At 51.7% G+C, this 68,024-nt stretch overlaps 4 protein-coding genes and 7 non-coding genes across 19 annotated transcripts in view; 5 read left to right on the plus strand and 6 right to left on the minus strand.

The window, feature by feature from the left end:
* Positions 1–3,684: 3,684 nt before the first annotated feature.
* On the plus strand, positions 3,685–13,008 carry ALOX15B (arachidonate 15-lipoxygenase type B). 3 transcript variants are annotated; one of them, XM_036837254.1, is made up of 14 exons: positions 3,685–3,831; positions 3,921–4,143; positions 4,416–4,497; positions 7,452–7,574; positions 7,867–7,970; positions 9,266–9,438; positions 9,676–9,822; positions 9,923–10,126; positions 11,164–11,250; positions 11,402–11,571; positions 11,760–11,881; positions 11,979–12,079; positions 12,157–12,327; positions 12,740–13,008. In XM_036837254.1, the coding sequence occupies exons 1-14, from the start codon at positions 3,685–3,687 to the stop codon at positions 12,917–12,919; spliced, it is 2,034 nt and encodes a 677-aa protein (XP_036693149.1). In that variant the 3' UTR covers positions 12,920–13,008. The 3 variants fall into 3 exon arrangements, with proteins under 3 accessions (XP_036693149.1, XP_036693150.1, XP_036693151.1); XM_036837255.1 differs by lacking the exon at positions 11,164–11,250 and having other exon boundaries at positions 12,740–12,989; XM_036837256.1 differs by lacking the exons at positions 11,164–11,250; positions 11,760–11,881 and having other exon boundaries at positions 11,402–11,558; positions 12,740–12,989.
* A 9,067-nt stretch (positions 13,009–22,075) lies between these two features.
* On the minus strand, positions 22,076–42,423 carry LOC118886084 (hydroperoxide isomerase ALOXE3-like). Its single transcript, XM_036835268.1, is given in 17 exon segments — positions 22,076–22,880; positions 27,371–27,534; positions 28,135–28,214; positions 28,217–28,234; positions 32,863–32,984; positions 33,547–33,716; positions 34,262–34,348; positions 34,442–34,645; positions 34,765–34,906; positions 35,100–35,101; positions 35,658–35,830; positions 36,367–36,470; positions 39,226–39,351; positions 39,654–39,752; positions 40,287–40,368; positions 41,435–41,639; positions 42,262–42,423. Coding segments are annotated over 17 exon segments (2,115 nt in total). The 5' UTR covers positions 42,409–42,423; the 3' UTR covers positions 22,076–22,690.
* A 1,168-nt stretch (positions 42,424–43,591) lies between these two features.
* On the plus strand, positions 43,592–43,664 carry TRNAK-UUU. The gene has a single exon. It is a non-coding gene; the product is annotated as a tRNA-Lys (tRNA).
* Positions 43,665–44,272: 608 nt separating this feature from the next.
* Positions 44,273–44,344, plus strand: TRNAQ-CUG. The gene has a single exon. It is a non-coding gene; the product is annotated as a tRNA-Gln (tRNA).
* Positions 44,345–44,778: 434 nt separating this feature from the next.
* TRNAL-UAG lies at positions 44,779–44,860 on the minus strand. The gene has a single exon. It is a non-coding gene; the product is annotated as a tRNA-Leu (tRNA).
* Positions 44,861–45,374: 514 nt separating this feature from the next.
* TRNAR-UCU lies at positions 45,375–45,461 on the plus strand. The gene is given in 2 exon segments: positions 45,375–45,411; positions 45,426–45,461. It is a non-coding gene; the product is annotated as a tRNA-Arg (tRNA).
* A 556-nt stretch (positions 45,462–46,017) lies between these two features.
* On the minus strand, positions 46,018–48,548 carry HES7 (hes family bHLH transcription factor 7). Its single transcript, XM_036837697.1, has 4 exons — positions 48,507–48,548; positions 47,471–47,566; positions 46,809–46,896; positions 46,018–46,469 (listed from the first exon to the last, which is right to left on the minus strand). The coding sequence occupies exons 1-4, from the start codon at positions 48,546–48,548 to the stop codon at positions 46,018–46,020; spliced, it is 678 nt and encodes a 225-aa protein (XP_036693592.1).
* A 1,716-nt stretch (positions 48,549–50,264) lies between these two features.
* On the plus strand, positions 50,265–50,335 carry TRNAG-GCC. Its single transcript has one exon. It is a non-coding gene; the product is annotated as a tRNA-Gly (tRNA).
* A 14,248-nt stretch (positions 50,336–64,583) lies between these two features.
* On the minus strand, positions 64,584–64,665 carry TRNAS-CGA. The gene has a single exon. It is a non-coding gene; the product is annotated as a tRNA-Ser (tRNA).
* Positions 64,666–65,086: 421 nt separating this feature from the next.
* TRNAT-AGU lies at positions 65,087–65,160 on the minus strand. The gene has a single exon. It is a non-coding gene; the product is annotated as a tRNA-Thr (tRNA).
* A 417-nt stretch (positions 65,161–65,577) lies between these two features.
* PER1 (period circadian regulator 1) overlaps positions 65,578–68,024 on the minus strand; it is a 14,917-nt gene continuing 12,470 nt past the window's right edge. For all 7 annotated transcript variants that reach the window (XM_036836761.1, XM_036836760.1, XM_036836765.1 and 4 more), the window contains 4 exons: positions 67,683–67,857; positions 67,306–67,495; positions 66,816–66,966; positions 65,578–66,405 (listed from right to left, as the gene is read on the minus strand). In XM_036836761.1, coding sequence (XP_036692656.1) covers positions 66,130–66,405; positions 66,816–66,966; positions 67,306–67,495; positions 67,683–67,857 — 792 coding nt within the window. In that variant the 3' untranslated portion in view covers positions 65,578–66,129. The remainder of the gene's footprint in view (positions 66,406–66,815; positions 66,967–67,305; positions 67,496–67,682; positions 67,858–68,024) is intronic.

The raw sequence follows: 68,024 nt of genomic DNA on the forward strand, positions 1-68,024 counted from the left end.
CCATGGAAAGGAATCCTAAGGATGGTGGGGAAGCAAGAGCCCAGGATGACAGCTAAGGAGCAGGCTAGAGGGCCAACAGTGCAGACTGGAGATAACCTGGGAGTATTTGATGTGCCCCAGCATACTGAGAGGGATCTAGATGAATGGTGAAATTAATAAAGGTGTATAGAACACTAGACAAATAATAACAAAGATAGAGTTATTATCAAGAGCAGCAGCAAAAGGTTTTGTAGGAAAGGAAAACAATAATTACAGTACACTCTAAAGCTCCCCTAAGAATAGATGTACATAATCAAAATCATGTAAATACTAAGTACTGGTTTGCCTAGTCCTAGTGAAACTCTATTAGAAGGACAGGAGGGGCTTCCCTGGTGGCGCAGTGGTTGAGAATCTGCCTGCTAATGCAGGGGACACGGGTTCGAGCCCTGGTCTGGGAGGATCCCACGTGCCGCGGAGCAACTGGGCCCGTGAGCCACAACTACTGAGCCTGCGCGTCTGGAGCCTGTGCTCTGCAACAAGAGAGGCCACGATAGTTAGAGGCCCACGCACCGCGATGAAGAGTGGCCCTCGCTTGCCACAAGGCCCTTTGAGAGAAGGCCCTCACACAGAAACGAAGACCCAACACAGCCAAAAATAAATATAAAAATAAATAAATAAATAAAAGATTACTATTAAAAAAAAAAAGAAGGATAGGAGATGAGGAAAAGTTTGTGTCTTAGGAGCAAGCCTAGGAAAGAGAATGCCACCTTGTCCTCCAGAGTGGGGAGCCAATGTCTGCCTAAAACTGAAAAATCAACATAAACAATACATGCATGCTATATTGAGATATGGCAGTAAATACCAAGATTATTAACTAAAGAGATGAAAGTTTTTGTCTTTGATGAGGGGAAGATAGCAGAAGAGGTGAAGGGAACCACTATTGTTGGTGAGAAATTTATAGACCTGTCTGTCTCTCTCTTTTTTTTTTAAATTGAATCATAGTTGATTTACAATGTTGTGTTAATTTCTGCTGTACAGCAAAGAGATTCAGTTACATATATATATATATATATACACTTTTTAAATATTCTTTTCCATTATGGTTCATCATAGGGTAGTGAATACAGTTCTCTGTGCTACACAGTAGGACCTTGTTGTTTATCCATTCTATGTATAATAGCTTACATCTGCTAACCCCAACCTCCCACTCCATCCCTCTCCCAACCCCCTCCCCCTTGGCAACCACAAGTCTGTTCTCTATTAGACCTGTCTCTTTAAATCATGTGCATCTACATCTGTGACCAAAATTTTTAGAATTTGAAAGAAAGAAAAAGGACACAGGAAAGAAGGAAGAGAGGAAAGAAAAAGGGAGGGAGGGAGGAAAAAGAAAGAGAGGCAGGAGGCAAATCATTCAGGGGTTCAAAGCAGGGGAGCATGAGATCTGATTGACATTTTTAAACACTGAGTAATTTCCTTCCCCAGTCAGGGCTCTGATTTCTTCATCTATATCTTGAAGGGTTAGATGACAGCTCCCAGAAGACCCTGCCAGCTCAGATCATCTTGAGCTGTCAGCCAGAATGTAAACAAATATTTAAATGCTCAAGGGCAGCGGTTCTGAAGAAGAATCACCCTATGTGCCTATTTAAAATGTATATTTCCCAAGTTGAATCTCTGGAGATCCTGCCTCCCTGGTGCAAGGGTCTGGGGAATTGGCCTCTTTAACACGTACGTGAATGGTTAACTTGCCTCATTCTGAGCAGCCCTGCTTTAGGAAGGATCCTGGAAGGTGCAGGTTCACAGGTTTAACTAACATTCCATCACAAATCAATTCTCCTTTCAGCCCTGATTACATCAGGGAGAAAGTACCAATCTGGTGTTGATGTGGCTTTAGAACCTCTGCAATTGTGATTATTCTGCCGTTGTGGGTCACCTACCAGGGGTGTTGGTCTTGACTGTACCACATCTCCACCCTCCTTCCCATCTCATTGTGGTTCCTTCTTTATCTCTTTAGTCGTGGGAAGTCTTTTCTGCTAGTCTTCAGGTCATTCTCATGGATGGTTGCTCTGTAAATAGTTGTACTTTTGGTGTACCTGTGGAAGTGAGCTCAGCGTCTTCCTGCTCCACCATCTGTGGGTTTACTGTTTAATAGGCACAGAGTTTCAGTTTGGGATGATGAAAAAGTTCTGGAGATGAACTTTTTCTGGAGATGGTGATGGTTGCACACCGAAGTGGATGTATCAATATTTGACTGTACTGCGAATGTACCATCTGAACTCTACACTTGAAAATTCTCAAAATGGTAAATTTTATGTTATGTGTATTTTACCACAGTTTATAAAATGGATGATCTATAAAATCCAAACGTTTTACCCAGAAACAATGGGTAAAATTGGGTATATTTTTATACAAACAATGGGTGTATTTTCTATAGCCACATGATTTCCCCTCTCTGAGGATCCAAATTACGATTTCTTTGAAGTCCTCTGTTCCCTGAATTATCTGCCCCTTCAGTTTTGTTTTTGCCCTTATCTTTTAGATGGAAGCCTTCCTTGAAGATCGGGTGATCCTTGGCCATTCACTCATTTTTAAGAATGAGGCAAGAAAAACTGATTGGAAACTGTGTGAACAGGACTTATCAACTGGCGGGCTTAATTGGCAGAGCCATTTCATTGGGGAACCCCACATGACACTTGGGCTGGTCCGTTCCTCTAGAGAGACACTTTCCAGTCTTACCAGAGGGTGAGGGTCGAGGCAGGGGGCGAGGGGCGGCATACTTGACTGCCAACATACTTGGGGCCATCCAGGGAATGGGGCCAGAGCCTCCACCGTCACCTCATCCTCCAAGTTTTTTTTTAAATAAATTTATTTATTTATTTTTGGCTGCATTGGGTCTTCGTTGCTGTGCACGAGCTTTCTCTAGTTGCGGCGAGCAGCGGCTACTCTCCATTGCGGTGGCTTCTCTTGTTGCGGAGCACAGGCTCTAGGCATTCGGGCTTCAGTAGTTGTGGCTCACGGGCTCTAGGTGCGCAGGCTCAGTAGTTGTGGCGCACGGGCTTAGTTGCTCCGCGGCATGTGGGATCTTCCCGGACCAGGGCTCAAACCTGTGTCCCCTGCATTGGCAGGCAGATTCTTAACCACTGCGCCACAGGGAAGTCCCCACACTTGAGTTTTAACCTGCAAAAGGACAAAGACTGGGCCTTGCCTGGGACCATATTCACAGCATCCAACATAATACCTGGCACAGAGCAGGTTCTCAAAATTATTCATGAATCAAATAAAATAATGAAGGTAGGCCAAGAAGACTTGTAGAAAGTGGGGAGTTGGTCCTGCATAGGCTTTTAAAGGCTAAGGAGGCAAAGAAACAAAGAGGGGGACAAACGAACCCATGAACTCCAATGGATCCCAACTCCCTCCGGCCCCACCCATCACTGAAATGTTCTGTTTCCCAAACCTCAGGACGCCCAGTCCCTCACGTCCCAGAGCACCCCAACCCCCATCTGCATCCCTCCCTTCCTGCCTCTCAGCCACGCCCTCTCTGCCCCGAGCCAGCGCTTGCTTTTGGGGGTGGTGATGGGCCCCGTGGGAACTCAGAGTTGCCTCCACAAGGCCTGGTCAGGGTGGGGCGGTGCCTGTCCCTGGGGGTGAGCGTCTGGGCTGTGCAGTCGCGTCGGATGAGCAAGAGAGAGCCAGACTCCAGCTGTCACCATGGCCGAGTTCAGGGTGCGGGTATCCACTGGCGAGGCCTTCGGGGCTGGCACGTGGGACAAAATGTCTGTCATCATCGTGGGGACCGAAGGAGAGACCCTGCCACTGCCCCTGGACCATTTCGGCAAAGAGTTCACGGCGGGTGCTGTGAGTGTGGGGTGGGGGGGGGTGGGGGGGGGCGGCGGAGGAGGGAGCAGGAGAGACGGTCCTCTAGGATGCTAAACATGCCCCCCCAGGAGGAGGACTTCGAGGTGACGTGCCCCCAGGACGTGGGCCGGGTGCTGCTTCTGCGCGTGCACAAGACTCCCCCCGCGCTGCTCCGTCCCTTCTGGCCCCTGGCCTCGGACGCCTGGTTCTGCCGCTGGTTCCAGCTCACGCCGCCCCGGGGCGCCCCCCTCCGCTTCCCCTGCTACCAGTGGCTGGAGGACAAGGGGAGCCTGGTGCTGCGGGAGGGGACAGGTGAGGGGGACACAGGAGGGAGGAGGGGCTGGTGTGTTGGGGGGAAGGGCAAGGGGAGTGGAGAGGTGAGCCGGGTGTGGCCAAGGGGGAGGGACAGGGGAGGGGAGCTGGGGAGTTTGGGGGAAGGGGGGGTGGCAGTCTGGTGTGGGAGAAACTGTACTTATGGGGGCAGGGGATCTGGTAAGGGGTGGCTGGAGTGGAGGGGAGAGCGGCTGGGGCTGGAGGTCAGGGGACTTTCTCTGCCCTCCCCACCTGCTCCGCTGCTCCCACAGCGAAGATCTCCTGGGAAGACCACCACCCCACCCTCCAGCAGCAGCGCCAGGAGGAGCTGCAGGCCAGGCGGGAGACGTACAGGTGAGGAGGGGGCTCCTGGTGGGGGGGGTTGCCGAGGAGATGAGGGTCAGCCTCGTTCCACTGGTGTTGATGCAGCCTGAAGTCCCTGCCTGGTCCTCTGTCCTTTCCAATCACAGCATCTCCAGGAACTCATTAGAAATACAGTTTCTCAGACCCACCTCACAGCTACTGAATCAGATATTGAGGGTGGGGGCAGCAGTGTTGGTGTTTTTAACTGAAGTCTAGTTGATTTACAATGTTGTGTCCATTTCAGGTGTACAGCAGCGTGATTTGGGTTTTTTGTTTATTTGCAGATTATATTCCACTATACGTTATTACAGGATACTGGTGTCAGCTTAATAAAAATGCACAACATGACAGTTGTGTGTTAAGTTTTATTTGGGGCAAAATGAGGACTACAGCCCAGGAGATGGCATTTCAGAGAGCTCTGAGAAACTGCTCCACAGAGGTAGTGGGGAAAGTCAGTACATATGTGATTTTGGTGAAGGGGGAGCACATGCAATCGAGCACATATTTTTTTTTGCAGAAGGTTTCTGCTAGTCACGAAGAGCAGTCGTCACCATGAAGGATTTTAGTGCTTTTCTGGATATGAGGAGATACAAGAATTGGGCTCATAAAATCACATTTATCTGAAGACCTGTTCTGCCAGTTTTTCCCAGAGCACAGAGTGCCTCATTTCTCCTCTCCACCCTGAACTCCTTCGGGAGCTGAAAGTCAGCAGCTGCAGCAGCACATGATTTAGTCCTTGTAAAGGAGGATGGCAAGTGCCAAATTGTAGTTGACACTGGATATATAATTCCCTGTGCGATAACAGTAAATCCTTGTTGCTAGCAATATTGGGGTTTTTTTTTTTTTTGGCTGCGCCTGACCAGGGATCAAACCCAAGCCCCCTGCATTAGGAGCGCGGAGTCTTAACCACTGCGCCACCAGGGAAGTTCTGCTAGCAATATTGTTTTAACAAGCCTTCCAGATGACTCATGCCCACTAAAGTTTGAAACCCACTGCTTTTAAATGCCTGACTCTTGCTGGAGTCTTTCTGGGTCGCTGGCGAGGACTCCTAAGGCAGAGTGCCAGGGACCGCACTCAGGAGCAAATTTTCAAAAAGTCATGGTCTGGCCAACTGGGCTGCTGTCTGAAGCGCGGGCTGCAGGCTTTCGCTTTAGGTCTCTGGGGGCACAGCAGCTGCAGGCTTATTTGGCTCCTGGTGATTCCACGTGTGTTGTGAATTACATCGCGGAGAAAACCATGGCGCCTAATCGGCCAGCAACAGCCCCAGGTGAGGGAACAGATGGAGGGAGCTGTGTCTGTGGAGTGGCCTTTCTTCCTTTCTTGGCAAAACAAGGACACAGGAGTCAGGAGACGCAAGGCCAGCCTAGGCCCTGCCGAAAGGAGCTGTGAAATCTGAAGCAAATTAGTTAACCTTTTTGATCCTTATTTTCTTCTGCAAAAGGAACTAAGAATACCAGTCTGATTTGTGTTATTAGGAAGAAGAAATGAGAAGATGGTTGAGAATGCAGCTTGTCAGCCGCAAAGCCCTGCACAAGTGCGTACTGAGGTTCATAATGTCCCTCAGTTACCTCTGATCCAAGTGGCTACGCCCTCAATACTCAGAGTGAGGTCTCACATCCACAGGGTCAGCGTCACCTGGGAACTTGTTAGAAATGCAGGGTCTTGGGCCACCCACCCCAAACCTACTTGATGAGAATCTGCATTTTACCAAGATCCCTGGGGGAACTAAGTTTTTGTGCATTAAAGTTTGAGAAGCAGGGTTTGGCCACCACCTGGTGGCAGTGTACTTTAACTGCAAATTGTTCTCTGAAGTTACCTGTTCAAACCCAAAGGCAATGATGGAATGAACCAAAGAATGAATGAGTGAGGGAATGAGAGGACGACTGGCTGGGGGTCCTCAGCTTTGCAGGGACATGATTTTACCATTTAACCTAAAGGTCTTCAGGCTGTGCTGCTTGCTGGATAAAGGGATTTAGAGATGCTAAACCTCTTTAGGCCAGGCCAGAGTACATTTCTGGGCTCCCCCAAGCTTTGGAGGCTGAAGTGTCTCTCCACGGGATGCCTGCCAAAGGCAACTGCCGCCTTCCTGTGTTCCCACCTTCAGGACAGCCTCTGCTCTGTGATGCATCTGTGTTAGTCGGGAACTTTGTGGTTGCAAGAACAATAACAGACTCCAGCTAGCAGACAGAAAACACGGGAATGCGTCAACAGGTCACAGAAGTGAGGGCTGGAAGCGTAGCCAGATCGTACGGGCCAGAAGCCGGGGTGACTCTCCCCCTGTCTCTGGAGCCCCCTAGATGCTTCTCTCTCCGGCTCCACTTTCCTCTCTCCCTGTAGAACAGCTTTCTTTGGTTCCCAGTCCACACAGTGGAAAATGGCCTTTTTCTTTTTTTTAATAGCAACTCCTTTATTTTTAATTTTTTTTTAAAATTTATTTACTTATTTGGTTGTGCCCGGTCTTAGTTGCGGCAGGCAGTCTTCTTAGTTGCGGCAGGCAAACTCTTAGCTATGGCATGCACGTGGGGTCTAGTTCCCTGACCAGGGATTGAACCTGGGTCCCTTGCATTGGAAGCGTGGACTCTTAACCACTTTGCCAACAGGGAAGTCTCCCAGTCCTGGTGTTTACATGTTATAACCCAGATATCCAGAGAGAGATGACCTCTGGTCCAGCCCCAATCTCCAATTCCCTGGGTAGGATTCTGATTGGCCTCGCTCTGGCCAAGTGCCCAACCCTGGACCAACCAGGGGAGAACATGGCTGTGGGAACATGGCAGCTCTCCCTGTGGCCTTGAGGGTGGAGGGGAAGGGCAGAGCCCAGGAAGACCCCTGCTTTGTGGAAGGGGGCTGGCCCTGACCAGGGCCTCCAAGGGGTCTGCCACTCCCTCTCCCTAGTCAGTGGTTTCCCTGAGGCTTCTTGCTGACTGCCTTCCTGCTCCTCCCTCCAGCTGGAAGACTTACATCCCAGGCTGGCCTCACTGCCTCAACGAGGAGACCATAAAAAACCTGGACCTCAACATCAAATACTCTTTGGCAAAGAACATCACCTTCTACCTGCGAGGCGGCTCAATGTGAGGATGCCCACCCTCTCCTGCCCCTGGGCCTCAGATGTACTGGTACCCCTGCCTTCTGCCCTCCCCCACTCAGCTCCCCCACCATCAGGGGTGTGGGTCACACAGCCCCGCCCAGGGCACGGCCTCTGCTCACCACCTATTCCAACAAGGTGAGGATGACCTCAGGGGCAGTGACTACCTGGGCCCCGGAGGCTGGTTCAGGACCCTGGGAGGGATAAGCCTAGCCAACGCGGGCGGGTCTCCCAGGGCCTCTTGCCTCCCTCTCTCCACCCTTCACATCTTCTGGCAGGTTGGCAGATCTGAAACTCAAAGGGCTGCTGGACCGCAAGGGGCTCTGGAAGAGTCTGGAGGAGATGAGAAGTGTATTCAACTCCCGGAAGACCCCAGCCGTGGGTGAGGAGCTCCAGCCAGGGCTCCAGACCTCTTCCCTGGGGTATCAGCTCTCCTGGCTGTCAGGAATCGCAGAAAACCAAGCGCCAGTTCACTGTGTGACCCTGGGCAGGCCCCTGACTCTCACTAGACCTTACTTTCTCCTCAGACACAGAAAAGGATGTGTAGTGGGGGCATCTCTGACCTTCTAATGCCTTTCATCCATCAGATGCTTGTTGGGCTACCACACATGAGACACTTGCTTAGGGGCTGTGGACACAATCCTCGTCCCTGCAGGGCTCCCAGTTGAGCAGACAAGTGCACATTAGGCTCAAAGACAAATAATGAGTTTCACTTATGAAACCTGTGCATCAGCTCCAGTGAGAGTGTGTAAAAGGGGGATCTGGCCTAGTCCAGCTAGGGAACTCTCTACAGAGGTGACTTTTATGCTGAGACCTCAAAGTTGGGCAGGTGGCAACAACGCCAGGCATGGTGTGTGTGAGGGCAGAGGGTGCTTCAGGTTCGGGGTGGGGGGCGGTCCAGTGCATGTGAAGGCCCTGAAGATGGAAGGAGTGGAGACCTTTGAGGGGAAAAATGCTGCTGTGGCCAAAGGGTATTGAGCCAGGGAAGGAAGACAGGAGGCGAAGCAGGAGAGGTGCATGGGCCCTGGGCCGTTCAGGACCATGGAGGCCGTGGCAGGAGCTCGGGCCTTTCCTAAGCGCAGTGGGAGCTTCAAGCAGCTGCCAGCTGGGCGGTACTGTGGCCAGATGTGCCGTGGGGGGTGGGCTGTTGGGGGACAGGAGTGGAAGCAGAAGACCAGTTATGAGGCTCTGGCTGTGGTCAGCAGAGGAGGGAATCCTCAGCGAGGCAGTGACAGCAGAGATGGAGTGCACGTGTGCACCAAGAGCTACTGAGGATGGAGAATCGATGGGACTTGATGGGCAGAGGATGGGGGGGAGCTGCCGAGAGGACTCCGGGCTCTGCCACCTGCGATCCAGTGGATGAAGGTGCCATTCCTGGGATGCCAGGCAATGAGGTGGGGACTGGACTAGAGCAGGGGCCCATTTTCAGCCTCCGATATGCTGTGTTTGAGTCATGGGGTTGGAGACGGCAGGTAGATGGTGGGACTGGTGGGCTGGGGGCTAAGATTTGCTGTTTGGTGAACTGAAGCCAAGGGGTCAGAGGAGGCCACCCTGAGAAGTACTGCCTGAGAAAACAGGGGCGCACAGGACGGACGCAGGAGAAACTCCACAACGGCGCTCAGGGGGAGACCCCTGGGCGCTGGAGTGACTGGTCCCGTCTCCCCTGTCCCCCTGCAGAGTACGTGTTTGAACACTGGCAGGAGGATGCCTTCTTCGCCTACCAGTTCCTGAATGGCCTCAACCCGGTCCTGATCCGCCGCTGTCGCCACCTGCCAAAGAACTTCCCTGTCACTGATGCCATGGTGGCCCCAGCGTTGGGCCCCGGGACGAGTCTGCAGGCTGAGCTGGAGGTGAGGGGCACAGGAGTCCTGGCTCTGCGCACCCCCATCTCAGTGCTTTGGGCCCATCCCCTACTGGAGAGGAACAGCACTCACATTTGTTAAGGACCTACTGTGTGCTACGTGCCAAGAACACCCTCTCCCGTGCACAGTCTCCTGGCCCTGAATCCTCTCCCCACCCCCATACTCCCCACCTTCTGCCTTTAGAAAGCCAGATGGCAGCCCTGGCTCCCCTTCTCTCTCCCGCAGAAGGGGTCCTTGTTCCTGGTGGATCACGGCATCCTCTCTGGCATCTGCACCAATGTCATTAATGGGAGGCCTCAGTTCTCCGCGGCCCCAATGACCCTGCTATACCAGCGCCCAGGGTGTGGGCCCCTGCTGCCCCTCGCCATCCAGGTCAGCAGCCGGGCAGGCGACAGGGCAGAGGCAGGGAGAGGTCTGACTAAATGGTTGGCAGACACTCAAGGCTGCCTCTCCCCACTGGCCTCTCCTATAGCTCAGCCAGACCCCTGGGCCCGACAGCCCCATCTTTCTGCCCAGCGACGACAAGTGGGACTGGCTGCTGGCCAAGACGTGGGTGCGCAATGCCGAGTTCTCCATCCACGAGGCCCTCACGCACCTGTTACAGGTACACCTGGTGACCGAGGTCTTCACCCTGGCTACGCTGCGCCAGCTGCCTCACTGCCACCCACTCTTCAAGGTCAGTGGCCCAGCAAGATAGATGGCCCAGACTGTGCCCCAAGCCTGCAGGTCCCTGCACCTTGGCCTGCCCTTCGGGGTTCTATGCCGCCTGTCCCCACGTGGCCCTGTCCTTCCAGGCTGAGATGCTGAGCCCCCATTCTGCCTCAGCAGCATCTACCTGCACAGTTCCCCTGAGAGGCTGCTTTCCAGCAGGCCCTGAGCTGGGGTGAGGTGACGGGGACAGGCGCGAGGGAGAGGACCGCATGTGAGAGCAGGCTGTGCCCCAGAGAGATTCTCTTCTTAGGGGAGCTCAAGCCAACAGCGATCACAGAAGCCCAGCTCCTAGGAAAGGAGAGACCTGGGGCTGACAGATGCCAAAGTGTGAACATGGCTTTGACCAACAGGTTTTCTGCAGATAGCTGCAGGGTGGGGAGCCCTCGGAGGGAGACCCGTGTCTCTAAGGTGGGCTCTGCTAAGCCTTCAGATGGCCCAGATTCATTTCCTCCAGGGACCTGGAGCATCTCCTCTGTGAAGATGAGGGGTCCACAGCTGCTCACATTTTCTGATTCTTCCTTAGACAGTCTCCTGGGTCCTGGATGCAGGCCCTACTCTGTCCTCTTCAATCCAGGCTGATTCTTTCTGACAATCTACAGCTCCCAGGGCCTGGCACTCAGACGTGGTCTCTAGGGGACCATTTCACATTGCCAGGCCCGCAGGCCCTGGTTATCATGGTGCTTTGCCTGCCTGGGGTTAGGAAATCACAGGATGCCAGAGCTGGAGGGATTCATAGTGCTATCCAGATCAGCCCTCTCATTTGCCCAGTGATCTGATGCCCAGAGAGAGGAAGGCACATGCTCAAGGTCACAGAACAGGATGCTGGTGGACCTTAGCCCCTATCACTGGGCCTGGAGCCCTGATCCCTGTCCCAGGCTGCCCCCCTTGTCCCTGTCATCTCTTTCCATGAGTGATTGACAGGACTGGGTTCCTCTATGGGGGAAGGTCTGGGACCACAGAGACCCAGGCTTCGCCTAGCTCCACCTTCTCTGGCCCTTACAGCTGCTGATTCCGCACACACGGTACACCCTGCACATCAACACGCTGGCCCGTGAGCTACTCATTGCCCCCGGGAAGGTGGTGGACAGGGTAAGGACTGCTTTAGGGAGGGTGGGGATGGGATATTCCTTCAGTGTAAAGAATCTGGGGTCTTGGGGTGGGAGTGGCCCTGTCTCCCCAACCAGTATTACCTCCTGCTTCTGGGGCAAGGGCTGTGGTACCCAGGAGTTCCATTTCGCAGTCCACAGGCCTTGGCATTGAAGGTTTCTCTGAGCTGATACAGAGGTACATGGAACAGCTGAACTATTCCGTCCTGTGTCTGCCTGAGGATATCCGGGCCCGAGGAGTTGAAGACATCCCAGGCTACTACTACCGGGATGATGGGATGCAGATCTGGGGTGCAGTGGAAGGGTGAGGGTGTCAGCCCCAGAGAGCTGGGGCCTTGGGGGACAGGAAAGAAGACTGGGAAGGAGAAGGAAGGCCCAGGGAGGCGCCCACCAGGAGGAGGGCCGGACATTAACAGCACTGGGACCAGGCGGGGGCACTCCTCAGAGAGGGTCGGGGTTCACAGCTGGGATGGAACCCCGTGCACCTTGCAGCTTTGTCTCCGAAATGATCGGCATCTACTACCTGAGCGATGAGTTTGTCCGCGATGACAGTGAACTCCAGGCCTGGGTGTGGGAGATCTTCTCCGAGGGCTTCCTAGGTCGGGAGAGCTCAGGTAGGGGGACCTCGGTTCTTAGGTCCTACCCTCAGGCCTCTGCGGCATTGTCCTCAGGACCCTGGTAGCTCCGTTCCCAGCCCAGCTCTCCCTGCAGGTGTACCGTCCTCCCTGGGGACACGGGAAGCCCTGATACAGTACATCACCATGGTGATATTCACCTGCTCGGCCAAGCATTCCGCTGTCGGTACAGGACAGGTGAGAAGGGTCAATGCCAGGGTGGCGGGACGGAGGGGGCCGGGCTCCTAGCCTCACTCTGCCCTCTCGGCCTTCAGTTTGACTTCAGTGCCTGGATGCCCAACCTGCCACCTACCATGCAGCTGCCACCGCCCACCTCTAAAGGCCAGGCAAGCCCGGAGGGGTTCATAGCCACCCTCCCGCCAGTCAATGCCACGTGTGATGTCATCACTGCCCTCTGGGTGCTGAGCAAGGAGCCTGGAGACAGAGTGAGTGTGGGGCTGGGAGCCAGACCAGGCCAGCCCTGGGGTAAGGGAGGCGACGCTGTTTACCCTCCCTGACCCACACCCCACTGTGCCATCAGACCCCAGTGAGTCTTCCCAGGGGGACACAAGGGCATTGGACATCTCACAAGGAGGGTCAAATGGCCAAATGAGATGATGCAGAGTCACCCTTAGCTGCAAGGGCAACGTGTGATATGTTCCAGTGAGGCCGCCCCCTTTAAAACTCTGACCTGAGCTTTCATCCCCGAGAGCCGCCTGCAGTAATCATCACTGTTCAGGGGGAGGGGGCCCGGATGAGGCTCAGTCGTACGCTGCTTCAGGTCCCCCAGGGTGGATGGCTAAGGCGGGTCCCGGCTGCAAAGCAGCCCCTTCACCCAACCTTGTGTTTGGTTCCCAGCGGCCCCTGGGCACCTACCCGGACGAGCACTTCACGGAGGCGGCCCCGTGCTGGAGCATCGCGGCCTTCCAGAGCCGCCTGGCTCAGATCTCGCGAGACATCCAGGAGCGAAACCAGGACCTGGAGCTGCCCTACACCTACCTGGACCCTCCCATCATTGAGAACAGCGTCTCCATCTAAATCCCCTGGGGAAAAGGGCCCCACATGACATCCCTCTAGGCTACCTGCCACCCAGAGAAAAGGACTCCGCAGAAAACCAGGCCCCCATATGCCCCTGCCGGGTCTGGTGTAACTCACCCCCAACACACCGCAAAACAGAAACAAAAAACCCCCAGAGAATAAAAGCTCACTGGACGGCACCACTATGCCTTTTGAAGACTCCAAGCCTCAAAGTGCCTGCACACCTACAGCCCCCTGGAAGGGTACCATAGGGGGAACACAGTCCTGCCCCCGATCCCACCGACCACAGCTGATTGGACCTAATGGTCATGCGGCTCAAGGGCAGCCCTCTTCCAGACCGTCCAGCAGCACAAGGCGTGGCCCGCCTGAAAACTGCTTGAGAGGTTGATGGTGACCTATGGTCCCAGCTTTAAAATGAACAACCCACTGAGAAAGGGCCATGGGAAGCAGGGCAGAAGGAAGACCTACTGCCGGGGACTTGCAGGCAGTGCCCACATATGCTTTCTAAAAAAACATACCCTGGGACTTCCCCGGTGGCTCAGTGGTTAAGAAACCGCCTGCCAATGTAGGGGACACGGGTTCGAGCCCTGGTCCGGGAAGATCCCATATACGGTGGAGCAACTAAGCCCGTGTGCCACAACTACGGGAGCCCACATGCCTAGAGCCCGTGCTTCGCAACAAGAGAAGCCACCGCAATGAGAAGCCCACGCACTGCAACGAAGAGTAGCCCCCGCTCTGGCCGCAACTAGAGAAAGCCCACGCGCACAAAAACCCAAGGCAACCATAAATAAATTAACTAATTAAATAAAAAGTAAAAAACATGCCCCAAAGTTAGACAAGAGCCTTGCACATTATAAAACAGTTTCCATTTCCTGAGACTTAGGCAATATATCATTAATCATAGGTTGCCTTCTAGATTCAATTCTCAGTGGCGGAATTCCAACATTTCATACACATTCTTTAATTCTGTTTTTCTTTTTTCTTGTTCTGACTCAATGAGCATCCATTAAGGCCAAAAATGTGTCCCCTTGAATTCACCTGGTGATTTCCATTTGTCTCATATTGCAGGCAGCAGAGCTTTGGTTTTTCAGGTTCACTAATTTTTATAAAACACTGCAAACAGATGCAATATATATTTGAATAACTGCACAAACATGGCCACTGAAAGAAACAGAACAACACTTCAGAAAGGGCAACGCCGCCCAGCACGCAGCACTGGAACTGTTCATTCTTTATTGAGATTCAGTGTAACCCGAAATGATTCAGAGATATATAGCTGTCAAACTTCTTTGATTTAAAACAATTCCTGCAAATTGAAGCAAAAAAGGAGTTTATGGAAAAGAAACTGTGTGCCTTGAGGGATTAAAGAAAGGGTTAAGGGACTTCCCTGATGGTCCACCGGGTAAGACTCCACGTTCCCAATGCAGGGGGCCCGGGTTCGATTCCTGGTCAGGGAAATAGATCCTGCATGCCGCAACCGAAGATCCCGCACGCAGCAACGAAGATCCCGTGTGCCGCAACTGAGACCCAGTACAGCCAGATAAACAAATAAATTTTTTAAATTTTATTTATTTATTTTTATTTTTGGCTGCCTTGGGTCTTTGTTGCTGCGCGGGGGCTTTTCTCTAGTTGCGGCGAGCGGGGGCTACTCTTCATTGCGGTTCCCGGGCTTCTCATTGGGTGGCTTCTCTTGCTGCAGAGCACGGGCTCTAGGCGCGCGGTCTTCAGTAGTTGTGGCACACGGGCTTAGTTCCTCCGCGGCATGTGCCTGGAGGCCCAAGCCAGGCAGGGAACGTCAGACAGACAAGAGTGGAAAGGCCAGCCTCCCGAGGTGGAGAGGTGGAGCAGAGATCCAGAGCCTAGAGAAGATGCTGCCCTGGACAGGCAGGGCCAGGATGGGTGCAGGACAGGAGCCCGGACGGGGCCGTGCTCTGGGCTGGTGAGCAGGCGTCTGTGCTGCGAGCCCTCTGGGAGCTGGCAGAGAGGAACAGCAGGCAGGGCGCTGGGCCTGCCTCTGAGAGGGCGGGTAGAAGATGCCTTGGGTGAAGGAGGTTTCAGGGTGGGAGAGCCAGTCCAGCCTGAGCCAGGGCCCCAGGAAAGTGGGGGAGGGGGCCAGGCGGGGCCCCCAGATCTTTATCAGCCTAATAGCTCCTTCCTTCTGCCTGTCCCTATCGGCTGCAACGCTGGGCACCCCTGCTAAGCAGGGCCATGGGCAGCGGATTACCTGCACTGGTTCTGGGGCCCCCGGCAGGTGGGGGTTAGGGGAAGGGGCACACAGCATAAACCTACTGTCCAGCTGGCCTGCTGCCTTGCCATTCCTCTCTGGGAAATGGGGCAGGTAGCGTCTGCAGCAGGAAGGCTGGCCTATCCTTCTGGTCCAGGGCGCAGAACCCACGATAGACAGGGTGGTGGGTGTTGAAGTTAGAGCTTGGGGACCCTAGGGCACAGAGAGGCTCCAGGGAGAGATGGGCAGGGATGGGAGGGGGCTTATCTGTGGCTTCCTGTGGGACCAGGAAGAGGTGAGGAAGGGTTGGGATTGAATACAAAAGTAGAAGACATTTGGAGTGAAATTTGGGGCATAAGAATTAAGCTAAAGAATGGATATATAATTTGTGGTATAGTCATAACGCAGAATCCTGCCCAGCAATTTTAAGACACAAAAACAGAGACTACCCTGGTGGTGCATTGGTTAAGAATACTCCTGACAATGCAGGGGACACGGGTTCGAGCCCTAGTCCGGGAAGATCCCACATGCTGTGGAGCAACTAAGCCCATGCGCCACAACTACTGAGCCTGCGCTCTAAAGCCCACGAGCCACAACTGCTGAAGCCCGTGCTCCACAACAAGAGAAGCCACCGCAATAAGAAGCCTGCGCACCGCAATGAAGAATAGCCCCCGCTCGCCGCAGCTAGAGAAAGCCCTTGTGCACCAACAAAGACCCAACACAGCCAAAAATAAATAAATAAATTTATTTCAAAAAACACATACAAAAACATAAAAACAAACTGTGACATAGATGAATCTCACAAAGATTATATTGCGTGACAGAAGCCAGATATGAAAGAGAAAGCACTCTATCATTCCACAGATACAAAGTTCAAGAACAGACAAAACTTAGCAGTTCTTAAGTCAGACCAGTGAGTAGCTCTGGGATAGGGGTACAGATTGAGCATCTCCAAGCGGGCAGCCATACAGGGAGCTAGAAATGTTCCATCGCTTGACCCGGGTGGTATATAAGGCACTGTACGCATTTCACTGTATCTATGTTATCCCTCGATTTTATAAAGTACACACCCTCACCCCAAGGGGAAAAAAAAAGAAACGAAAAGAACGAAGATAGGAAGAGTCAGGGTTGAGCCCCAGTGGAATTGGGTTTGTTGGGAATCAGGTCATTCATTCCTTCATGCCTTCATTCGTTCAGGAGATGTTTTTGGAGCACACCCAGTGTTGCAGGCGCAGTTGTAGGCACTGCAGCTACAAAGAAGGAATACAATACACACAAGGACAAGAAACAGTGAATAGTCATTCATTTGCCATAGTTTTGGAGAGTAAGTGCTCTGAAGATAATAAACCTGGAATGGGAGGGGGGCTGGGATTGGGGACGAGTTTCTGATGGAATCACAGAAGCCAGAGCCATGAGGACTGGGGTGGGATCAGGCCCCAGGATAGGGTCCAGTTTAGGCAGGTGTTGGGACTAAGATGAGATCATGAGAGACGATCAGAATTCTACTCTCAGCAGATAGAGTTTAAGACCCAGGGAGAGTGAGGAGAGCGTCACATTCTCATCCCCTTTTCTGGACCTGCCCTCATTCCTTCTGTCTCCCAGGGGCAGCTCCTGCCAACAGGAAGCAACAGCCCAGGTTTCCTCCCTGATGGCACCCTTCTGTCACCATCAAGTGAAGGTCACACAGTGCTAGGGCCAAGTAACGGCCAAAGGGGGCTGGGATTCAGAGATGCAGAGAAGGTTCCAGTAGATTCGAGATCGGGGGAGGAATGGGGATGAGATTGCAGTTCAGCTTGAGCTCAGGGGTAGGGATGTGGTTGGAGTTCAGGAGCAAAATTACCTTTTTAAGACCCAAGTCTGTTCATGTCAACCCTTCACACTCCCTCCTACCCCAGATCAAGCCTGGCGGTGGCAACTTCTCACCTTTGGGACAATGACATCACCCTTTCATGTGGCCCCCATGGCCCACCTCATGGATCTCATCCCCCACCACGTTCCCCTTTGCTTTCTTCTGTCTGGGACTAGGTGCCTCTCATTCATTCATCAGCAGACACTATGGAGCCCCTCCTATGTGCCCAACACTGTGTGAAGCCCTAAAAATACAATGTAACCAAAGCAAATCCCTGCTTTTCCGCATGGAGCTTACATTCTCCTGAGGGGAACAGACAATATTACCTAATAACCCAGTACATTAAATACTACGTTAGGGTTCGAGCCCTGGTCCAGGAAGATCCCACATGCCGCGAGCAACTAAGCCCTTGCGCCACAACTACTGAGCCTGCGCTCTAGAGCCCGCGAGCCACAACTACTGAGCCCGTGTTCCACAACTAGTGAGCCCACGTGCCACAACTACTGAAGCCTGCGCGCCTAGAGCCCGTGCTCCGCAGCAAGAGAAGCCACCCAATGAGAAGCCCGGGAACCACAATGAAGAGTAGACCCTGCTCACCACAACTAGAGAAAGCCCGCGCGCAGCAACGAAGACCGAGCACAGCCAAAAATAAATAAATAAATATTTTTTTTTAATTTAAAAACGAAATAAATACTACATTAAAGAGTGATAAGTGCTGAAGAGAAGCTATAAAGCAGGGAAGGATAATACAGTAAGTCCCCTACACACGAACCTTCAAGTAGCCAACTTTTAAAGATGCGAACATGCTTTCGCATATCCAATCACCTAAGTTAGTTCCCGTGTCTGGTATATATTGTCAGTCCGTGCATCCTCTGCAAGTGGTTGTGATTTTGTGTACTTTACTGTACAGCGCTGTATAGAGTATAGTAGTACAGTATCTTTATTTCAAGCCCAGGATGTCCGGAAGCAAGAATAGAAGCAGTGGTGATGTAGCTGGTACTGCCAAGAAGTGCCAGTTGTTGTACTGTACTACTGTACTTTTCAAGGTACTGTCCTGTAAGGTTAAAAATGTTTTCTTTATTTTTTGTGTTTGTTTATGTATTATTTGTGTGAAAAATATTATAAACCTATTACAGTACAGTACTGTACAGCCAATTGTGTTAGTTGGGTACCTAGGCTAAATTTGCTGGACTTAGGAACAAATTGGACTTATGAACGTGCTCTCGGAACACAACTTGTTAGTAGGTAGGGGACTTACTGTATAAAGTATAGGGGAGCAAATTTAGATATAGAGTAGCCAGGCAAGAGCTCTTTAGAAGGGGACTTTTGAGTAAAGACATAAAGTGTGGTCGACTCCTTCCAACCACAGGGCCTTTGCACATACTGTTCCCTCTCCGCCTCTTAGACCTGGTTAATGTTTCCTCTTCCTTCAGATCTTAGCTTGATAATTGCTTCATCAAGAAAGACCAAGTTTAACTCTTAATGGCTCCCAGAGCACTGTAGTTAACATCTTTGATGGATATCTTTCTTTCCCACTAGATTAGACTGTCTGTAATTTGGTTTGGTTTTCTCCCCACCTCCAGGCACAGTACCTGGTAACTGGGAGATTCTCGAAACATGGGTTAGTGATGAGGACAAGATCAGGGTTGGGAACTGAATCAATGGTGGGATTGGAATTAGGATGAATATTTAGTAAGGATGAGGTGAGGGGTAGGAAGTGACGTGAGGGAGGGGAATGCCTTAAGGGGATGGAGGCAGGACAGAGAAGAGGCTGGGGATGAAGGTCATGCACATGCTCTGTGACTGGCAGAGCTGTCTCACTTGCCTGGTCACAGTACTCTCACGGGCTGTCAGGCTGGTCAGGCCTGACCTCCTGGGCTCTGCTCAGCCACCCTGATGACCCTTGGGTGATGCTAGGAACTTGATGATTCAAATTTGCATCTTAAGATGAAAATTTACCCAGGCTCCTGCCTTCTAGCCACTCCCCTTCTCTTGAGATTGTGCCCCCAGGGGGCTGCTAAGGCTCGGTAAGGAGCAGGGCCAGTGGAGGGGGGAATTGAGGCTCAGAGGTTTGGGAAACTGCACCTCCAGGCCCCTCTGGGATGCTGGGTCCTGGAGGAGCAGGGGTGAGAGGCCCAGCCTTAACCTTCTAATCCAGCAGCAACATCACTCTGTGGGGGTGGGAAGGAGGCAGGGGCACACAGGCAGCCTGGAGGGGATTGTGGGAGGGGATTTGGGGGAAACAGGGGAGGGAGCTGATGGTGTAGAAGAGTTTGGGCGCCATTCTCCAAATCACAATCCACTCTCAATAGTTGTCCCCCAGCCAACCCCTCTGTCCCCAGAAAAGTAGGAGTGGTGGCTCCGGGTTTGATCAGGGCTCAAGTCCAGAGTGGAAATTAGGTTCCCGAGGGAAACAGATGGAGATGGGGATGGTGGGGATGTGGACGTGGCCGGGGACATGGATGGGATTAGGCATGAGGATGTAGATGGAGCACTCCCCAGTTACAACCAAAATGTGGATGCGTGACTCTGGATAGATGCTCATTGGGCTGAAGAACTGGTTCTCCTTGACCAGGAGTGGACCCGGAGAGCAGCAGAGGCCCCAGGGAAGGATGTGAGCTCGCTGGGTTGGCTCACAATGAGCTACCCACACAGGAAGCTGAGCCCTCACTGCTGGGGCGCCCACGCCACCCCCACCTTGCCCCACCCTGAGCTCTTCAAGGCAGGGGAGCAACCCCTGGAGCCCCCCGCCCCCCCAAGACAGAGGGAAAACAATCAGATTGGGTCACTTCCCTAATGTAAGCCAGAGCTTAAAACGATGTTTCCCTTAGAATCAAATCCAAGGACTCAACTGTGGACTATAGGATCGTGCGTGCATGACCCAGCTTCCGTCCACCCCTGGGTCACCTATCGCAGCCACTCGGGCCTCGAACGCACAGCCTTCAGGGCCCTTGCACTTGCCCTGTCCTTGTTTGTAACACATTTCCCCCAAGTCTCAACTCAACTGTCACCACCTCAGAGTGACCTTCCCTGATCACCACACCTAATGCTGCCCCCCCCCAGGTCATGCTAACACACCACCTGGTTTCATCTCCTGACTGCACTTGCAACCATCTGAAAGGATTTTTTTGTTTATGTGATTGTTTATGTGTTTTTCGTCTGCCCCCATAAGCCAGTTGAAGTAGGGATCATGCCAGGGGAATTCATAGCCGCGTCCTCCACATACTGTCTAGGGAGACAGGAGCCACGAGGCAAGCAGATCCCAGAACGTCAGTGCTGGAAGGGACTTCCCTGGTCTTCACGTTCCTCCCATTTATCTGACAAATCTGGGCCACTGAGGCTGAGGGACTCGGAAAGAGGGCTGGTATCTTCTCTTTACACCATACCAGCTGCCCTCCAGACTGACGGAAAAGCACAGAGGGGTCCAGAGTGCAAGCTGGGGGACGCCCCCTGTCTGACAAGGCTGGAGCTTTACATGGGCCCCCTCCCCACATCCTGTCCCCAGAGGTGTCCAGAGCCCACATAGAATCCTACGTGTGGCCAGGTGTGTCTCGCCAGTAAATCTCCCTCCAAGCTGGCTTTCTGGGGAAACAGATTCCAATGATCCCCCCTGGTTCCACCCTCTCTGGCTCTGGGACATTTGCAGATGAGGAATGTCTTCTAATGCTAACTTTGGTTCAGGCCAAGGAGTGTCTGTCCTCTTGGAAAGACAAGCTGCCTGACTGTGCCCTGACATCCTTCCAGCGTATCCTGGTCCTGCTGTTCTAAGTCAAAGCCCAGGTTTAAGTGGATGGCACATCCAGCCTCTGCTATAGTTCTTCTAGCCACAAGGGGGCGCCGTTGGGCATGTCTTATTCCTTGATTCTGTTCAAAGGCGAACAGAAACTGGTGATTTTGGCTAAATTCTTAGGTTGGAATCTGCAGGTGAGACACCCCCAAACACGCCTCTTCATGCACAATGCCATGGGGATCCTATTCTCCCAGTATCACATGTGCAGGAAGTGAAAATCCGATCTTTGGCGGAGCCAAAGTCTGCCCCACGTCCACTCCCCAAAGACACTGTGACTCTGGCCAAAGAGAGGCCGTGACCAGGATTTGGTCGGGTACAAAATTTGACTCAGGAGGCAGAAGAGGTAAGGGGGGCTAGATCTGAAGTCTAGGGAAGCAGGAAAATGGGAAGGCTGGGTGGCTGTGGAGAAAGATGTGGATGACTGACTTGAGGGCTGCACAAATCTCAATTTTTAAGGGCTACAGGGCTGGAAGGGAGAACGTTAGACCCCCCAGATTACCATCTGTTTCAGTCAGGGTGGGTTAGATTATGCTGCAACAACAAATAATCTCAAAATCTCAATGGCTTAACCCAGCAAAAGTTTATTTCTCACTCAGCTCCATGCCCAGCTCAGGTCATCAGGGGACTCTGCTCTAGTCCCTCAGAGACAGAAGCTGATGGAAGCACCATCTCGTCACATGCTTCTAGAAAACAGAGGCAGAGAGCAGAGAACTCTGGTGGGCTCATGCCAGCAATTAAATGCTCCAGCCTGGAGATGACCACATCGCTTCTGCTCATAGCTTGTTGGCCAAAACTCATCCATGACTCCACCCATGCACAAGAGAGCCAGAGATTGAATCCTCCATGTGTCCAGAAGAGGAACCAGATCTCAGTGGCAATGCTAACAACTCCCACACCCAGAAGCTGGATTCCCAGGCTTTGCAAAATACCCACTTTTTTGTATCGGCCCCTTGAGTCTGGATATTCCTTCACCTCCTGATGGATAACACACTCTGGGAGGTGAAGGAATGTAGGGGCTGGCTAGGTGGTGGGTTGAGCTGGGAGGCTTCCTGTCTCCAGAGCAGGTGATCCAGGGACTCATTGCTGCTCCTTCTTTCTCTAATCCCCTGGTTCCCCACCCACCTACATACACACAGGAACAAAAACAAAAATGAAATGGGAGCCAAGTATATTGATTTTTATTGAACTTACTGGGCTCAAGGACAAAAAAGGTGGGGGATGATAGTGGGGATAGGAAAGAGCTGGTAAGAGACTCCACACACACACACACACGCACACACACACACACGCACACACAAGCCAGGGAGCCTGGCCCTGAAAACTACAGCTAGAGGTACAGGTAAGCTGGGCTCTAATTCTAACCCTCTCCCTAAAGATGCTGGGGTCAAAGTGGACCACATGACAGATCCAGGGCACACATCCTTCCTCGTCCAGTTTCCAGGCTCTTCTGAAGAAGGAAGTTGGATTGGGTTGGTCCTAGGATGGGAGGAAAGTGGAAACAAAGAGGCAAAGTAGGAGAAGGAGTTTTGGAATGGGGAGGACTGGTAAGGCGCCCTCAGAGTCCCAACCTGGGCCCAATGGGAGGAGGAAGAGTTTTCACAGAAGGTGGGAGTAGGCTAGGCTTTCACAGGAGCCTGCCCAAAGTAGGGCAAGGGGTGTTGGGGTTCCTTCCTTTTGAAGGGCCTGTTGTGCGTTTGACTTTAGCCAGCGACTTCTCACCCTGGACACCGCTGTACTGGCAGCTCAGGGCCCAGTTCATGTGATGCTAGAGCCACCGTGGGTGGAAAAGGTCCCCACGTGCAGAGAAAGTTCAGGCTGACCGAGAACAGGGAAGACGGAAGGGCCTTGAGGACCCTGGGAAGCTGGGCCTCCTCACGCTTGGGCTTTCCGGGTGGTAGGAGGAAGGGGTTAAATGGAGACGCTGTTCTCTATGAGGGGAGGGTCCAGGTAGATATAGGGCAGCTCCAGGCCCCGGTTCTGCTCCCGCTCCCGGATGTCTCGCGAGATCTGAGCCAGGCGGCTCTGGAAGATGGCGATGCTTCGGAGCGGCCTTTCTTCGGTGAAGTGCTCGTCCGGGTAGGTGCCCAGGGGCCGTTGGGAGAAAAATCAGGTGCAGGGTCAGGATGATGTTCAGGACAGGATGCAGAATAATGAAGGGCCACATTTGCCAGCAAATACAGTCAAAGTGGCTTCTAAAGGCGGGCGTGACCCAGCCACGGCTACTGTAAACGCAAACCCTTCAAACCTCCAAACCACCACTCCAGCGACCTGCGCAGAGCAGCCTGGACACCCGCAGACCACGGGTCCCTAAAAAGGTCCCTTCCTGTGCCTGGGCCACTGCTCTATGAACTAAATGCAACCACATTCAGAACACACCTGAAATCAACGTAAACACGCCCGAGCAAGTATGCCCAAGGCTACACCTGTTACCTCACAGTTTCACAGATGTAAACCCCTGAAGACAACCAGGTCTGAGGCATCTCCCAGTCAACCAGTATTGCCAGCATAATCAGCATCACCATACACTCGTGCTTTACAGTGTAGCCAATCACAGTCAAGAAACAGCGCAGTGAACTTCAGTCAGTGCCATCCTGTGGCAGAACAGAACTGGCCCTCTGGGCTTGACCACAGTGCACAAGCAGTTCACCGTCACGGTTCATGGGGCCAGTCTCCGAAGCAGCACACACTGCTCATACAATACAACTGTTGCCAACAATCCTGATGTTTAAAAAATTCTTTGTCTTGTTTTATTGCGCCAGTAAAGCCTCCCAAAACACTGTTAAATCACAGCCTTGTTTTCTTGTCCCTGACTTTAACGACCTCTATTGTTTCACCATAAGGACAATGTTTTCTGAAATATACTTTATCAAAACTCCATAAGGGAGTTTCATCTTTTTTAAGATTTTTTTTTTTTTTTTTGATGTGGACCATTTTCAAAGTCTCCATTGAATTTGGTACAATATTGCTTCTGCTTTATGCTTTTGGGGTTTGTTGGCGGCGAGGCATCCCCTACCAGGGATCGAACCCTCACCCCCTGCAGTGGAAGGCAAAGTCCTAACCACTGGACCACCAGGGAAGTCCTGGGAGTTTCATCTTATACTGAGTTTTTATTAGTAATGGCTGTTCTCATTTATCAAACGCTTTTTCAGCATATATTGAGATGATTATATGGTGTGTTTCTTTATTGATGTAAGGAAGTGTATTGTTAGGTTGCATAAGGTTGAACCAACCTTTCATTCCTAAATTAAACGAGATTTCATCATGATGTATTATTGTTTTACTATTTACTGTTGGCCACGGACTACTGATATATTTTTAAGATTGTTGTAGCTAAGTGGAATGAATTTGTAATTTTATTTTCTTAATTACAGCTGATGTTGCAGGGGCTTTACATGGACCATCACAACGGCACAACAATTCTATAAGACAGGTACTCTCATCATTCCCACTTTACAGATAAAGAAACTGAGGCTTAGAGAGCCCAATTACGTATCCAAGGTCACATAGGTGGGAAATGTGGATCTGGGACTAGAACCCTCTACCTGAGACTCACTTCTCTTCTTAAGAGCACTGCCTTTGCCAGGTGCTGGTATCAGGGTTCCCAGTAAAATGATTTGGGAAGCTTCTACTTTTTTCTACACTTTCAAGCAGTTTGAACGATTTAGGAATTATTTGTTCTTTGAAGGTTTAATAGAATGTCCCTTTACAAAGAGAGGGATCAGATCTTTTACAACCTTTTTCATTTATGTGTGGTTTTCACCTCTTCTGGTTTTTTTGTTTTGTTTTCTTAGGTTTTCTTTAAAAAATCACTTATTTCATCTAGGTTTCCAAATTTATTTGCATAAAACTAAGTATTTTCTTCTCCTTTTTAATTTTTTAAAAATTTTTTCAATCTTCTTGAATATGTGGCTATATGCCTTTTACATTCCTGATGTTGTACATTTATGGGTTTTTTTTTCTTGATTTGCATTGTCTCTGGTTTCTTTATTTTATCAGTCTTTTCAAAGAATCAGCTTTATGTCTTACTTACCAGATTGACATCTAATTTCCAAAACCATAGTGTCACTATTGATAAAGCAGAACACAGAAATATGATAGACTGGGTTCAAAGCCTACTTACTAGCTGTGACCTTGGGCAAACTGCTTGGTGCCTTTGAATCTCAGTTTTCTCCCCTGTAAAATGGAGCTGCCATTTATGGAACGCTATATGCCAGTCACTGTCTTAAGCATTTTAAATATAGATACTTATTTTGTATTTTAAAATAGTGTACACAAGATACCTGATTTAATGACTGAGGCATGATAGATCCTCAGAAAGTGATAGGTGCTATTATTATTGTTGTTGTTGTTGGAACTTTCTGGGTTGAACTTCCCACTGGCTTATGAGAAAGGGAACTCTCCACTCTCGTCGTCTTGTGTACTCTTCCCTCTGTACTGCGACATTGTGATTCATAATAAGAAATATATATTTGGTCTTCTTCCCGTTCCTAGCACAGAGCTCTTAAAACCCTTATAATTTCGTTAAGTGATAGAGTGTTAAAGGTGTCTTTTGTTATTCATAATAAGCCCTTTTCAACCCCACCGGAGCTTATGTTAATGAGGTGACTTCTGGAAAGCCCCTGGGGTGGCTGGTTGCCCGGAGAATCAACCCTGTGATTAGATGGTGAGAACTTTGTTTCACCCCTGCAACCTCAGGGGAGAGGAGAGGGACTGAAGGTTGAATTAATCCCCAATGGCCAATAATTTAATCAATCATGCCGAGGTAAGGCAGCCTCCCTAAAGATCCCTCACCGCACAAGTTTGGAGAGCTTCCAGGTTGCTGCACATGTGGAGGTGCTGGGAGGGTGGTGGACCCAGAGAGGGCAGGGGAGGTCCGCGCCCCTTCCCCAACACCTCACTCTATGGAGCTCCTCCATCGGGCTGTTCCTGAGTTGTATCCTTTTAGCATAAGCCAGTCATCTAGTAAGTAAACTGTTTGCCTGAGTTCTGTGAGCTGCTCTGGCAAATGATCAAAACTGAGGGGGTCATAGAAACCTCTTATAGCTGGTTGGTCAGAAGCTCAGGTGACAAGCTGGGCTTGCGATTGGCACCTGAAGGGGGGGAGGGGGGTGGAGCGGAGGAGCAGTCTTGTGGGACTGAGCCCTTGACCTGTGGGATCTGACGCTATCTCCAGGTGGACAGGGTCAGAACTGGGTTAAGTCACGGGACACCCAGCTGGTTTCGGAGAATTGCTTGGGGTGGGAACCACCCACACACGTTTTCTGGCTGGAAGAATCGAGTTGAGAGTATCGAGAGTACCCACAGAGTGTTCCGTGAGTAGACAAAAAAGCAGAGAGAGCTTTTCCTTTCTAACGACAGAAATGGGCGTCTTCAGATCCTTGGGACGTGGGACCACAGGGAAGCAGCCTCCAGGGACTCCCAGGCGATGGGATGATAAGTTAAAATTTGTTAGAGAGGTAAACTCTCTGTGCCAAATGGAGTCCAGCGGGAGAAATGAGGATATCACATAATGTCAGGAAGCTTGGGGACACGACCTGGAGGGCAGAGACGTGACCGATAACCCGGTGTGTAAACGGAGGTGATAGTAATTGGTGATTAAAGGGCTGCTCCCCTGGCCCAGCCTAACTCAGAGCCTCCTTGCCATCGTTCCTGCCTCCAGAATTGCCGCTGCCATCCATCCGCACAGCCACAGAAGCACCCTCGCTGAAACACAAATTTAGCCACGTCACCCCAGGCTTAAACGCTTCAATGGTTCCCCTCTGTCCTGTGAACAAATACTGCACCCACACTGAGCCGTTTATTCTCCTGCAAACCCACCGACAGACTCTCACCTTCACTTCGCTTCACTTGGTAGAGTCCTTCCCTCTGCCTAGAAACTAATCCTGCCCCTCTTTTGTCTGCCAAACCCCTCCCTGTCCCAGAGGTTTCATCTGAGATGTCACTTCCTCCAAGAAGCTGTCCCAGGTTCGCCCAGACTTGGTCAGGTTCCATGGGGCCCCATTCTCACCTCTGTCACTAGACTGTAAGCTTAGGACATCAAGGTTCATAACTGCCCACCAGTGTCTGGCACATTGCAGGTTCTCAGGAAGTCCGGATTGAATGGAGGAATTCATGAATAATTCCTACAAGATGGTGGTGCCCTTTTCCATTTTCCAGTGTGTCTCCTCAACTTGGCCACAGGATTCTTGAAGGCAGGACGTTCTCACCCAGCTTTATGAGCCTGGCGCCCAGCACTGTGTTGACACATGGGAGGGATCCAGCAAATGTGCGCTGGATATCTGGGTGAATGGATGAGTGGTTGATGGACGAGTAAGTGGTCGGATAGACAGACGGACGGATAGGTGGATAGATTAGTAAACTGGTGAATTAGATGGAAGTTGTGCCCCAGCCACTAAACTGGTATTTGCTTCAGTGTATGTCTTTGGGGACCAGCTGTCATTTCCTGAAGAAACTGAAGAACCCAAGGCAGCTCAGCAGTGGGCATAAATGCCAGCTGTCGGCTCCCAAACTCCCTGGGAGAGCTGCCACCACCTCCACTGCCCAGGCCCTGCAAACTCCCCCCACCCCCAGACACCCCCCCACACCTGGTCCTTGGGCTCTTGGCTGACCAACCAGAAGAGGAGAAGGTTGCTACAGGTGGTGTTCACTTCCGGGAGGGTGTCTAGGTGGCTCTTCAGGGTGGTCCCCTTGGTCTGCGGTGGGGGCTGCCTCATGGATGACGGGGCATTGGGCATCCAGGCCCCAAAGTCATGCTGTGGAGACCCCACCCCAGTGGAGTCGGTTGGCCAGAGAAAGAGGACCCTCTCCCTCCTCAACATCCCTGTTCCTGCACCTGCCACCCCAGATTTTGCAGTTGGGAAATAAGGGGGTCGGGGAGAGGGAGGAGAGGGAGGGGTATAAGGTTGAAAGTTCCAGAAGGGTGGCAGGAGCCTGGGTCACCCCTTGTCACTCCCCGCCCAATGTTCCAGGACTGGGTGGAGTGAGTCACCTAGGAGGGAGGAGGACCCAGAGTAGAGGTCGCCCGAGAAGTGGGTCTCGCGTTGGCCTCCCACACAGAGCAGGCTTCTACTCCACTTGGCCGTGGCCCATCCGAGACAGGAGCCCCTAAGTTCCACTCCCTCCACATCCCAACTCGAGCCACCGTTACAAGCTTGCACCCAGCTCCACTCCAGTCATCATCCAGCCCCAGCACTTCACTCCACCCAGCTGCCACTCCAACCCCGGCCCTATTCATAAACCCATCACAGCTCCGACCCTCCCACGCTCTCAACCCGAACTCTGGCCTCACGTCCATTGCTGGGCCTAACCTCGCGTGACCCAGTGCCCCCCAGGCCCGCCCTCCGCGGCCTCACCTGCCCACGGTTGACAGCGGCGTGCTGGGCGGAGCAGTTGAAGATGACTGCAGTGAGGAGCTTCACCAGCTCTCCCGGGTGCACAGCCTGCATGGGAAGCCTGCGTGTGGGAGGAAGGGAAGAGGGTGCAGGTGGAGGGGACCAGATTCCCCAGGGCTGGGGCTCACCGCAGGCAGAGAGTGAGCAGTGCGGACTCAACATGTGGCCACCACTGTCTTTAGACAAGGATTAGGGTTGGGCTGAGGTTAGGGATGGTCATCACCAAGGTGTGGTCTCTGAAGGGGGTACTCGGATGGGACCAGAAAACGCCCAGCCGGCAGAGCTCACAACCGAAGAGCCAGGTAGGTTCAACGTGACAGCCAAGCTGCCCCTCCCTGAACACCAAGGCACTTCTTTCTGCAGCCCATATTAGTACTTAATGACTTAATTCTCCCCGGTTCACCAAGATTTGTCTGAGCACTCAGGAGCAGATCCTCCACCGCTGGGTTTAGTGGCAGAGACAGATGGCCAGAGAGGGTGCTACTTATAAGCTCGCAGTGATAGAAGCAGAGGGAAGCTTTAAGGCCAGGGCTTGGCTCTTTGAGGAGAGGGCAGGCAGGGCAGGCTCGGCACTGGGGCTGGCGTGGTTAGGGGAGACTTTCCTGGAGGAAGAGAAGGGGCCTCCCTGGGTAGAAGAATGGGTGAGCTTTGAATGGAAAGAAGAAGACAGAGGAAGGCATTTTCAAGCTCAGCCCTTGGTCCTCTTTTCTCTGTACCTCAGTGGTCTCATTCAAGGCTGTGGCTTTAACCACCTCCCACTGGCTGAGGATTCCCAAGTTCACATCTCTACTCCTCCTGGCCCCTGAACTCTGGACTCAGCAGTGGGTGTCAGCTACTACCTGACACCTCTGCCTGAGTGTCTGTGAGGCATCTCAGACTTGACACCTGCCAAGCCTAATGCTTGACTCCCTATCCCGCACGCTCCCCAAACCCATCTCCCCCTCCCCCACCAGTGGTCCCACTTCGGTGCTCTCTGTCCAGTTGCTCCCGCCAAAATCCGTGCACTGGCTCCTCTCTTTATCTCATACCACACATGTCAGCAAATTCTTGCAGAAGCCAATCTCATCCCATCACCTCCAGTCTCCATACCACCCTGTCTCCATCATTTCGCTCCTGGATGAATCTTAACTGCTTCCGCCTTTGCCCCTGACAGCCTGTTCTTCACATGACAGCTGGAGTGAGTGATCCTTTAGAATCATAAATCCAATTATGTCACCCCTAGCTAAAACCCACTAAGGGCTTCCCACCTCACTTGCCTCGCCATGGCCCTACTTGATCTGGCTCTCATTCCTTCTCCAACTTTATTTCCTTCCCTACTTTTCTCCCTCTGACTCTACTCAGCCACACGGGTCTTCTGGTTCCTCAAACCCGCCAGCACACTCCCACCCCAGGGCCTTTGCACTGACTCCACCTCTGCCTGTACACTCTTGCCCCGGTTATCCACAGAACTAGCTCTCTCCCTTCCTTCACATCTCTGTCAAACATCACCTCCTCAGAGACTTCCCTGGTGGCGCAGTGGTTAAGAATCCGTCTGCCAATGCAGGGGACATGGGTTCTAGCCCTGGTTTGGGAAGATCCCACATGCCGCAGAACATCTAAGCCCATGCGCCACAACTACTGAGCCTGTGCTCTAGAGCCTGCGAGCCACAACTACTGAGCCCATGCCCCACAACTACTGAAGCCCGCACACCTAGAGCCCGTGCTCTCTGTAACTAGAGAAAGCCTGCGAGCAACAACAAAGAACCAACACAGCCAAAAATAAATAAATAAATTTATTTTTTAAAAAAATCACCTCCTCAGAGAGGCCTTACCTGACCACCTACCTGAAATAATCCCCCTACCTCGACCCACTATATCCCCTGATGCTCTTTTGTTCTTCCTAGTATTCATAACCACCTGACATACTTGCTAGTTTATTATCTGTATCTCCCCACGAGAATGTTAAGTTTCATGAAGGCCAGGATTTTTGTCTGTCATGTTCACTGCTGAACCCCAGCACCTGGAACAATACTTAATGTTAACAGTACTTAATAAATCTTACTGGTTGAATGAAGTGAAAGGGTGAGAGGACAGGAAGCCAGAGTGGGAAGGCACGGAGGCATAAACAATGTGAGGGAAAAGGAGGAGACTTAATTGGAGGTGAGGCTGCAGCAGTGTGCCAGGCGGGGTGGTTTCTGGGCACTGTTCCAGAGGATTACTGGGGTGGTGGCCCCAGTAATTGAATTGGCAGGCGAGCAGCGAGAGGCTGGGAGGGGTGGGACGGGTTGAGCGGCGGCAGCCACAACGCACGAGTAGTGAGAGGACTGGGACTAGGATGGTGACAGTAGAAGATGATGGGGACAGTAGGATTAGCCACCTGCTGGATTTAGGGACAGAGGAAGACATAGGGGAACATGAGTCAAGATGGCGCCAGGGTTTGGAGTCAGGATGACAGGAAAGAGGCTGATGCAACAGAGCGGACGGAGAGGCTTGGAGGAAGGACCAGGTGTCTGTCTGCCTCGGAGTGTGTGGGAATTTTCTGAATGTTCTGTTCATGGTGGATAGAATAAAAAAGCAAAGAAGCTAGACCGTCTACGGGAATTTTTCTGTAGCACATATCGTTTGTTTTTTCCCTTTGAAATATGGAAGCAAAAGGCATGCTGACTGAGGTTAATGAATGAATGTGTTTTACCTTAAAACATGAGTCTAGAATTAGTTTGTGCTAGTTGGAAGAGATGTTTGTCTATCTGAAGGATGTCCTGATGTATTAAATCAGAGACAAGTTGAATAAAGAAAGATCAGAGAACTGATCCCGCTCTGGGTCTTGAATAGGAAACAGATAACCCCAAAGAGAAAAATAGCTGTCCCTGGAGGAGAAGCAGTCAGGATCAGGACGCCCCTGATTAATAGCAGGTGTGCAAAGCACAGGGAGGGGCTGCCCTTTAAAAGATCCACAAGAGACCTGGCTGTCACCACCTTAACCCAGAAATCACACTTGGCATCGCTAATAGTGAGACAGCCTGACGTCACATGCCTCCCAATATGATGCAATGCGGAGAACACAGCATCACTGGAGAAATACTCTTGCCCAAAACATTTAACCTGTAGGTATTGCTTCCGATTGACAAAAAACACAGGGGGTAGAGGAATGACATCATGAGGAAGCAATTAGATAAATTTGGAAGGTGAGACATTCGGCAGAACAGCAAGTCCTAGCTTTTCAGTAGCCCTTGTGAGATGTCATGTGATTTCAAAAAGGGTGGAGGGGCCTGTCCTAAAGTGAGAGAGGCTTTAGAGTCAAAACAAATAAAGGTGTCATGTGGTCCTTGACTGGCTCCAGAATCAACAGGATCAGCTGAGGGAGAATGGGACAAGTGAGGAAATTTGAATATGGACGAGTAAGAGGGTGATGTTGGAGATTATTGTCAATTTTGTTAAACATGATGACAGCATTGTGGTTGTGTAGAAAAGCAGCGTCGTGTCATGGGTTTGTTTGGGTTTTTTTTTGAGATGCATATCAATTGGGTAAAATATGAAATGTGTGTAATTTACCTTAAAAGACTTCAGCAATAAGCAAAAGCAACAGCTTAATCAAATATGGCAAAATGTTAGGAACTGTGTCTAGGTGGTGGGTAAATGGGTGTTCATTACGTCATATCCTATACTTTTCTATATGTTCGAAATTTTGTTTAAAAAAAAAAAAAGCTGGGACTTCCCTGATGGTCCAGTGGTTAAGACTCCGTTCTTCCAATGCAGGGGGTGCAGGTTTAATCCCTGGTTGGGGAGCTAAGATCCCCGCAGGCTGCACAGAGTGGCCAAAAAAAACAAAAAACAAAAAAAAACTTTGGAGCCCATTACAGGTAGGGCTACACCAGCTGTTCATTCTATTTCCTGGTGACCTGAGACCACGCCTCCTTCCCGGGTCTCCCCCGATGGGAATTCCTCTGGGAGGCCACCAAAAGTGCTAAGTCAGCTAAAAGTCACATCCCTGCGGAGAGAAGACATCCCAGGCAGTGAGAGTCTTCCACCCTCCGGCCAGGGCTGGGATGGGGAGGCGGCAGAAGCCCTGAAAGAAGTGGGAGGTTCCGAAGGACACGTCCTCCCTGGAGCAAAGGGAAGACTTTAAGAAAGGGAGGACTAAGCAAAGGAGGCCTGAGAGGGGGCCACTGGTGTTGGTGGGTCTCAGAGGCCACTCTGGCAGTGTCAGAAGAGAGGGGAGAGTTAGGGGCCAGTGACAGGAGTAAATAAGGGGAATCAGGCAGCAGCGGCACCAAGCTACGCCATGAAGCCAAAAGTGAGAGAGGTTGGTGGCTGGAGGGGCCACCCGGCAGGACGGGCATAAGAGGGTATGAGAGAGGATTCCAGAGTCCTTAGTGCTTGCAGCTGGAGATGGCTCCTACCACGTGATGTGACTCAACCACAGACCTCAGCAAGTGGAGGTGAATGGGTGGTAAAGGTCAAGCAGGGAGCAGACACGCACCATGTAGTGGCTGAAAGCAAGGGCTTTGGAGATGTTGGGCGCTGGCTCTGGATCCCGCCTCTGCCACTTACTACCTGTGCAGCCTTCTGTGCCTGTTCCTTATCGTTTGATGGGGCTAACAACAGCATGTTCTTCCAAGGCTGGTCAATGAATAAGAACTGGGTCATGGTAGGGCCAAGGGGGACAGTGGGTTACTGGGAGTCTGTGGTTGGAGGATGGGGAGGGGATACCTGAGCTTTCCCGGCCCAGGAACGCCTGAGCAAAGATCTCTCCTACCCAGGCCTGCAGCTCCAAATCCTGCTGCACGGACGCATCACTGGGGTAATAGTAGCCCAGGATTTCTGAGACAAAACTGTAGGAAAGAGATGTCCCTGCTACGGCAGTGACCTTGGGCTCAGGCCTTGCCCGAAAACCAAGGCCCAGTGCTGCTCAGGCCAGGGAGAGCCAGCCGCCCAGAGTCCACTGAGAGTCCATGGGGGTTCAGTGGGGACCCCCAGATTCAGTTGGAACCCCAGTGCCCAGGCTTCCCTCAAGTCTCACCCCCACTCCAGAGAGGCCACCGAGGAGAGCCTGACATGCTGCGTCCCCTCGCCACTCAGCACCCAGGAGAAGGGAAGACCTGCCCACCTAAAGGCCCCAGCCCACACCTAGCTGTTGCTGCTGCCCTGACTCCTCTGGACGCCCCGTCCTTCCCCTTCCCCGTCCTCTGCTCATTCACACACAGCCCAGCCCCTCGTCAGCCCACGGCTACCTGCCATTTCATAAGGAACCCCAACCGCAACTCTCACCCTTGAGGTGCCCCACGCTGGGCCTGAGGACACCTGTAGCCCCCAGCATCAAGCGCCCCAGCCTGCATGAGCACACGGGTCCACCCCGCCCCTGGGCCAGATTGGCTGCAGGTCCCGGGCCCACACCTTTCAATGGCCACCCAGGTCTTCAGGCCGTCGTCTCGGTAATGGTAGTTGGGGATATCCAGGACGCCGCGGGCCCGCAGGCTGTCCGGAAGGCAGAAATTGGTGTAGGTAAAGTGGGCCAGACAGGTGCTCATGAGGTAGAGGAGGTCTTGCCTCCCGATGGACGGGACCTGAGGACAGAACACAGCTGGGCTCCCGGAGCGGCCCATCCCCCACCCCAGTGCCTGGGGATGAGATTGGTCTAGTGACTCAGCAGAGCGCATTTTTCAGTCAATCGAGCAGTCCAAGACTAAGGATCAAACACCCATGAGAGCACGACATGGGCTGCGCAGGCTGCGGCCTTACTACGCGCGTAGGCGGTAATCCTTAGGCACGTGGGAACTGGAAGAATAAACTGAAGGCCGGGCAGGCCGGGAGGGGAGCGCCGACGCAGGGTCAGCGGGCGGCTGTGCTCAGGCCAGGGTGCCTTGCCCAACTCTAGGAGCCTTTGGAACCCGAGCCCGAGGAGGTGGGCCCGGTGGGTGGGATCGAAGGGAGGGAGACAGGGTTTGTGGGCGGGGCAAGTAGGAGACTGGAGGAGAGGGGCGGGGCTCGTGGGGAGGCTGGCAGGCACTGGGGAATGGGATTGGAGGTACAACAGGGTTTGTAGGCGGGGCAAGGTGCCCTCGGGAAGGAGCCCCCTGGAAGGGGCGGGCGGGGAGCCGGGAGGCCGCACCTTGTCCACAAGGCCCTCTGGGTTGAGCAGCGTGGCCCGTGCGATGGTGTTCACCTGCAGCGTGTAGCGAGTGTGCAGAAGCAGGAGCTGCGAGCGGGTTGAGATCACAGGAGCCGAAGGTCAGGGGAGAAGGCCGCCCCGGCCCCGCTCCCTCTGGCCCCGCCCGGGGGTCACCCAGACCTTGTAGATGGGGTGGCAGAGCGGCAGCTGACGCAGAGTGGCCACGGTGAAGGCCTCGCACAGCAAATGCGTGCACAAAAAGTGCGTGTTGTTCTCGTGCACCAGGAACTCAGAGTTGCACACCCACGTCTTGGCCAGCAGCCAGTCCCAGTCGGAGTCAGTGGGCAGAAAAATGGGGCTGTCTGGCCCGGGGGTCTGGCTGAGCTGCGTCCAGGAGTAATAAGGGGGTAAGGCTCTAGACTGCTAGTGTGCCCCTTGAGGCCCCGCCCCCGAAGCCTCGCCGCCCCCCCCCACAACCCCCCAAAGCCCGGCCCCAGGTTCACCTGGATGGCCAAGGGCCCCAGCGCCCCCTGGGGGTTGAGCCACAACAGGCAGAGCGGGGAGGCCGCGTGCTGCGGATGGCTGTTTATGCAGCGGACGGGGACCTCTGCCAGGATCCAGTAGTCCGCTAGGAAGATGCGCCCCCTCAGGGGAAGTGGCACGGAGCCTTAGAGTGCCCTCCCCACCCGCGCTCTGCTTCCCTCTCCCTTCTCTGGCCACTCCCACTCCAGCCTGGGTCTCAGTAATTATTGGTGCCTGCACTATAGGCTAGTGTTGGGTACCCCACCCTTCCCAACATGTCCGGAATGAGGTCCAGCTGAGTCCTTCGTTGTGCAACCTCTCACCTGGCTTCCCAGCAGCTTGGACAAGCCAGCATCCTCTCCCCCTTTCCCCATTCCCCATTCCTGGTCCTTCCTATTCTCTCAAGTCAGATGACTTCAGTGTATCCAGTATCAGCAAAATCAACACACGAGGGGAACTCACCAGCCCCATCTCCAGCCTTCTGGAGGATGCCTGAGGGCTTGACTGCCCCCAGAGAGACTGGGCTGTCATCTTCTCCCACACCCTCGGAGCTTCTAGTTCTCAAGGATCATTCTTGCTCTGTCTAGTGGTGCTGCCTTTGGCCTGTCCTAAAACAGCCTTCTTTGGGCCTCAGCACCTGGGATCTTGGAGGCCCCAGAACAGGGACAGGGCCTCCTCCTCCAAGCTGTCATGCTCATTCATACCACTTCACCAGGCCCCATCTCATGCCTCAGGCCTGAGCCCCATCTGGCTCTCATCCATAGCTGCTCTATTTAAAGGTGCAGGGCTGGGGGATGAGGCCTGCAGGCTGGATGCAGTCATCCTACCCTTACCCTCCGTACCCGTCCCTTCTCCCTAATGACGACTCACCCACCTCCAGCTCTGTCTGCAGGCAGGTGCCTGGTCCCAGCGAGGGGGCCGCCATGTCATTGGTGACAGGCAGCTTGCTGGGCAAGCTGGAGAGGCAGTGGAGCATGACAGGATTGACACCGTTCAGGTACTGATATCCGAAGAAGTGGTCTTCACACCAGTGCTCAGTGACGTACTCTAGGGGACAAGAGAGGGGGGCCAGTTGGGCTGGAAACCACTTCACTAGATCATGCTCAACCCAGCCCTTTGCTCGTCACCATGGTTTAGCCTTTCCTTCCAGCAATCCTATGAGAGTAGGTATAATTATATCTTCAGTTTAACACTGGACACCGAAATTCGAAGAGGTAGAGTGACTTGCTCAGTTGGGTGGCAGAGCAGGGATTTGAACCAAAGTCTGGCCCCAAAGCCCAGAACTCTTTGTGGCAGGGGTAGGGGAAGAGAGGCAAGTGCATCTGATCAGGGTCAGGACTCCCTAAGTGACCCTTGACCCTCTCTATCCCCACTCACCTATTCTTGTCCCCTCCCAGAGGGAGGAGAGATTGGTTCCGGAGGGGAATCCGGGAGATTGCCACCAGTGAAACCAGGAGCCCCTCCCTCTGGGATCCAGCAGTCCCCCTGAGAGGGCTAGAAGAGGGCCTTTTCCCAGGATGGGGCGGAGGGGTCTGAGTATGGGGTGGGGTGGAGGACGGACATCTCTGCCTGGCTCTGCACACCTGAGGTGAAGGTCTTGTGGCAACACATGATATTCCGGATGTCATCCAGCTTCTTCCAGGAGCCCTTGCGGTCCAGCAGCCCTCGAAGCTTCATGCCCAAGGACCTGTGGGAGGGGAAGTGGGGGTGGGCAGGGGGCTAGGGGCTGCCAACGGCACTGTGCCCCCAGCCTAGAGGCCTGGAGGGATCTGACGAGGCCAGTGCCCAGAGAAGAGGTACCTAACAGTCCACATGGGATAAAAGTCTAGAGGCTACTTGAGGCTTTGTAGGGGTGACTCCACATGTGTGTGCAAAGGTGGCGCGCAGGGTGCAGACAAGTCTCCTCGTTGGTGTTTCGTCCTGCTTTCTCCAAGCTCTCAGCTTGTCACAGACCTTCCCTGGCTCCCCTCCGCCCACACGACAAAGCCCCAACCGCTAAGGCTGCCTAGGAAGCTCCCCACCAGCTGATTTCTACAACCTTGCTAGCTTTTTCTCCCACCCTGTGCACTAACCAAGCCAGTCACAGCTCTCTTGCTAAACATAGCCAGAGATGTACTTTGTACGCTGAACCGGTAAAAGTGGGCTTGCTAACCTGCGGGCCGTGCACTTTTCACTTTGTGGATGTCGGTACTGTTTGAATTTTTTTACAATGAGCATGTATTATTATTATTATTATTTTTTTTTTGGACCCTCCCCTTGGTCGTAGGCCTTGCCCCACTCCCTCCCTGGGAGGTAGGATGCTGGTGGAGAAAGAATGTAACAAACTTCCGCCCTTTCCTGAGGCATTTAAACGAGCATGTATTATTTTATAATCAGAAAAAAATGCTTGAAATGAAGTCAGCTTTCTCCCCTGTGCAGGGCTTTGCTCAAGCTGTGCCTCTCCTAGAAAACCTCCTACATCTCCACCTAGTATCAAACCTATCTGTTCTTCTGTGTGCATCTTAGATGCGAAGTCCTTCATGAAGCATGGCCTGGTGGCCCCCCAAACACACGCCTGTGTGTATCTTTCACAAAATACCCATGACTTCCTTCGTTACATCGTAAACCCTTAAGTACATCACTCCCTTTATTATCCTACAGTGTACTCAAATCAACTCCTAGTATACTATGGGCTCCTTAGGGCCAGGACTGGGCTGTGTATGCCTGACATACCCAGTTCGTAATAATCGCTCACTAGCTAGGCCAAGTCAAATGGAAGGGACTGGAACATAGGACAGGAGGGTTATGGCAGTTGGTCAGTAAGGTAGGCTGTGGAAGGATGCTGGTGTGCCATGAAGAGTGTGGGCACCTGGAGAGGGCGCGGGGGCCTTAGTACCTGACAAGCCCAGGGACAGCTTCCTACGTGGTGCCCACTAAGCCGCTCACTCCTCCTTCCATGGGTTTTTGCTGAGCGTCTGCCCACTCAGGACCCAGGGGATGGGAAAAACTGGATGGGAGCTTGGTCATTAAAGCAGAGGCTGAGGAGGCAAGAGAGAAGAAAGAACAGGCCTTCCTTTTCCCAGGCCTGCCACACATGTCCTTCAGGACACCCTGCAGTCACCTCGCACTAAAGCCCAGTGACTCCCTCCCCTCTGTAAATGACCAGATGGCTGCCAAATGCCAGCTCCTCTTCCCATTGGCCCTTCTCTGAGCCTCACACAGGCTGTCCACGTGGTCTCCTGGGCCCTCCCTTGCCTAGACCCGCATATCCATCCGGGGACCAACTCAGGTGACTCTACCTTCCAGGATGCTCCCCTGGTCCCTTAGCCCTGCCAGGGCCTCTCAGCGGGTCCTTGTCCTGAAGCCTGAGCCCCCTGTGTCTGCCTGTGCACCCCAATCCACTGTGGACACACTCAAGCTCCGTACTCCGCCTCACCTCTGCATCCCCTCCCCCTAGTGCTTCTCCAGAAGAACCGTTCTGGCACCAAAGCCCAGAACACGAGGATCCGGCTCCTTGCCCTGGCCTCCTCTGGGCCTCCTAATGCAGCCCCTGCGCAGATGGCCGAGCCCTGCACTCCTCCTGCCATACTGACCTGGGTCTGCCCAGGACCCACCCACTCTCCCCTCACTGATCCTCTCCCCCACCCGCCCAAAGCTTCAGTCCCACCTGTCTCCCCAGCAGCCACCTCCTGAGCCCCGCTGACCTGCCTCCTCTAGACACTAGATGTCAACTGTACCCCCTCCAGCCACATCACACTCACAACCTCAGACTTGAGCTGCTTGTGACCCCTCCGATTGCTGATTAACTGTGCTGCACGTCTCCCGAGGGAGACTGTGAGTTCCTCCTGGCCAAAACTATATCCTAATACTACTCAGTAACCTCTATTGAGAGATTATTTTGTGCTGGATGTTAGCTCATTAAAGTCTCCCCCACACCTATGAGGTAGATAGGAATATTATTTTCATTTTACAAATGAGAAAACGGTTTAGAGGCTAAGTGAAAATCAAGGTCATAAAGCTAGAAAGTTTTGGTCTGGAAATTGAACCTGAGGTGGCCTGACCACCTCCTTAAATCTTAAGAGCTGGGCCTCTCTGGTCCTACTCAACGTGGTCCCACCAACAGTGCCTGGGACCGTGCTCTGCTCTGAGTAGGTGCTCAATTAATTCTATTGATTTGAGGAATGGAAAGAAAAGGGATAATTAAGAGCAAAGAGGTGGTGATGGGGAGCTAGAGAATGGAGTTGCTTAAAGAGAGAGCAGAGACGGGGTGGTGGGACAGGGAGAGGGGAGACTGGGGACGGGGAGAGGGGAGACTGGGGACGGGGAGAGGGGAGACTGGGGACGGGGAGAGGGGAGACTGGGGACGGGGAGAGGGGAGACTGGGGCAGAGACATGGATGTGCATCAAAGGGACAGAGGCTGAAGGGAGAGCGAGCAGGAGTGCAGAGAGGGCAGTGGCCTCACGCAGGGATGGCATTGAAGAGCAGCGAGGTCGTCTTGGTGGCCGAGTAGCGAATATTGGGTTCCGTGGGCAGCAAGGACGGGATGTCAGTTTTCATGGGAAAGCCGGGCAAGTACCTGTTTCCCCTGCTGGGGAGTGGAGGGAGCAGAAGGGCAGAAACCAGTCGGAGGGGCCTGCAGCCCACTCCTCTGAATCCCTCTCCTCCTCCCCCAGAATCCCCAGGCCTCCCCTCACTCCAGGCTCCTCCCCTGCCCTCTCCCCTCCTCTCTGCCAGACCCCAGGGGCCATCCCCACCCAGTCTGCTCCAGACACTTGAATTAAACTGCATTTGTCACAGATCCTGCTTTCCAGGCTGCCCACCCAGTCCTCACAACAGACCCTTCACTTCACGCCCCTCCAGCTTCTTCCCCAAATCTCAGTTCACCCTCACCTGTCGCCCTGGTCTGCACCAGGCACCGTCTTGATCAAAGCAAATTTCTTATCTGACTCCACCTCCTCAAAGCTGCTGACGGGGGCGTAGACTTTCCAGCTTCCAGGGGAAAGAGGTCAGAGGTGGCAAGTGAAGCTTAGGGTAAACAGGAACCTTAGCTTTCAAAGACATGACTTTAAAACTCCCAGAAACCACCCATTTTCTGGGTAGGTGACAAAGTTTTTTTTTTTTCCTGAAGGCACTAAGCTTCAGATCAGGGTAGCATTTGAGGATGACATGAACGTCCACACTGGTTTAGAGTTGGGTTTGTGTTGAGATCAAGATCATGGCTGGTTTGGGGGTGAGGCTGAGGATGGGCTGAAGTTGGTCAATCCTAGGGTCATGTCTGGTATCTGGGTCACATCAAGGACAGCTGGGGTTGAGTGCGGGTTCATTGATGTTGTCGGGACAATTGTCGGTACTGGCATTTTGGGTCTGGACTCAGAGTCAATATTAGATTAAGATTAGGTTTAAATGAGGGTCGTGATCAGAGCTGGGCCCCCAAAGTTGGAATTGAGTTTAGAGTTAGTACCAGTCTGATTAAGGATGAGGTCGGATTAAGAGAGCAAAGAAGTCAAATTAGGCCACCCTCACCGGTAGCATTCCTGTCGGGCCTGGAGTTCCCATTTCCTGTGATCCAAAAGGAGGGGAAGGGAGTCCTGACAAATAGTTCTTGCTGTGAGGAATGAAAATTACTCATTGGTAAGTCTCTTGTCAAATAACACCTCCTCCAGCATGCCTTTCCTGAACCCCCCAACCCTTGAACCCGATCCCTCAGTGACACAGATGTCCCACATTCTTTGTGCATTCATCAGTAGAAGGGATTCAGGACAACCTCACCCCCAAATTATAACAATCTTCCTAATTGTTTGCATGTTTGACTCCTTGGGGGCAGAAGTCACGTCGTATTCATTTTTTGTATTCCCAGCATCCAGCATGGTGCCTGGCACCGTGCATATAATATGCACTTGACAAAGGACTGATGAACGAACATATTTTGTGAAGTGATGGGTGGATGTGCTGTGATGACAGATGGGGGTTCGGAGTGAAGTCTGTGAGTAACTCACAGTATTAGCAAGGGTGATGTTCACTCGCTTCACCTTGACCTAGAACATCATCTCTCATGCCCAAGACTCATCTCCACGCTCGGACTCGCCTTAGTCTTGCCTCTGCAGATGAGAGAGCTGCTCAGGAGATATGGGGGTCCAGGGGCTGAAGGAGCTTCAGCCCAGCAACCTTGAAACGTCCCACAAATTCAAGAAAGAATCTGAACAGCCCCTCACAGGGACTTCATCCATACCAGAAAAGCCAGTGGTAGTGGCCAGGGCCTCTCCAGCTAAATTCTCTAAACGTTCAGGGCTTCTTCCCCTGTTGAAATTCAGTAACTCAGCTTGCAGGTTAATTCCTCTCAGAGGAATTGGCTCTGGGGAAGGGCAGAGGGTGTCAGTGGTGAGCACACATATCTGTGTGTTTGTGTGTGTGTCTCTGAGTGGTGTGAGTGTATGTAAGTGTGTGTGCCTAGTCTCTGTGTGTCTGGGGGGGGTGGTAAATACTGCCCAGAAAGCCCCTGCATTTCAGGGCGTTAGAGGCTTATATTTTCAGAAAGCACCTACGTGGGAGCCCTGAGTTCCAGTCACCCTAATTCCAGCCCTATTCCCTACACCCTGGGCTCTTGTGAGAGCTCCCCCCTGATCCCAGCAGATGTCTTCTGCAGCCCAGGCCGGCCCCTGCCTCTGGCCCACCTGTTCCTGGTCGAAGCTCTATGGTGCAGTAGCCCTCAATCCACTGATAGCAGGGAAAGTGGCAAAGAGTACCACCGCGGGTAGTGACACAGATACGGCTGCAGTACCAGGAGTCCTTGGGGAAGAAAGCGTAGAGCTCCTTGTGGAGCCGCAGCAGCAAGAGCTCCCCCAGCTCCTCTGAGCAGCGTACCTTGTACTTCTGCACCTGGGGGGCAAGAGAGCAAGCAGTTGAGAGGCAAGGAACTGCCAGCGTCATCCTTGCACCTTGAAAAGTGCGTCTGCACCGACACCTAGCCTGACATATAAACCCGAGCTGACCGTAACCCATGTGGTGCCTTTGCATGAATTAGAAAAGGGCATCCTTCATCCCGGCAGTAGCAGCCACGGCGCTGCAGGAGCCCTGTGTGAGCAGAGTGGATTCGGGATCTCCCTAGCCTCCTTGGAGCCCTCACCTTATGTAGGCCACCAGCAAACAATCCTGGGGCCTGGCAGAGGCAGGTGGACCCCTTCCAGAGAAAAGGAAACCCAGGCTCAAAGAGGGCAAGCTCCTTCCCCAAAGCCCACCTTCAGTTATTGGAGGAGGAGCTAGGAAGCCAATGGAATTCTCCGGAGCCCCTGCCCAGGGCTCCTTCTCCACAGCCCTGCCTGGATAGGGTTTATCATCCCCAGAAAAGACAGGGACCAGAATAGGGGTAGTGACGAGGTCAGGACCGGCATCCTGAGTTCTGCAGGATTTGATGAGCTCTGGAGGAAAGACCCTCCCCTCCTTCAGGGTCCCCTGTCCGCCCTGCCCCTCGGGGTGGCTCCTCCCTCTCTCCTCCACTCACCGATCCAGGGGCGAAGTCCCTGCCCACGCGATCCAGCCGCCGCCTGGGGCTCTCACCACATGTGCCCACCAGTGTGACAAAAATGCTGTCCAGTGTGCCGGCCATCAGGTAGGGACCAGTGCCCACACACACGCGGTACACGGCCATGATGGGAGGGAAGGAAGGATGCCCCCGGCAGCCGGCCTGGAGGAGGTGAGCCGCAGGCCAGGCAGGGCTGGGCTGCTGGGCTGCTGAGCCGCTGTGTCAGGGCCTGGGGGTCAGGATAGGCCTTTGAGGAAAAGTCCAGCTCTCTCTGGGATGCTCTAGGGCTCACTCGCTGGCTCGCTCTCTCCAGAAGCTCTCTGTTGTTGCTAGCTGAGGGCTCCCTCTTCCCGCCCATAGCCTTTCGCCGCAATAGTTGTTTGTTTGCATCTGGCACAGCCGGTCCCTCTGACTGGCAGGACCGGGTTCACCCAGATGATTATCAGGAGCCCGGGTCCCATTGGGAAGGGAGGGACCAGATGCCGAGAGGGAGACAGGGATTCGGTGACACCTGTATGACTGGGACACTGATCTGCTCCTGGTCAGGGGCCGACTGATGCCCTGGGGCCCTTGTCCGCCCACTCCCCAACTTCCCCCAAGACTCTTTCATCCTCTCTCTCAGCCAGAACTGGCCACAGGGCACCCGCATTCCTACTTGTGAATCATCCATGTGAATCACTGTACACAAGTGAGCCGTAAATCACACGTGACTACAGCCACACGCGAGTCGGACACGCATCTCTGCACACTGCATAGGGGTCAGAAACAGCCCTCCTGTCACCTCCTAAACTCGGCACCACCACCCCCAAGCCCGGCCCTCTGTGTCCCCGGTCTTTGGCATGCCCGATCTCAGTCTCTCGCTTGGAATAGGGCCGGTCTGGGGACCGAAGTGGTCTCCGGGCGCACAGCATCTGAAGGCCCCATGTGGCCTTCTTTCCGCTCCGGGCCGCCCTTGGCCTTGCGGCGGTAGGCGGGAGAGCCCAGGTGCGTGGGGTGCCTGGGATCTCGGTTATCCGGACTGGGAAGAAACCTCTCCACGAGGGAAGCCCGCGGCCAGCAGCGCCCCCGTGCGGCCGATACCGACACCGCACCCACCTAGCCTCCGCGGCGCTCCAGCCCACAGCGTCCTAACAGGTGCGGCCGCTGTACGGAGGGGGTCCGATAAAGCGCAGTCACCCTCCATTAGCTTCACCGGCTTCCTCGAGGTGCGTTCTGTAGTCTCCTGCGCGCATGCCTACAGTAACCCTTTGTGTCAGCATTTTCGTAAATGCAAAACTCTTATAGGAAGTAGAAGAGGCTGAGTGGGAGAGCCCGGATAGCTCAGTCGGTAGAGCATCAGACTTTTAATCTGAGGGTCCAGGGTTCAAGTCCCTGTTCGGGCGTTTGCCGTTTTTCTCCACGGGTACGTGACAATCTTTAGAATACTTTTGAGTACAGTAAATAATTGTATTCCTTCGAACATAACAGAGGAAAAGAGTAACGCAAATATTGCTGCTTGGTGTTATTGCTGCTTGGTGTTAAGAGGAAATGGTATTAAGTGCGTCAGGATTTTATTCAGAAGGCAGAACGAATGACAGTGGAGGGAGAGCAGAGATATTTTAGAGCAGTGCATATGCGAGCCATACATGCGAATTTAAATTTTCTAGGAGCCACACATTAAAAAGAGTACAAAGAAATAGGTGAAATTTCTTTGAAATTAATTTTAATAACATTTTACTTAACCCATTATATCCTAAATCTTATTTTATCATATAATCAATATTTTTAAATTATTAATGAAATTTTAACCATTTTTTTGTACTGTCGTCTAATTATAATGTGTATTTTATACTTACAGCACATTTAAATTCATATTTCAGGTGCTCGATAGCGGTATCCACCCTAATCCGACAACTCTTTTTTTTGTCTTCTATGAATGGCAAAGTATGGAAAGGCACAGAATAGGAAGTTCAGTAATATATATACTGTCAGAAGGTTGTGATAAGGAGTGGGTTCCATGGTGTAATGGTTAGCACTCTGGACTCTGAATCCAGCGATCCGAGTTCAAATCTCGGTGGAACCTTTACATTTTTGTTTTCACTCAATACCAATGTGTTTTATTATATTATTCATTAGTTTCATGTATGATATTCTCTTATGTTCTGAAAGGATCTGGAAAGAAAATTAAACTAGGATCTTGCCTTCTGAGCTTTTCAGGCTAGATAATTCGAGCCTGTAGCACACCGTCAGGAGAACATACAGTAAGTCACTTAAATATATAGCAAGTTGCACTAATTTTGATAGGAATGTTATTTGACGACATGTTAAAGTGGAGATCGATTATGAAGGTCCGAGGTTTCTTTGGCAGTTTCCATTATGTATTGGTTTCGGGCTGGGATGCAGACCTAAGTTCTGTCTGGAATACACGTTGGTGAGACCGCTACCAGGAGTTCTCGTAAAAGTAAGTAATTTCCTTTAGGAATTAAAGAGTGCTTAAGCTTCGAGAAAACTTTGGTCTGGCAGCGGTGGGATTCGAACCCACGCCTCCGAAGAGACTGGAGCCTAAATCCAGCGCCTTAGACCGCTCGGCCACGCTACCTGCGTGGGGAAAACTTTATCCCGCAGTCTTCCTAAGAGACTAGAAAGAAGGAGTGGCGCTACAAATAGTCCTGCTAAATTGGCTAGTCGTCTTTGGGAACTATCGAGATTCCTTCGGACAGCGGAGCAGCAGATGGGAAAGCAGAGAGACCAGAAGAAAGAGACACACAGAAAATTTCCAACAAAACAAGTTTATTCTTAGGGGTGGGGCCACATCTGGGAGTGGGATGCGCCTGGACTGGAGGCATCCCCCAAGCGGGCAGCTGGAGCTCTGTACTCGCTCGCTCGCTCGTTCATATTCAGTTGCGCTCTCTCCCAGTTTCTTCCACCCCTATGCTCCCGCACTCCCACCTGGCTCACGTGCTTTGCGCACGTTACCTCTTCCAGGCAAGCCTCTGAGGTCCAAACTACGCGCTTCTGTCACGCCCCGCCCAATTCCCTCACAACCCTCCCCCTCCCCCCGCCCTTTCCCATTCTAGTACCCGTAAGCCGTCAGACGCCGCCGCCCGCTAGGTGGCTCTGTGGCGCAATGGATAGCGCATTGGACTTCTAGTGACGAAAGAGCGATTCAAAGGTTGTGGGTTCGAATCCCACCAGAGTCGATTTTATTTTTTTATTTTTTTTCCCTTTCCTCTTTATCCGGCTTTTCCTTACAGGCGCCCATCCCTTCTCCCCCATCCTATCTCACTGTTTTCCATCTGGTTTCAGTTCCAACCTCAGCCTCCGCTCTGCTCTCTTCTTTACTTACCTGTCTGCCCCGGGTCTTGGGCCAAGGAGAGCAGGACTGGGGGGGCGGGAGACAGAAGGGGAGGGAAAGTGGGCGTGGACGCCGAGATAAAGGCAGGCCCCTGGCTCGGGGACACACGGGGATTTAATAACCACTTTATTCCATGCACTAGGGACTGGGGAAGGGACTGGGACTGGGCCGGGGGCAGAGAGGGTACAATCCTAGACGCAAAGGGGGCAGGGAGAAGGGACAGGAACCAGGGAAATATATATTTATATAGATACTCTAATATAGACCACATCTCACCCGCGCGCCCCGCCGCCCTCCCCAACACCTCCTCACCCCAACGCCCGGGTCCCTCTGCTGCGCTCGGGCTGGAGTCTCTACCCCAACCCCCCAGCCCCCGTCCCCACCCCCACCCCCCCCAAAGCTCAGGGCCAAGGTCTCCAGAAAGCGGGCGGCGGGGGCGGCGGGGCCTTGGGCGCCCCGTCTTGTCTGTGAGGCGGCGGCGGCGGCGGCAGCAGTCCGGTGAGGGGGGCCGGCGCGCCGGAATCCCCGGCTCGGGGGGAGCAGGGGGACGGGGACCATGCGCAGCGCGGGCTAGGGAGGCCCTTGTGCCCTGGGGGGCGCTGGTGCAGCGCGGGGCCAGGCGCTGGGGCGGCGGGGTCCAGCGGCGGGCGCGGCGCTTGGGGCCTCGGATCTACCGGTTCCGGCCGGGGCGGCTTGGGGCGCAGGTAACCTTGCAGCGCGGAGAAGAGCTGGGCTCGGGCAGCCGGGCTGGCGTCGTGCGCGAAGGCCGCCAGGCGAAGCAGGCACTCGCGGAAGCCGGACAAGTAGCAGCTGGCGAGCGCCTCGGCGTCCTGGGCTGGGGACCGGGGAACACCTGAAGCCGCGGCAGCGGGTACGGCCGGCGGGAGGACGGGCGGGCAGGGCAGGGCAGGGCAGGGGTCCCAGAAGGAGGGAGGGAAGGGGCGGGGCGCAGAGATACCGAGGCCGGACAGGCGCACAGACAGAGACAGGAAGCCAGATGGACCGACAGAGGGAGAAAATGAGGGAGACACAGAGACAGACACGCGCGGGTGTTATTATTAACCTCGCCTCGGAGCGGAGCATGCCACTCCCCAAGCCCACCGTCCACCACAGGGTCCGCCCCATCTACCCCGGCCCGGGCCCCAGTGAATTCCCCCCTCCCTCCCTCCGCTGCCCCACCCCCGCGCTGTACCCGGGGGCTCCACCCGGCTTCGCTCCCTCAAGTAGCCCACGGCGAACTCCAGTATCTCTGCTTTCTCCAGCTTCGGGTTCCGGAGGTTCTACAGATGGGAGGGGAGGGCGCAGAGACAGAAAGGGGTGGGGAGAGAGGGGGAAAGTGGCAGGGGGAAGAAGGGAGGGGGGATGCGGGAGCTGGGGGTGCCCCTGGATCGCGTTTGTGCGCGGACCACAGAGCGCGCTACCGAATGCGGAGTGGAGATGACCAAGAATGGTCCTGGCCCACCCTGAGACGAAACTGTCCAACCCGAGGGGATGAAACCAACCCACACAGTGTGAGGAGCGGATTTGAACAGGAAACCCGGGGAATGAAATTAACCACCCCGCTGGCTATCTTGGGGAGTGTGGGGGAGGAGGAGGGAGAATTTACAGACCCAGAGGTTGAAACTGACTGACCCCGGGAATGAAATTTACAGAGCCGGGTGTGAAACTTACAGACCCGAGGGGTGGCGATGAAGATCGCGTTCTGAGAGCGAGAAGGGGTCTGGGATGGGATTCGAAGGGTCAGGATGCCTTGGGGCCAGGGTCGCCAAAGCAGCATATGCCCCCACCCAAGTGGGAAGCCCTGAGACAGGAGGACGGAATGCTTGGGAGTCCGATGATGGCGGAAGAACTGACCTGGTCTCGGGTCCGCTCCAGCAGCAGCAGCCTCAGTTCTTCCAGGCTGCGGTTGATGCGGTCCCGGCGCCGCTTCTCCACAAGCGGCTTCAGCATCTGCGACCAGCAGGAAAGGGAGAGCGGGCCGACCCGACCGAGACTCAGCGCGGCCGCGCGGGCGTCGGAATCCCGCCGCTGGGATAGTCCGGCCTCCACCCCTTCCCCAAGACGCCAGAGAACCTAAGGCCGGGCCCATTCGATCCCTCTCCGCTCCCCCTCCCAACGCCCCTAGGGTCAATTTCTGTAGCTCGCCTCCTCTCTCTCCCGGGTCTTCTGCATTCTCCTCTCTCATTCTTGTCCTCCCTCCTCCCCTCTCTGTGTCTCTCCTCCTCCTCTTTTCTCTCTACGTCTCCGTCTCGTGCAGTCTTTCTCTGTCTCAGTGGAGAACTTTGGGGGCCCTCTTTGCGCCCAGACACGTGGGCCGCAAGGCGCCGGGCTGAGTTGGTGGCCCTGAGTGTAGAAAGGGAGATACCCAGCGCGACCGCGCCCCCTCTTCTCCCGCTAACCCGTCTGTGCGGTCACCCTTCTCCGCTGGTTCTAAAATCTTCCACCTGGGCTCGGGCCTCTGGAACCAATGCCCTCCAGACCTTCTCTTACAAGGCTGCATTGGCCCAGCTCCGGCTCACACCCCGCGTGGAGCAAGTGCCTATCCTCTCCGCTTTTTGTTTCCACTCTCCTCCCTTAGCTCTGTGCTCCTCCTGCTTATTTTACTCGGACTCTGACCCCCGCCCAAGCCCGCCAGGCCGCAAGGTGTCAACTGCCATTACCCACCCCACCCCCAGACCTCTGCTTCTGCCGCCCACCCAGTGCCAGCTCTGACGCTGACCCCTTCTCCATACTTCGCAGCTTCCTCCCCAGCTCCTGGCTCCTCGGGTCCCCCGCGCACCTCTCCCCCTTCCAGCCCTGCATCTCCAGCCTCTTCTCTGACCTTCCATCTCAGGGACCCTGTCCCCTGACCAGCCCAGGAACCTCTGCTTCCTCCCCTCCCGTCTCTCACCTTGGGGCCGTCCCTATTCTCGGCTCGATCCCGGGTGACCATCGCTCCTCCGGACCCTTATGTGGACCGAGTCCCCGCTCTCCCTGAGCCTTATATCTCACAGGCTCCCGAGTAGGGGGTGGTAAAGACCCGGACCCGCCCCTTCGGCACCTGGCTCCTGCCCGACTCTACCCTGGGCACGAGGCTCCCGGAAAGGGGAGGAGCACAAGGGGGAGGGGTACGAGTGGAACTGGCCTGGGAGTGTGGGAAATTAGAGGCCAGTGCAGCACCGGCTGTTTAAGGACCATAAGGCTGTATAATGAGGCGGGACCCAGCTGAAGGGAGGAGGTAATTAAGAGAAGAGAGAGTTTGAGTAATTTGGGGATAGAACTCAAGTGGAGTTCAGAGTTCCCCCCGTTCACTATTTCAGCTTTCTTGGGAGCTCACTGTACCCCCCACTAACCCTGAAATCGAAAAGTTAGCACCCCTCAGCCCCTAGGCTGGATCCTATACATCTTTCCCCAAAATTCACCTCCTACTTGAGATAATGAGCCACCTGAGTGTGCTGGCTGGATCCGTTTATTCAACTGGGACTTTGTCTGCAGGTGGAAGAGAATCTCTGTTCAATCTAAGTCAATCATATTCAGTTCCCCAATATCTGCGTGTTCATTGTGCCCACTGGGCACTGGTCTAGGCTGGGACCGTTCATACTGAGATATGGACTGGAGGCCCAGTTTATTCCTGCAAGATTCGGTAGAAAACGCTGATGTGTTGTCAAGTAGCTATTTTAGAAGCACAGTGAAGTAGGTGCTCTGGGAAAGGGTCATCGTGAGGGACGGCTGGACTGGGGTGGGGGAAGCCTCATGCAAGAGGAAGCAAGGCTTTGAAGCACGGGTGGAGAGATCTTTCCACTTAGAAGTATTTGATTCAAAACTAATTATAGGAGATTCAGGTGTGCGCCTGCCAGGACACCTGATACAAGTGCGCTCGTGTTGCTTGCTCCTGGGGACCCCTCGTGATTACGGGGGGACAAGGAGCAGGCAGTTTTTTTAAAAAGATAAAAAAGGGAATAAAAAAGGGATCAACACCCACCTCAAACCAAGAGCATGCCACTCTGCAGAATGATGCGTGAGACTTGGAGACTTCAAAACAAAGTGCCTGAGAAGATAAAATCAGAGATTTAACGGGACAGCAAGAATGCCAGGGACAAGGACACAGAAAGACACGGTGGCGTTGCAGACCGAGTCAGAAGATAGCTGTGGAGTCAGAGACGGATGGGGCTCCTCCGAGCCCTCCCAGCGCCCGTCCACAGCTTGGTTTTTTCACGGAGCCTGCCTTGCCAAAGTCCGAGCCAGGGGAACACAGACCTTGGGGAGGGCGCTCCCATTTGGAATCAGGGAACCCAGCACATCCCACCTCCCCCTACCTGAGCCAAATGGGAGCGCAGATGTGTGGCCCCAGAACCCCCCGCTGCCCCGCTCCTTGGGAACCTGGGCTGGGCTGAGTTTTTCTCACCTGCACGCGAGGCTCGGGGCCCCCGGCGGCAGTTCGCACCCGGGTGTGGGGCCGCCCCTGGCCATATGGGGCGACTTTATGGCCGGGTGACCGGATCCAGGCGGGAGGAAGGATGGCCTGGCGCTCCACCCATGTCAACTATTGGGACCGTTTCTCTGCGAAGCCCCTGGCTATAAGGCCTTCCTGGCCATAAAGCCTCCCTGGCCATGGTCGCCTCGACTCCTTACAAACTGAGTCGGATCTACCGAAGGTTAGCAGTCAGTTGCATTGGTGGTTCAGTGGTAGAATTCTCGCCTGCCACGCGGGAGGCCCGGGTTCGATTCCCGGCCAATGCACTCTCTGACTTTTCGTCCTTTCTCCAAAGATGTCTTTTCTGATGTATCTGAAAGGCATCTTAAGATTTCTACCCAATATTCATATTAATACTTAGCTTTTTTACTCTGTCGCAGAGTTTGAGGCGCCGGATCCAGACCCTGATTTCGAACGTCCTCACACTCCCATCCTCCCAGCCTGGGGGTCCGGCTGTCCACACCCCTTCCTCCGCCCCCTGCCCGCACCTCCGCAGGCGTGACCCTGAGAAAGGACCCGGCGCTGGGATCCCTGCCCCGGGGGTCCTCTCAGCCCTCCGCGGGGGAGGAGCGAGGTCCTCCGCCCCTTGAGCTCTAAGGCCCTGGCTCTTCTTTCCTTTTCTCTTCCTCGATCTCTCTCTCAGTTTCTGTTCTCTGGAGCCCGCCTTCTTTTTCTAAGTCCCCGGTCACGGCCTTTTTGTCCCGCCTTCTATCGGCGTCTCTGTCTCTTTCACATTCTTTCCAGGCCTCTTCACAACTGCTACGCTGGGTCTCTCTGGGTCTTCTGTGGTCTCTGCATCTCTGGCTCCGGGTCTCTCCGGCCTCTGCAGCTCTTTCCGCGTCTGCGTCTCGATCTCTGGGATCGTCTCTCCAGGACTGTGTCGCCTCCCGGCCCTCTGTGCTCCCACGCTCCGGCCATCCCCTGGGAAGCTCGCTCACACCTCCAGGTTCCTGCCACTCCCCGCCCGCCCCTTCCCGGCCGCTTTGATCCCGCACGCGTCGGGCCGGCGGGCGGCCGGGCTCCCGCCAGCTGCCGCGGCCACTTGTGAGCGGGGGCGGGGTGGCCGGGGCTCCCGGGGTCGAGCGCTGGTTTTCCGCCGTCTTCCCCCGCGCTCGCGCCCCTCCTCCGGGCACACTCTCCGGCTGCTGCCCGGGCTGCCGCGGGCCCGCGTCTCTAGTTCGCTGAGTCTGGTCCCTCTCAGTCCCTCTCTCTGGAACTCGCCCCGGGTCTGGGTCTCTGCCTCTGGATCCTGTCTCCTGTCTCTTCCAGCTCCATCTGGGCTTCATCTTCCTGCTTCATCTGGGATAGGCTTGGGGTCTTTTTTTTCGCCTCTGGATTGTGTCAGCGACTGGGAATGCTCTCTTCTCAACTCTAAGGCGTGACAGTGGCCCCCAGAAGGAAACTCTACAACTGTCTGGGCATCTGTATGTCGGTGTGTACGGCCGCTGTACTCAGTCACGAAGCCGCTATTTATGGAGGGCCTCTTGTGCACCAAGTGTTGTTAGGCATTGAGGGTGCCTTGGATCTGGGCTCTCCTTACACTTACATTATGGTGGGGGCGGGGAGAAGACAGAAAATAACTAAGAAAGCAGAAAATAATCTAAGATGGTTATGAGGGTGGGGCCGGGGACAACTGGTCGTGGCAATGACTTGAGAGTGAAGGGCTACTTTACTCTGGGTGATCACGTAATAGGGAAGAACCTTTGTGTTCTGTTACAACTTAATCACTAAAGGGATGTTGCCCATAATCTTAAATTACACATAATGGCCCATCTCTGGGAACCCTGCCTCCCAGGTCATGAGCATTAAGATAAAATACCCTTGTTAGCTCACAGGAAACCTCCTGACCAGGTCCACCTGTGCTGGAAGGCAGACATTAACACATCCCTTCTGGAGGCTGACCAGAACCAAGAAATGTTTGACTTTACTCCCTCCCCTTTTGGTATAAAAGAAGCTGAATTCTAACTCAGGCAAGATGGTTCTTTGGGATAGAAGTCCACCATCTTCTTGGTCAGCTGACTTTCCAAGTAAAGTAGCTATTCCTTGCCCCCTACAACTCATCTCTTGATTTATTGGCTTGTGGCAGTGAGCAAGCCTTGCTGATCATGCCCAGCTGGCCCTGCTTGGGGAATTCTCGGGTAAGGCCCTAGCAGCTGCCAGGACCACTCGTCCTGAGGATCTGCCCTTCAAAATTCGCCGAAGCAGTACCGACTGCCCCAGCACTTGGCAGTTGGAGCAAGGAATCCACGTCTGGGAGCTAATGGGCTCCATACTGTAGGGTAAGTCACTCCGGTGTGTACAGCGGGAAACTTTATTTCCTCTATGTTTGGGGTTTTTTGTCTGGAATAAGCCAATTTGTTTTGTATTTGAGTGGGGGTACCTTGTTGGAGAGAGGAAAGAGTTGCTGAACTTTTACCTAATTTGTGAACCAGTTCGTTTGTTTCTTTGGATGCTAGCGTTTGTGTGTGCCATTTGTGTTTTGTTTGTCTTACATTTCTGTATTCAAAAATGGGGAAATGTTTCAACTATCCCTAAAGAAAGCCCTCTGAGGCACGTTTTGATAAATGACCGGATTACAGCCAAGAACTCATGAGTGGGACGAATATATTTTATTGAAACAGTGCGTGGCCACAGTACCTGTTAGGATCTCCAGAAGGGGTTTAGGCATGGTTATCTTGGGACCCTGTGCACCATGTACTGCTACCGTTGCTGTGTTAATTATATCATTTGTGGTCTCCTGTGTCGTTGGTATATGTAAAACCCCAAGACCAAACTTGAGGATTTATTTAGGATTTTCTGTTGTCCTTTGGGTTTTTCACTTCATTTTGTTTGGTACTGTTTCTCCATTTACAACCAAATCAATTTTGCGATATTTAGAGCTTTTACTGATGTCAAATGGAGGAAAGGAACAACGGGGGGGGAAAAAAGAAGTCTGTGGGACATTCCCAGAGAGAAGAGAGAGGTTCCACTTGGTTCCTAAAATCACCAAAAGCCCCATCCCAGAATTCAGCCTGGTTGGTTGATGCCAAAGCAAAAAGTCATCCTTTTGATGGTTAGAAATGATCAATTGCCATTTATGATTTTACGGTGGCTATTCTGTGAAAAAGCAGGGAAGAATAATGAAATCCTTTATGTGTAAGCATTTTTGCTATTACATCAGGGAAAATAAAAAAAGGAAGGGAATGAGAGCGAGAATATGTTGCTTCAAACCTTAACTCCTCCATCCAAGCAAGCTGTCTTAGCTGCTCTGACCACTATGCCAATATATCCACTCCTTCCAACACCTTGCACTCCTATCCAGCCCCACTTACTGACACTGGGGCTCAGGACTTCCCCTCATCATAGGAATCAATTAGAAAATCCTGTGTTTGTTAGTTTCTGGGGCACAGGGACTTGGTCTGGTATTGTCACATAAGACCCAACTGGGCACCCAGTTTGGGCCAGAAGGCACTCCCGGGGTGTGGCGATTTCCCTCATGCCGTTATCTCATAGGGGGCCTGAATGCAAACAGCCAGTTGGCGGGGCTTCTCAGACTTGTTTAATTGGAAAGATTGCAACCCTCCTTTACAGGGAGGATCCTTCACACCTGAAGCCCACTTGGCAGCCCCCACAGCTGAACCCAGTTGGGACCCCAGCAAGGGAAGAAGGCCCTTATTAGAGCATTGCTTATTAGTGCACCTTGGCAGGGCTTTGAAAACGGGAACCAAAGCAAAAGGGTTTGAACAAAATTCAAGAAATTCAGCAAAACAAATGAAGAACTCTCGGAATTTTTAGAAAAGATTTATCAGGCCTACAAACATCATACTAATGGAGACCCTGAGGCCCCTGAAAATATTAGAATGGTAAATTTGACATTTTGGGGGGCAAAGTGCCTCAGATATCAGGAGAGAGCTGCGAAGAGGAGATGGTGCTTGATTGAACCCTTGATTGATGGTGCTTGATTGAACCCTTCTCAACTGGTAGATGTTGTTCCCTGTTGAACACTTTTAAAGCAACAACAGAAGAAAGAAGATGCAAAACGAAATGCCACTTTCTTTTGGCACAGTGGCATTGGATTCCCAGAAGGCGAATAACCTGAAAAAAAGTAAGCCCCCACTGGGGAAGGAACAACGTGCTTACTGTCAGGAGGAAGAATATTGGAAAACAGATTGCCCTAGGTTAAAACAGAAGAAGAAACACAATAAAAGAAGACAGCTTCTTGCATGGTAGAAAGAGAGGAACACTCTGATGAATGAAGAGGCCCAGGGACTCCCTTGGACTTGAGGTGCCCAGTTCCAATTTCCCCACAGGAGTCCCGGGTAAAATCGACAGTGGGAAATGAGCTGATTAACTTTCTGATAGACCTCACCCTGAAGTTTTTTCACCACAACAGCTTGACGTCAGTCCCATCAGAACAGGCTTTAAGCCTACAGATGGAACTCATAGTTAGGTTACTCTGTGGCTTCAATTTCTATTGGAAAAAATGTCCACTTTGTTGCTGGTGCTCCTCGGACAAATAGTACTGGCCGGGTAGTACTGTACGGTGTTCATGAGAATGGCAGTGTCACAGTTATTCAGTCTCACGGGGGTAACCAGATTGGCTCCTAAGTTGGTAGTGTGCTGAGTTCAGTCGATGTGGATAAAGACACATTACAGATGTGCTCTTGATCACTGCACCAATGTACACAAATGACCTAAAGAAAGAGGAGGGAAGAGTCTAGCTGTTCACTACCACAAAGGGCGTTTTGAATTGGCACCAATTTCTGGAAGGCCCCAAGGGTGTTGAAAATGCTCGGTTTGGTTCAGCAACTGCAGCTCTTTCAGACGTCAACCTGGATGGCTTTCATGACATGATCATTGGTTCACTTTTGGAAAATCAGAACTTAGGAGCTGTGTACATCTACCATGGTTGTGAGGGCAGCATTTGCATGAGGTATTCCCAGAAAATCTTGGGATCTGTTGGAGCCTTTAGGAGCCATCTTCAGTACTTTGGGAGATCCCTGGATGGCCATGGAGATTTAAATGGGGATTCCATCACCGATGTGTCCATTGGTGTCTTTGGACAGGTTGTTCCCCTCTGGTCACAGAGTATTGCTGATGCTTCCTTCACACCAGAAAAAAATCACTTTGTTCAACAAGAATGATGAGATAAACCTCAAACTCTGCTTCTGTGCGAAGTTTAGACCTACTAAGCAAAACAATCCAGTGGCCATTTTATATAACATCACAATTGATACAGACCAATATTCATCCAGAGTAACCTCTGTGGGTTTATTTAAAGAAAATAATGAACGGTGTTTGCAGAAGACCATGATAGTAAATCAAGCACAGAGTTGCTCTGAGTACATCATCCACATAGAGCCCTATGATGTTGTCAACTCTCTGGATCTGTGTGTGAACATCAATCTGGAAAAACCCTGGCACTAGCCCTGAAGCCTACTCGGAGACGGCCAGGAACTTCAGTATCCCTTTCTATCAACAGAAAAAAAAAAAAAAAAGAAAAGAAATCATACACTAAAAAGGAACATCATTAATATATGTCGAGAGACTAATTTAACTTGGGATAAGGCCTTGCCAGTTGCCCTGCTCACAGAAGCAGGCTTAAATTAAGCCCCTTTGAAATATTGTGTGATAGGCCATTCCAGGTGTCTGCCCAGCAGGAGAATCTATAAATGCTCTAAAAGACCTAGCATTTGCCGATTATGTAAAAACGTTGGGCACTATACTCATCTCTGTTCATGAGTTGGGGGGGTCAGAGCTGGAGGGTAAACATGGAGGAGCCATTGGAAGATAGATGGCTTTTAATGTCGTGAGACTGGAGTGCCTAGGGAGAGAGTGTGGAGAGAGAAGAGAAGGAGCGTGGAGCATCCCAACACGTAGAGGTCAGGTTGAGGAGGAAGACTTGTCAAAGGGATGTAGAGTTAGAGAAGTAGCAGAAAAGCCAAGTGACCTGGAGACCAAGAAAAGAGAGTGTGTGAAGGAGGGAGCCGTCAGCTCTAGCTAAGCTGCTGGGAGGTCAAGTAAGAAGGGAGCTAAGCAACCACCCGGTTTAGCTCTTAGAGATCACAGATGCCCTGGGGGGAGAGTGACTCCGTGTGGTCCCACTCGAGTGGGTCGAGGTGAGAATGGGATGTGAAGGCATGCAGACGGTGGCTGTAGACACAACTCTGTCAAGCTTTGCTGCGAATGGGGAGGAACATTGTTGGCAGCCGGAGCACAAGAAAGAGACGAGGATTGCTAGAGTGTGTTTGATGCTGGTGGGAGTAACCAAGGGTGGGTGGGCGGGTAGACTTCGCTACCAGGTGGAGAAATGGGTCTCAGGTAGTAGGGAAGACTCCTCACCCCCAGGGAGATGGGGAAGACAGGGGGTGTGGGTCACTTAGAGTGTGGGAAGGATGAGGCAGTTTCCCTCTAGTGGTTCCTGTTTTCCCAAAGAATGAATTAATCCTGTGATAAACCATAATGGAAAAGAATATGAAAAAGAACGTATATATATATATATATATATATATATATATATATATATATATATATATATATATGTGTGTGTGTGTGTGTGTGTGTGTGTGTGTGTGTGTGTGTAACTGAATCACTTAGAAATAGACATAGAAATTAGCACAACATTGTAAGTCAACTATACTTCAATAAAATAGAATTTTTAAAGAAAGAATGAATCAAGCTTATTGCTGGAGGGGAGAGAGCTACAGGTCCTTTGAGGAGAAAGAAGGTGTGAAATGTTTATTTTGGGGAGTAGGAAACCAAACCTTCTAGGATAGAATAGGATTTCTAGGCAGGTTGAGGGTCCATTTGAGATGTGGAATCAAAAATTACAGTTTCAGAGGTGAATGTACCATGAAGCTAATGAAATGTACAATTCAGGACCCCTCACTTACGCAGGCCCCTGGGAGGGTCCCAGCAACGTGCTCACACGGCCATATGCTTCTGTAAAACTTGCCAAAACAAGATACTTTAACTGCAAATGGTAAAGCCCACTGTCTGTTTTCACTCCAGCTTCCCCTGTGTCACCCTTCCCCCCGCCCCCGGTGTTGGAGTCGCTGTGGGCATTCGAGGGTATGTTAATGGGAATGCAGTTAATGTGGTTCCCAGTCACTTCCACACATAGTTAAGCTAGCCCAGCCATCCTGGTGTGGGAATGGCTTCCAGGGAAACTCCTGTCACCTGTGCCCACTCACTAGGCGTCATGCAGTGAAGGTGCAAAGCCCAAGGGCACATGTGATATGAATGCATCCAGTGCTCTTGTCACTATAAGTACATGGGTGGTAGAGGAAAAATGAGATTTGAAATATACAAAGTCAGTAGCCAGTCTGTGGAGAGTATTACAGGGGTATGCAGGCAATTAATTGATACCAGTAAGGTATTTTTCTGGACTTTGTAACCTTTGTGGCATTTGCCAGCCTTTTCAGTTTGTAAGTTGTGATCTCTTGTTTCACAGTAAATATTATATTTTTTCATCTTTATTGGAGCATAATTGCTTTACACTGTAAATATTACTTTTTGTACCTAGTTTTATATAATTTTCTTGAAAAGCTCTCACCCCCCAAAACAATTATATACACTTCAGGCTCCCCAAACCTGAGACCAGTTGGCCTGGTTGGGGGATTCTCTCCAGCCATCGCTCCTGTGTAGATGCGGCTGTGACGGCATCCTCCACACCCATTCCCAGGGTTTCCAAGGCTACGGGTTGGGGGCCTCTGTGGATGGCACGTCTCCGTGTCAGCGCAGGCCTGTGTGCGTGTCCCTTGTGGTTGTCTGTGTACATGGTGTGTGTATGGGTGTCTGGGCCTCTGGCCTGTTCCTGGCCGCCCTCTCAACACGGGGCAGCGTCAGGGCTTGGGGGAGGGGAGCTCGTGTCCCACACGCGCTGGGGCCCTAGGGAGGCGGGAGGCGGGGAAGGAACTGAGACAGCACAGCTGGCCTAGTGTCGCTGCCTCCCCTCCCCCGCTGTGACGTCTCCCCAGGCCTGGGTTCTGAGGCTCAGCTCCTCCCTCTTTGTTCTTCAAAGAGAAGCCTGGCTTCCTGGGACCCCCTGGGTCCTGGGAAGGGGGAGTTCCTGGAGAGTTGGGACCTGGGGGTTGGGGGTGGGGAAGTAGGAGGCCCAGGCCCCTGGACCAAGGGAAGAATCAGGATAGAAGACTTCTGTAGAGCCCCAAACAAAACAGACAATAATCCCTGCCTTAACGGCACATACGTCCTTGTGGGGGAAACAGTCAAATGCACCTCGTACAGAATTTATCATTTGTCAGTTGGTGATAAGTGCTATGGAGAAAAGTGAAGCAAGGAAGAGTGGAGAGTGGGAATTGTGACTTTAGGCAGTAAGATTAGGGAAGGGCTCACTGAGAAGGTGAAATTGACAGAGGTGAGGGCACAAGCTACAGGGCCACCTGGGGTAGAAGCACTCCAGAGGGCCAGGCTGGCTAGAAGGACAGCCTGCCAGGCTTGTCAAGGGAACAGAGAGCAGCAGGGGGCGGAGTGGGGTTGTCTGGAGTGGAGGTAGCAGGTGAGATCAGACCGACAAAGCAGGAGGCTGATTATGTAGAACCTTCTAGGCCATTGCAAGGACTCTGTCACCTCTGAGTGTAATATGAAGCCATTGGAGGACTTTTTTCCCCCTAGCTTTTTTGTTTTGTTTGTTTTTGGAACTTTTAATTTTTATATAATTTCAAACTTTCAGAAAAGTTACAAAAAACTACAAGGATTATACATCAACTATGCTTCAATTAAAAAAAAAAAAAGAAAGTACAAGGAACTCCTGTGTACTCTTTTCTCTATTAATTGTTTGCATTTGCTCCATTTGCTTTATCATTTCTCTCCAAATATAATATAGATATAAAAGATTTGTTTTCTAAATCATTTGGGGGTAAATTGAAAACATCAGGCCCTTTTGCCTGAGTTACTCAGTGTGTTTTCCGAGAATGAGGACATTTGTAGTAATAATAGTACATAATAGTACAACTATCAACATCAGAATGTTAAAATTAATATAAAACTATTATTTAATGCCAGTCCATACTTAAATTTCCTCAAGTGTTTCAATTATGTCCTTTATAGCCCTTTTTTCCCAATCCAGGATTCCATCCAGGATCCCACACTGCATTTAGTTGTTCTGTCTGTTCAGCTTAATTTAATCTAGAAGATTCTTGATCTTCAGTTTTTTTATATATATCCTGGAATTAAAAAAAAAAATTTATGGAAGTATAGTTGATTTACAATATTGTGTTAACTTCTGCTGTACAGCAAAGTGACTCACTTATACGTATTCTTTTTCATATTCTTTTCCATTATGGTTTATCACAGGATACTGAATATAGTTCCCTGTGCTATACAGTAGGACCTTGTTGTTTAGCATCCTATATATAATAGTTTGCATCTACTAATCCCAAACTCCCAATCCTTCCCTCCCCACCTCTCCTCCCCCTTGGCAACCACAAGTCTGTTCTCTATGTCTGTGAGTCTGTTTCTGTTTCATAGATACGTTCATTTGTGTTGTATTTTAGAGTCCACATATAAGTAATATCATATGGTATTTGTCTTTCTCTTTCTGACTTACTTCACTTAGTATGATAATCTCTAGGTCCATCTATGTTGCTACAAATGGCATTATTTCATTGTTTTTGATGGCTGAGTAATATTCCATTGTGTATATACACATCTTCTTTATCCATTCATCTGTCGATGGACATATAGATTGTTTCCATGTCTTGGCTATTGTAAATAGTGCTACTGTGAACATAGGGGTGCATGTATCTTTTTGAATTATAGTTTTGTCTGGGTATATGCCCAGGAGTGGGATTGCTAGATCATATGGCAACTGTATTTTTAGTTTCTTGAGGAACCTCCATACTGTTTTCCATAGTGGCTGCACCAATTTACACTCCCACCAACAGTGTAAGAGGGTTCCCTTTTCTCCACACCCTCTCCAGCATTTATTATTTGTAGGCTTTTTAATGATGGGCATTCTGACCGGTGTGAGGTGGTACCTCATTGTAGTTTTGACTTGCATTTCTCTAGTAATTAGCGATGATGAGCATTTTTTCATGTGCCTGTTGGCCATCTGTATGTCTATTTAGGTCTTCTGCCCATTTTTCGATTGGTTTTGTTGTTGTTGTTGAATTGTATGAGTTGTTTGTGTATTTTGGAACTTAAGCCCTTGTCAGTCACATCATTTGCAAATATTTTCTCCCAGTCCGCAGGTTGTCTTTTTGTTTATGGCTTCCTTTGCTGTGCAAAAGCTTATAAGTTTGACTAGGTCCCATTTATTTATTTTTGCTTTTATTTCTATTGCCTGGGAGACTGACCTAAGAAAACATTGGTATGATTTATGTCAGAGAATGTTCTGCCTGTGTTCTCTTATAGGAGTTTTGTGGTGTCTTGTCTTTAAGCCATTTTGAGTTTATTTTTGTGTGTGGTGTGAAGGTGGGTCTTCACAATTTTGAAGAGTACAGGATGGTTTCCTTGTAGAATGTCGTTCATTTTGGTTCATCAGATGTTTCTCCACGGTTAGATTCAAGTTATTCAGGTTGTGCATTTTTGGCAGGAACATCACCTGTTGTGGTGTTGAAGTGGTGTGGTGTCCTTCTCAGTGCATCACATCAGAAGACACATGTCAGTTTGTCCCAATTTTGAGGTATTGACTTTGATCTTGAGGTTGAAATGGTGTTTGCCAGTTTTCTCCAGGTTATCATTTCCCCTTGATAGTAATTAATATGCAATTTGTGGGAAGATACTTTGAGATTCTTTACTACTTGTACCTCACTAAAAGTTCACCCACTAGTTTAGTATCCGTTGATGATTTCTAACTTCAGCCCTCCTTCTGTATTTATTAGTTGGCAGTTTACTGTAACAAGAGTTTTCTCTTTTCCTCCCATTTATTTATTTATACTGATATGAACTTTGGATTCTTACTTGACTCAGTGCATTATTTATTTTAATGCTCAGATTGTCCAAGATTTAGCCAATGGAAGCCCCTTTAGCCACAGCCCCTAGCTGCTGTGTCTTTTTGATATACACCCAATATTTTTGAGCACTTCTTTACTTTCTGGTGAAACAAAGTGTTCTAAGATCATTTTGTAATTCCCCAGATGCAGCCCTAGAGACACCCTTTTCTCCAAGGAGTGCTGGTTCATTTTAGTGGAAAATGGTATTTAGTAACCAAGATCTGAGCACTTGGTGTGTTTATCACTACTGTGTGTCATTCCTTTTAGGCTCCCTCAGCAGACAGAGCTAGGAAATATAGGTGTATGTATACATTGTGTATGTGCATACATTTCCTTATATTACATTTCCTTCCTTAACTATACATATTAAAACCATGAATTCATATTTATACCCTACTGAGAGATTTTAAAGAGAGGAACGACAGAATCTGATTTATGTTTTAAAAGGATCACTTTGCCCAGTGTGTTCAGAGTAGACTGTAAGGGAACAAGGAACAAGAGTGGAAGCAAGGAAATAATTTAGGGGCTATTGCAATAATCTGGGTGAGAGATGAGGGTGGCATGGACCAGGGTGTAGTATTGAAGTGTAGTAACAAAGAGTCAAATTTTTTACCTATTTTAAATAAGAAATTGTTGACTGATTTGATGTGGAATGTGTGTGTGTGAGAGAGAGAGAGAGAGAGAGAGACAAATCAGAGATGATTCTAAGGTTTCTGGTCTGGCTAACTGAAGAAATGCAATTTCCATTTACTGAGATGGAAAGACTACAGGTGAAGCAGTTTTGGGGGAGATGACCAGAAATTTGGTTGGGACATTTTAAGTTTGTGATTCCTTATTAGATATCCAAGTAGAAACAATAAGTGGGCAATAGGATATATGCATCTGTAATGCAGGGAAGAGTTTTGGAGCTAGAAATGAAAATTGGGGATGTGTTATTATAGTATAGGTTGATATTTTAAACCATGAGCCTGGAGATCATCAAGGGAATGAATATAGATAGAGAAGAGAAGGGGCTAGAAAATTGAGCCTTGGGAACACTTCAACATTTAGAGATCCAGGAGATGATGAACTAGCAAAGGAGTCTGTGAATGAATTGTTAACGACGTGGAAGGAATATAAGAAGAGTGTGGTGTCCTAGAAGGCAAGTGAAGAAAGTGTTTCTAAGCAGGAAGAGTAAGCATTTGTGTCAACTGCTGCTCAGTAGTGATCAATGGATATAGCAATGTGATGGTCATTTTGTAACGTTAACAAAAGCAGTTTTGATGAATGGGGGGTTGGGGGCACCTGATTAGAGAGGGTTCAAAGGAAAATGGAAAGATGGTATTGGAAACAGTGGGCATAAGAGAAGTTGTTTTGCTGTAGAGGGGAACAGAGGAACATAGTGGTAGCTGGAGGGGAGTTGTGGGATTAAGATGGTGTTTGTTGTGTTGCATGTTTTAAATTGAGATAAACTTCATTATGTTTGTAACCTGGTGGGAATAATCCAGTTAGAAAAGGGGGAAATTGATGGTAAAGAAAGAAAACAGAGCAATGTCCTTGAGTGGGCCAGAGGGAATGGGAGATCTAGTTGGTGTAGGGGTTGGCCTTAGTTAGGTGGAAGGGTTCATCTACAGTTAGGAGGGAGGGCAATAGCATGTGGTCACAGACTCAGGTAGGTAGGCAGGTGCGATTGCTGATGTCAGTAGGAAAATTTCTTCGGAATGCCTTTTTTTAAATTGAAGTATAGTTGATTTATAGTGTTATGTTAGTTTCAGGTGTACAGCACACTGATTCAGTGAATATATATACGTTTTTTTCAGATTCTCTTCCGTTATAGGTTATTACAAAATATTGAGTATAGTTCCCTGTGCTATACAGTAGGTCCTTGTTGGTTATCTATTTTATATGTAGTAGTGTGTATATGTTAATCCCAAGCTCCTAATTTATTCCCCTACTTCTGCTTTCGTAGCCATAAGCTTGTTTTCTATGACTATGGGTCTATTTCTGTTTTGTAAATAAGTTCACTTGTTTTGTTTTGTTTTGTTTTTAGATTCCACATATAAGCCATATCGTATAATATTTGTCTTTGTCTGGCTTACTTCATTTAATATGGTAATCTCTAGGCCCGTCCATGTTGCTGCAAATGGCATGATTTCATTCTTTTTTATGGCTAATATTGTGCTGTATATATATATACCACATCTTCTTTATCCATTCATCTGTCGATGGACATTTAGGTTGCTTCCATGTCTTGGCTATTGTAAATAGTGCTGCTATGAACATAGGGGTGCATGTATCTTTGCGAATTATAGTTTTCTCCGGATAAATGCCCAGGAGTGGGATTGCTGGATCATATGGTAGCTCTTCTTTTAGTTTTTTGAGGAACCTCCATACTGATCTCCATAGTGGCTGCACCAATTTACATTCCCACCAACAGTGCAGGAGGGTTCCTTTTTCTTCACACCCTCTCCAGTATTTATTATTTGTCGACTTTTTGATGATGGCCATTCTGACCAGGGTGAGGTGATACTTCATTGTAGTTTTCATTTGCATTTCCCTAAATTAGCGATATGGAGCATTTTTTCATGTGCCTGTTGGCCATCTGTATGTCTTCTCTGGAGAAATGTCCATGTAGATCTTCTGCCCATTTTTTGCTTGGGTTGTTTGAACTGAACTGTATGAGCTGTTTGTATATTTTGGAAATTAATCCCTTGTTGGTCGCATCATTTGCAGATATTTCTCCCGTTCTGTAGGTTGTCTTTTTATTTTGTTTATGGTTTCCTTTGTTGTGCAAAAGCTTTTAAGTTTAATTAGGTCCCATTTGTTTATTTTTGTTTTTATTTCCATTACTCTAGGGGACGGATCCAAAAAGATATTGCTGCAATTTATGTCCAAGAGTGTTTTCCCTGTTTTCCTCTAGGAATCTTATAGTCTCCGGTCTTACATTTAGGTCTTTAATCCATTTTGAGTTTATTTTTGTATATGGTGTTAGAGAATGTTCTAATTTCATTCTTTTACATGTAGCTGTCCAGTTTTCCCAGCAGCACTTATTGAAGAGACTTTTTTCCATTGTATATTCTTGCCTCCTTTGTTGTAGATTAATTGACCATAGGTGAGTGGGTTTATTTCTGGGCTTTTATCCTGTTCCATTGATCTATATGTCTGTTTTTGTGCCAGTACCGTAGTGTTTTGATTACTGAATGCCTTTTTAACACTGTGAAACAGGAAGTAAAGCTGAAGGAGGATGAAGGGATTCGTGGTTTGATGTGAAAAGGAATGAAAGAGTCGTGTAGGAGAGTTGGAGGGGAAATGGATGGGGAAATGTGATATGATTGCTAATAGCACTGAGAAAACACCTGAGTTTGGAGTTATGAATTCAAATTGGCAGTTAAAACGGCTTGTTGCTTGATATAACCTTTGGAGGAGGAGTAGAGGCAGGAATCTGAGGCCCGCAAGAGGGCGCTCGTGGACAGGTCCTGGGTGGCTGAGTCCCTGAGTCTTGGAATAAAAGTGGGATCTGCTCCAAAGGAAGACAGCACTGGAAAAACAAGTTGTTTTCTTCACCGGAGGTGGCAGTAGTATCCGTTCCCAAAACTACTGACGCTGTGAGCAGGATTCGAACCTGCGCGGGGAGACCCCATTGGATTTCGAGTCCAACGCCTTAACCACTCGGCCATCACAGCTGCGTGCGGCCTTGAGCCTGCGCAACTATAGCTGCCTATCAACACGCCCGCCTCTCGCGAGCACTGTCTGTCTTGATGTGTCAGTGCGCGTGCGCCTGTGAGGCAGCGGCCCTACGGAAGCGGCGAATTTCTAGTTCTCTCTCCCTGCCCCGAGCCACAGTACAAAATGGGCCCAACCAAACCTGAGTCCACGTTCCCACCCCGCTGAAGGCAGACAAAGGGATGCCGCTACACCCTGGTTCATGACAGCTGGCGTGAGCCTCCAAATTAGCACTAAAAGTGCACAGGGAGGGAGTCTCAAATAGCAACGGGATGGATGGTAAGAAGAATAATCCTTCGATATGTACAACAGAGAGGCCCCCTCTCAAAATCTGGGGATGTGTCCCCTTCGCAGCAATAATATACTACAGTCGACTATCCCAGGCACCGCTGGGATTCGAACCCAGGATCTCCTGTTTACTAGACAGGCGCTTTAACCAGCTAAGCCACGGCGCCGATGGGTGGGTTGTTGAGTCTAGATATTGATCAGCTGTTCCTGAGGGTCACTAACCGAGAGACGACCGAAATAATGGTTGCCACGGGTCTTCAGTGACTCATCCTTTACAAGGTTCCCCCTTTCTTTCCCAAGTTCTGAGCCTGAGGGTTAATACTCTGCATCACCTCCCTCTCTCCCACACCGTTGGGGACCAACTTGACTATAAATGGGTGCGTGGCTCCCCGTCCCTTAGCCACCTAGACTGACCTGCTTTCTCAGCGAGAAAGGGTGTGGGGAGAAGAGGGATGCAGGTCCTCACGGGAGGGAATGGCTCACTCTCACTACAACCTTCCGGAAAGCGGGGCGCCACACCTCCCCACAAAGAGCTCCCCTAACCCAACCCGCAAAGTTCATTCCACAAAGTCCTGGTATTTTTTTTCTTTTTATATTAAAAAATAACAGACACAATATCAAAAACACAAATGTCATCGGTAGAGGGTACAGCTGAGAACACCTGGGTCCCACCTGAGGGGCAGCACCAGGGACTCCACGGTCCACCAACCTCCCCCACCCCGGAGCAGCTAGGGGTCTGGACCACTGGGTCCTGCTTGGGCCTCAGAGGGCTGGCTCCCCCAATAAATAAACGCAGCCCCAACCCTCAGGGACAGGGACTCTGGCTCGGCTGGGGCTTGGAGAACCACTTCAGCAGCTTGTCAGCAACCCTGTCCAGGGGAAGGAACGACTCCTCAGCAGGGAGGGGAGGTGCGGCTTCTCTGGGCTGGGCTGAAGAGCGCCACCCTCTGTTCTCTAAGAGGCCAGGGGCAGCCCCTGGATCCTGCTGCTGGTGGGGGGTAGGTCCCACCCCCGCTACAGCGGGAGAAGCCGGGACAGTTTTCTATTGGTTGGTCCAGCCACATCGGAGTTCTTCGAGTTGGGACATGGGAGAAGGAAGCTTCTCATGCATTCCCGGAGGTGGCCCCAAATGTAGTCTAGCTGGTGCCATTTTCTGCAGCAGGTAAGGCTAGACTGGATGAGCTCCCACCTTGTTCCTCCTCCTCCATGGCCACGTCCTGAGAGCTTGAGACCGTGGCCCCAGCTTGGGCCTGGGCCTCATCACCACCCTCACCCTCACCCTCACCACCACCGCCACCCCCCTCGCCTCCACCCTCCTCCATGGGCTCCAGCCCCAGTCCATCCATTTCCGAGAAGAGTGGGTCATCAGGGTGGCCAGGGTCTTGGGTGCTGCTACCGCAGTCCACACAGGCCTTGGAGAAAGAAAGGATATGAGTGAGTCAGGCAGAGTTCTCACTGCTGACCTGCCACCCCAGCTCCCTTTGTTCCCCAACTCGAGAGTACTTCCCAAAATGTACGCCCAAGAAACATTAATCCACACGGATGCGCATGGGGTCAACAAGATTGGAAAATGCATTGTACCCTGTATCCAGACCCCACTATGGGACAATCACAATATACATTAGCATAAGACTGGCCAAGAAAAGGTCTACAAAAACACATGGGGTTTAACACTAAATAACCCAGCAGCAAACTTAGTGGAATTAACATCCTTCAGAATTAATGATCCAAGGAACAATGAGGGGATCAACCCTTAGCCTCTACCCTTTCAACTTGAGCTCAATTCTTTCTTCTCCCTCCTGGCCCAGACTTCCCTTCTCACCATCACATCAAGGGCCCGAGGCAGTTGACCCTTCCGGACCCAGGAGTGCACAGCACCCAGTTCCCTCCGCTGGTCCTCCGAGAACCGAGGCTGCTGCTTCTGCATGGCCCGGAGCCGCTCCCGGTCCTGCTTCAGCACAGAGGCCATGTCCCTGCTCCGGGAAGGGGTTCAGGAGGCAGAGAATGGGAGCTGGGGCCAGGGCCCACGAGGCTGGCATTTTTCCTTTACCTCAACTCCCCAGCTCCCCACTCACTGCCTCATGCTCCTCCCCTGAACCGGTGCTCCGGGAACTCAGGCCTTCCAAGACCAGGTAAGCTGCCCTCAGCCTGACTAATGATGGGGCTCCAAGGGGCAGGGGGCAGAACAGGAAAGCCCCAGGGCAGAGCCAGGCCCAGAAAGAAAACCCCAAGTTAGCTGCAGAGTGAGGGTGGGCCGCCAGCCTCCCCACTCCTCTGAAAAAGAGGCAGAGGAGGTCCCTGAAAGTCCTCACCTGGAGGGCACCTGATAGGTCATCATGACATGCTGGTCAGCATTGGCCATGAGCAGCCAGATGGGATCCTGGAGCACGTACTTAATGACCTGGTCCCCGGGCTCAGCCCTGGCATGGGCAGCCCCAGCCTCAGCCTCGGAAGAATCGATGCTGCCGAAGTACTTGCTCGTGTGGCTGCTCTGACAGCTGCCTGTAGAGTGAGGGGCGGGCAGCCAACAGAGTCAGGCCGACCGGCGCTCCACCAGGCCTCGCTCAAGCCCACTGGCCTTAGGAAGCAGGGCAGGGGCCCAGGCTGCTCGGCCAAAGTGGGGCCTGGCCTCCCAACCCCCCAGACCCTGTCCTACCCCGGGAGGGGTTGTGGGAGGCGGGGCACTCACGCGTGACGCTGGCTGAGGTGCTGCTCCCCTCATGGGAGCCTGAACCAGACCCAGAGCCCAAGGAGCCCGAGGCAGCAGAGCTGGTGCCAGAGCGCGAGTCCTCCTGCAGCAGCAACTCCAGCAGGTCGCTGGAGCCCGAGAGCGCATCCTGGTTGGAGGACTCAGTTATCTCCACCTGGGGGAGGGGAGGGGGACGGGGAGGGATTAAGGGATCAGCACCTAGGCTTCCCTTCAACTGCTGCCTCTGGCTGGGGGCACACCCAACCCAAGCGGCCTCTTCCCACTCCATGACAGTGGGCCCAGGCTGAGTGACAACAGAGCTGTCGAAGAGTAGAGCCGTGA

The sequence above is a fragment of the Balaenoptera musculus genome, chromosome 20, assembly GCF_009873245.2.
Source record: "Balaenoptera musculus isolate JJ_BM4_2016_0621 chromosome 20, mBalMus1.pri.v3, whole genome shotgun sequence".
Taxonomy (NCBI): domain Eukaryota; kingdom Metazoa; phylum Chordata; class Mammalia; order Artiodactyla; family Balaenopteridae; genus Balaenoptera; species Balaenoptera musculus.

What these genes read in the sequence shown, in the direction of transcription:
- ALOX15B (XM_036837254.1), top strand. Translation starts at nt 3,685, where the DNA reads ATGGCCGAGTTCAGGGTGCGGGTATCCACTGGCGAGGCCTTCGGGGCT. An exon ending in GGTGCTGCGGGAGGGGACAG is followed by an intron (nt 4,144 to 4,415) that starts GTGAGGGGGACA and finishes CTGCTCCCACAG; the next exon opens with CGAAGATCTCCTGGGAAGAC. An exon ending in ACTGCCACCCACTCTTCAAG is followed by an intron (nt 10,127 to 11,163) that starts GTCAGTGGCCCA and finishes TGGCCCTTACAG; the next exon opens with CTGCTGATTCCGCACACACG.
- HES7 (XM_036837697.1), bottom strand. Translation starts at nt 48,548, where the DNA reads ATGGTCACCCGGGATCGAGCCGAGAATAGGGACGGCCCCAAG. An exon ending in AGAATAGGGACGGCCCCAAG is followed by an intron (nt 47,567 to 48,506) that starts GTGAGAGACGGG and finishes TGCTGGTCGCAG; the next exon opens with ATGCTGAAGCCGCTTGTGGA. An exon ending in AAGCCGGGTGGAGCCCCCGG is followed by an intron (nt 46,470 to 46,808) that starts GTACAGCGCGGG and finishes CCGCGGCTTCAG; the next exon opens with GTGTTCCCCGGTCCCCAGCC.